We start from the raw sequence: 72,089 nt of genomic DNA on the forward strand, positions 1-72,089 counted from the left end.
CGGCGGTTCTACGGAGATAGTCAAGCACGGCGCGCGCACACTCTACGAAAACGGTAATTTAAACACATTTATCAAGCTAATTCTGCAAATTGGACTAAATAATGACATTACCGAGCCACTGTTCCTTCCCTCCAGTGTTACTGTTTGTCGAGACACTCAATGGCGTTAATAATAACGTCTTCGGTGTTAATAAATTAGTTTAAAGTTGATTCGTCGCTCGGTTGAGTTGTGATTTATCGCGGGGCAGCGGGTTGGTTATTCAATTTGCGTGAACCCAACTCGTCGGACCCGCATATTGAATGCAAGGCACGCATTAAACGGAACCTTACTGAAACAAATTTTTGTAGTGAGAGTACCCAATAAATTAGATTTCTATTTGTAGTTTTGGTAATTGCTTTTTATGAAATGGAAATGCAGATTAAACTCGCACCATACCAAGATGGCGTAGAGGTATTCTATTACAATAGTCTATTGGGTTCATTGCTATCTATGTACTGTCAGGTCAACATCTTCGCGATATCCTCTCGAGATCATCATGGTCAATTTCCAGTGAATTCGCCGTGGTTGCCTGATTTTGTTCTCTGTTCCTTCCTGATGCCAAATTCATCGTTATTGGGTCCTTTCAGTGAAGCAAAATTATTACTATAAAAATGATAGCATATCGGCTTAGTACAGGTACAGTAAGATAATATTGCGTAGTATAAGGTTTTATTTGTAATTTCCTTGTTTTTTTAGCTATGATTTTTTCTCTTGTCGAGTCTTACAACATCTTGCGGACGAAAAGTAGAAGTATTATAGAATCTTATATTCTTACACGAAATATTTAGTGTCTAATTTCGTATAACTTAAAAGATAGCCATGGTGATTTATAGGTTTAGCATACTGCTTTACTTCCCATGATCACGGGTACAATTTTTCACATGCTACAAACATTTGTATTCATAAGTGTGATTGTTTCTGTAGGTCTGGGTGTTTTCTATGAATATTATATATAATTATATAATCATAACGAATGAATCTAAGTATTTATATCAGTTGTCTAGTACCCATAACGAAAACTTTGCTCAACTTAGGACTAGGTGGCGTTGTGTGAATTCTGCAGAAATATTATTATTATTATTATTAAAACATAGCATAATAATAGCTATACCATAGTTTATCACAATACGTGTCACCTGGTCAGATATTTTATATATGTACCTAATTTCACGTTTCACGAAAAATCGACGCATCCATAGAGCGACTTGTCATACAGGGTAGAGTTGATGGTACTAGACCCCGTGGACGATCACCCATGCGATGGACCGACCAAATCAAAGCAGCAATAGGCGGTCCACTCCACGAGTGTACCAGAATAGCAAACAGTAGAGACAAATGGCGAGCTGTCGTGCGGCGGTTGACATCAGCCTCACATCCCACTACGTAATAACCACGACCGTTCTTTCAATAAAATCGTCTTTAGCGTGTTCAAGACATAGTACAGTGTAAACTTTAACAATTCTAATATCAGTAACAATATTTATTTAAACGAAATCTTAAATATCTGTTTGATTTCATCCGTTGACATTTCCCGTACGAAACTGACTCGACGTAAAATAAATTGGTTCGTTTTCTAAAGAAAATTTTCTTGTTTTGAATATAATTCTAGCATTTCTGTATACCTACAGTTCGGGCTTTGTGAAATGAGAGTTTGTTGCAGAATACTGCCAGCCACTACAATGTTGGCATGTTGTAATAGTGCATCAAAACCAGATTTAAAATGTACTAGATGAGTTACAGACTAACTTCAAAAAAGAAGTGTTATGATGTTCATTATGACAGAGATACTCTCTGTACTAAAAGTAACCTGTACCATGATAAAATGGTGATGTAATTGACAGGTAACACCGTAACGAATTCACCAAGAATGGTTTATATTAATATTAATATTATAAATTCCCAATAGCACAAATAAAATTTTTTAGCATCACAATTATGCTTAAAAAAAATAAAATCATCATAAAGAGTGAGGAAGTAAGAAATAAATGAGAATAATTCTAAGAAGACAAAGAATAATGAAATGGATCAATTGAAAAGAAAGCTATGACAGTACAGAGAAAATAAGAATGATAAACTAAAAACAATACAGAGAAGTATATGGTCTGCGATAGAGTCAAATGGAGAACTTATATAATAATATGGAGAATATTAGAAAGAATGAACAAGATCTTGACAAGAGAAAACGCTTAAAGAAAACAAATATCTCAGTAAAACTAACAAACACCAGACAAACGAAACTTAAACACTGGAGCATCCTAAAGAGAAATGTATAGGAAATATATTTAGAATATAGAAAATCCAGACCGACCAAAACTTAAGCGTCAGAGTTTACTAAATAAAATATAAAAAAAAAAAATTACAGGAAATTTAAAATTGGAGTCGCTGCTGTAACAGTAATTGATAAATTAAAATTATCATCGTTTTCATAATTAGTAATGATAGATCGCACTAACCGTATAACCTTCTCCCCAAATGCAAGCAATTAAATGTATGTTACATATTACATTACATACATTTACATAGTACAATTAGTTTGGATCGAGGAGTACGACAGTTTAATTGCGGTCCCAATTCGCGGGATATATTGTTACGAAATAATTTAAATATTCATTACAATCAAACGTTAGGAACGAGAATGTTTTTATCGCATCCAAGATCGACTTTGAAGATTCAGTTCAAGATAAAAATGGCCAAATCTTTGGATATTTTTCAATTTATATTTTTTACGTAATATATATTTATGTTATAGCTAACTCAAGTACAAATTTATTTTATTGTACTTTTAGTTTTTTTACTTTTTTTTATTTATTATTATCAGCCGTACTTAACCACCTTAAGGCATTTTCTCCAAGTCAACTATAGGAGAACCAGAAATTAGCGACATTTAAATATATAGAATAAATAATGATAATAAGAAGTTGGTATAAATATAAAATATAATTAAATTAAAAATAGATATAGATAAGACATACATATATGTAAACACATAATATATAAAAATATCACATATAATAGTTATACATAAATACAAACACAAATCAACAGCGAATAGTCCAGTAAATCAGGAAGATAATTTTGACAATTTGCAATACTTAATATTGTTTTTGTAATTACAAAAATCATTAGAAGGATGTTTACCTACTTACTTTGGATTTAAACGTTTTGGTTGCACTAGATTATCATCACTTAATAACATTCAATGCACGAATAAACCTAGCTACATGTGTTGAAGTTAATAAAATGGAGTTATAAATTGAGTCGCTATATTTTAAAGGACTAATATCGGGTCTAGCTCTCCCGGCTACAAATTTCGTTCGTTCACCTCACTGTTCATTCGTTTGGTCTTTCATTCACTCAATTGACCGCACATTTCTTTCATTGACCATTCGTTTCAGTCTACATTATTGTAGTCCCGAGTTTATTATTTTCTTTATCATTCACAATGATGTCGGTGGCTTAGCAATTTTGCACATGGTTATACATTTCGTTGGTCGCAGATTCGGTTTCAATGCAAGCATATGTATTCAAATTTAGATTAAGACTATATATATATTCTATTTAAAATTGGTCTACCTGTTTTTATATATACTTAGATATATATATTTTATACAAAATATCTTAAAGTATTTTCGTCGGTTATACCTGTTGTATCTGATCTTGGTTTAATGCAAATTTCATATAATCACTTTCATTTTTATGTACATGACGTAATCAATAAATCTATATAATGTAATGTAATAAATCTATATAAAATAATAAATCTATGTAATTGTATCTATATAAATTGTTTATAGTACTATTTAATTTGGGACAAATTCCATCTTGTCGCAAATTATAGTATTATTTGATTTGAGACAAGCGCCATCTGGTCCCAAATTGTAACAATTGTCCAACATTATTTATTTATTTTCATATGCATCCAACATTATTTACATGATACTATTTTATTTTTTTCGATATCAGTTCTTCATACTCAAGATTAAAATTCCTATTTGAATCAAATAGTAATATTTTGCGGTAAGAAATCTTAAATTTATTTACTATGACATTTCCCTTGGAAGTTACTTCCTAAGGAAATATTATGTACATGCCAACTATTCAACATTGAGTCTCAAAGCGAGGCGCATCCTGCGAGACCGCTCTTTGAAGCAAATAGGTTTTCCATGATGTCGTTAGTCGTAATTTCATATCCCATTATATCAAGTAGTCAGACGACTTAATTTCTGCTCGCTGCGTATAAATGTAGTCACAGAACGTTTAATAGTACTTCGAAATGTATCTAAATAAGTACCAGCAGGGTCACAGATATATAAACGACAATAGTTTTCTTTTAATTTTTAATTTGTGTATGGATTGTAATTATTACACTATGTTTTACGAGAAGTTACTTACAATAAATTGGACGCGTTTCTTAGAGATATTTTTTAGAGTCTAAAAGCATTTAGACTCTAAAAATATCTCTAAAAAACGCCCCCTTTATGAAAGCTAGTAGACAAACTCATAAGAATTCTAAAGGCTATTGGTAAAATCTGCACCTACAAAAAGAGATTGTGTATAATAACATGCGACTGCTTTATTACTAGCGACGCGTCCGGGCTACGCACGGACGTATTACAATTTTTTTAATTTCTCGACTCATTCTTTACTATAACACGCATGTATTACACATGTAAACCTTCCCCTTGAATCACTTCATCTATTGATGATTAAAATATATTAAAATCTGTGCGTAATTTAAAAGATATAAGCGAACAGACAGCGGTGACTTTGTATATAGTATCTAAATATATATAACTCAAAGGTGACTGACATAGTGATCTATCAACGCACAGCCCAAACCACTGGACGGATCCGACTGAAATTGGGCATTCAGCTATATGTTATGACGTAGGCATCCGCTAAGAAAGGATTTTGATTAATTCTAAAATAGGGGATGAAAGTTTGTATGAAACTTTGTCAATTTTAAACCGATCGGGCTGAGATTTTGCATGCATAAAGCTAATATGACATAGGCATCCTCATAGAAAGGTATTTGATAAATTTCACCCCTAATTAACGAAGTCGCGGACAAAAGCTAGTGTAAAGATATGATGAGAAAGTAAGTTCGTATGTTACGTTTTCTATATTTGTATATATTTTCTTACTCTGTCTATAATCTTAAAAATACTATACATATATATAGGTATGTTACTGTTTCAGATTCTGAGATTATATTTGGAGCAGTACAGGCATCCTTTAGTTGGTAACATGACTTCCGGTAGCAAGGTGAGCATCTCCACAGCCTGTCTCCACTGCTGGCCGCGTATTTACTAACCAGATTCTTCTATTTTTACCATAAAATAATTAAATAATAATTTTTGTATGATATTAGTACATCCTACTTTATATGATATATGTATAATCCCTATTTCAAGTACAAAGTAAGCTTAATTTAATTCTTTTACGACTATAAATATTTATTATTACGCATAATTTAAATTAACTGAAAATAGGAACATGCATTTTAGTTGTAATGTTTTATATATAAATTTATCAATTTAATATTTACATTTATTTAAATTTACACGCTTAAAATTTAACTGAATATTTGCATATAAAAAAAACCTATGTACTATCCATACCTACTTGAAAGTATTTCGCCTACTTTAAACCGTATACGGTTTCGGCGGAAGTAGAAGTATACAAAGTAGCATAACCTCACGGCATCGGTGGTCGTTTTGTCTATCTGTCCTTCCACCTAACCCCGGATGGGATTCACTCAGTCTGTCTAAAGTAGACGCTGCAATCACGGAAACTTAAATGCTGTACAGCGCTGTTTATTTTTAGTTCTATAGTCGCTTCTTGTCATTAACTTAACTGTTTTATGTTACGGTTTCGGAAGAGCTTCCTCTGGCATACGCTTATATTGTGAAATAATAATATTTATTAATTTTTACAAAGTATTGTTAATTTATAAACTGTAATATCTGTGCTAGGGAAACCCTGTGTTACAAGTTCAAATATAAATTAAAAATATCTTTATTCGTGTAGGTATATTACAGACTTTTATGATACATCAGTATGGAGTGATTCCAAGACGAGAAGAACTGACAAGAAATTCTCGTTGCTAAATTGCTCGTATTCTTTTCAAATAAATAATATAATACAGATTCATTTTTAAATTCAAATTTGTAAGAATAGAATGTCCACCAGCATATGCTACTGGAAAAGCAAATAGTCTAATCAGTGTTCGTAACCCGAACAGACCAGTCCACCCGTTACAAGTAGCACCCATTCATGAGTATGACGGATGAGCCAGCCACCATTGCACTCAACCATGTTAGACCTGATTGATACATTGGCCCGGCCCGCCACGCCGCTACAAGTTTGAACTTTATAGCGAGCATGACTGTTTCAAGTTACTCCACTACGTCATTTTGAGGAAAGGGATTATTAGTAATGTGGAATCATGACCCCATTACTATCTAATGTACCATGTCAGGTTGACCTCCACTTGTTTCCTCCACTAGTGCCCCGCCAGCGTCAACCGTTAGCGCATGCGGGTGCGCCATTCCATTATCAGGAAAAAAAAAAGTCTCCTAATAATATTTTAAGTTTTCTCATATATCTTGTACAGACGACCATCATTTTTATATTAAAAATACTTCTGTAGAGGGGGGAAGGGGATTGTTAGTAATGGGAACTAGTAGCGGTTCCTCCTGGAAACCATTGTTATAAATTCCTAGTGAATTTGTCACGACGGGCTAACTGACCTGACCTCATATTCATCTTATCATCCTCCACTAAAGCCCCGCCAGCGTCAACCCTTAGCGCAGGCGTGTGCACCATTATCATCTATAGAAAAAAAACTACGTCATTTAGATTATTTACATCATAAGCTGCAACAATCGAAGTTTTCACCCATTACAATTGTATTTAATTTACATTATTTAAATTACAACATGTTATTACTAAATTTATAATAAATTTCTCTAATTTTAATACATTGATAATTTACAGATGTTATTTCCTTCCACAATGGTTGGTACAATTATTCAATGTATATTAATTTTATTATTTTATTATATGACATCTGATGAGTGTATTTATGCTTGTGTATGTGGAGTAACTGATAGTATATAACTAAGTTGAATGAACTACCTGCCGAGGTTTTCTCGAGAGACTACAGGTTGAGGTTTTTCAACAAGGGTATATTAAGGTTTCTTAAAGGTCGGCAACGTGCACGTGACACCCCTGGTGTTTCAGGCGTCCATGGGCTACGGTATCTGTTTACCATCAGATGGGCCATATGCTTGTTTGCTACCTACGTAGTAAAAAAAATGGTTAAGTTACAATTTATTGAATAACAAATTACTTGTTAACTAATATAATGTTAGTAAATACATTATAATTATGTTTGAGAGAGTAACGTGACTTAGTGGTACCCTACGTGACTTAGTAATAGTATGTAATATTATGTTATCTGTGGTAATAGTAAACCGCAAGGTTAGTGAGTTCAAATATGGCCAACACTATTATTGTCTGCTGAAGTTGCAGTCTTACTATGAGTATGTATAGATGGATGTTTGTTACTCTTTCACGCAAAAATTTCTAAACGGAGTTGTTACTAAACTTTACAGTAATAAAGCTTATACGTCAGAATAATATATCCCATGGCTATCAGTTTCACGCAGGTGAAACCACGCCCATAGCTAGTGATTTTATAATATAATATATTATATAGTATAATTGTGATAATATAAAAAAAACTTTTCTTGTAATTTTTGATTGATTCTGTGGTAATGAAAACACAGACAACAAATTAAATTAATCCGAAAAATGTCGGATCTGAAACCTGTCAATATCAACGGTTATGTTCACTACGAAGTCGACAATACCTCTGACTACTCCATATTGTATAATAGCCATGATGGTATATTTAATGTTACTATGTCGATTTGTTTTACAGGAACATTCCGGCCGGGATGCGCGCAATGAAGCGTGTCCGAGGAATTGAATTCATTCCAACCACTGAAAAACAGTTCATTTTGCCCTGCTTGCTATCAATCGACAAGGGAAAAAGCAGCTTGAAATAAAATTCAGCATTGTAGATGTTTTTTATATATTTTCAAATATATTACATGTCTGATTCGTTTTTTGGTCACGAATTGTATAAAATAACAAATAAACAACGTGACAATTGTGGGATATCCCTATAGAATTCTTGATATAGATAGGAACAGACCAGTCCCCACAAGCAGCCCCCGTTCACGAGTATGACGTATGAGCCGGCCATCATTGTACTCAACCATATTTGAGGGAGCACATCGACCCGGCCCACCACGCCGCCACAAGTTTGAACTTTATAGCGAGCATGACTTTTCAGGTTACTCCACTACGTCAATTATATTATTTACAGCATAGGCTGTACCGATCACAGTTTTCACTCATTACAATATAAAATTTATGTACATTATTTAATTTACAATATGTCATTACAAAATTTACAATAACTTTCTTTAATGTTATTACATTATCCATGTCAATGGGTTAAAGATTGTATTGTCTGTATCTAGATACTATTTCTTTTTCTGTGTTAATTTTAAAATTGATTTTTCATAAATTATCAATAAAGTTCAGATAATTTAGTACTGTATTATTTTGCAACAATGTAAAATGAAGTTTGCAGTAATGTGTTTGCAGTGAGTAACTTTATCTGCTTTAAAATCAATAATGTAATGGATAGAATTAGCCGTTGTTCTGTTCATTCTGTACCGTTTGTTAATTTTATCTGCTACCCTTTTTTAATGCTATTTCACCCTTAGGCGAAATTCGCTGTTCCTGTTGAAGACAAAACATTTGAGCATTTTTTACTTTAGATATTTTTTTACGATATAAATCATTATGTACGCTAATACATAGTACACAATAATTTATAACCCGTTGTCGTTACCCGATTATTCACGTGAAACTTAATTTTTTTTCATTAAATATAAATTTTATTAAAATTAATCAAAATAAATTTCTAAATTAAAAATTACCTAAGTTACACTATATTAGCTATCTGCGTGTAAAAATCAGGTCAAAATCGGTTCAGCCGTTTCAGAGATTAGGCAGGACAAACAAATAAATAGTAAATTATTTAAAAATACTTTTATGTGAATACCGTGTACAGTTTCAAATGCATTTAGTGAAACGCTTTTAATCTGCACTTCAATTTTATTTATTTGTGTATATATAGATGTGTACATTATATTTATTACTCGTACATAAAAAACTAACTCCCCCGAGCGACTTCGTCTGCATCACACTTATCACTATAAATCGCCCAATTTATATAATAAATTTTATAAATTATAGATATACATTACCTCCTTAAGGGTAAAATTTTTACAAACTTTGAATGTCATATTTATTCACATTTAATCAACAGCCTCAAAAATAAGTTTCAAGCTTTTAGATTCAAAAATGACGATTCTTCCATACAATCTTTCATCCCCACTTTCATACCCTTACAACCCTTTTTTCGCATTCAAAAGTAGCCTATATCCTTTCTCAGGGTCCAGACTATCTGTGTACCAAATTTCATTTAAATCTTAAAGTTATTCTTAAAATTGTTCTATTAGTTTTATATATTGTGAAATTTATAATATTTGATTTGTACTTTTAAATTAATCCTTATTCTGTTTGCCACGTTCTGTTTTATTTTCTTTTGCTAAGTCATTGAAAACCTGTTATTGGCTTTCTCTAGATATGTACTGTTGATTAATGTATTAGATTGTAAGCTGTTGGTTTTCTAATAAATAAATAAAATAAATAAATCGGTTCAGTAGTTTTGACGTGAAAGCGAGACAAACAGACAAAGTTACCTTCGCATTTATAATATTACTAAGGATAAACGATACGCAAAACAGTGAACGCGCCGTAGTAGAAACAATACTTAAACCTCGTGTCTATCGTCGAATGCTTTTAAGAGATGAGGCGATCGTCACGGCACAGTCCGCTGATCAAATCCATAGACATTTTAACGACAGACTGTTAAATCTATTCAATGACACTTAAACCTATGTCGTTTAAATGAAAATACGAGTGCATTGACCACAAATATTTTATAAATTAATACCTATAGAGTAAAATATACAATATACTAGCTGTGCCCACGGTTTCACCAGCGTAAAATTTATAGCCTGTATGTTATTCTGATATATGAGATATGTGGGCGATAAACCAGGGAGTTGTAGGATATATATATTGTATATATTAATATTATAAAGAAACACTACTAACTAGGGCCAGGAAGGGAAACCGAAAAACGCAGAACTTTTTAGACCTCGAAAATTACGACTACATTCGGTAATGATTTAGATATCGATAAGCAATCATTCCCAGAAGCAAATACCAACTAATCAAAAACATAAACACGCAATGCTTGCCAATAATATTATAATACCCTTCCAAAGAAATTAAATTAAAAAAACAATAGACATTTGACGAAAGAAAACATATATAGCGGTCGAACATAGCACCTTCTTTTTTAACGTCGGTAATATAATATAAAAACAATCAATTTCTATTACTGAACATGTATGTATTTCGTAACGATATTAAATAATTCAATACGAAAAAATGTTTGTCCTTTGCCAACAATTGTTTGTATATAAATGAAGATTGAATCAAATATTTACCAGCCAAAATTATAGTGAGGTCAAATCACTTTCTGTTCTGTTGTAAACATATATTCTGTATCACAACGGACTTACATTGCACCCACGTGACTTATAGATTTACTGGGCCGTGTAAATAAGTAGTGTATTGTCTATCCGGGGTATAGCCTACTTACCAGAGTAGGGAGAGAAATATACGAGTATATAAAGATATCTTTACATTATTGCGAAAAAGACTTATTGATTTAGGTTGTCTTTCTACAAAGCAATTTGCATCAGCAACTCTATATTCTCTATTATCTCAACTGTATAGTACTGCTTAGCTTAGGACTAGATGGCGCTGTGTGAATTGTCCAGGAGTATTATTAATAATATAAGTCAAATATGTACAGAATGTTTTTAAATAAACATAAGAGTACAAACTCAGTTCGTGCAATATTACGACTTCCTTGGCTTGACTTTGATTAAATTAAAAACTGTTAGGGCTTCTTTGTCACGACGTAATTATCATGTAAACAACATAATAATAATATTAATAGTCTAGAATAAAATTAGCCATATAAATAGATGTACAGTTACACTTTTATATATACACTTTTTTCAAAAACAAATGACAGGCATTCCACATATCTGTTTTAAGTAGCGATTGTAATCTAGCGAGGTATTTGTTTTTTTTTACCTTATGTTAATTACGACGTATATTATATTATAATTTTTCACATAACACCCCGCACAGGCAGCGCCATTTTTATTGCTCTGTTTTTTTTTTATTATTAATTTTCACGTACATGAAATGGGACGAAGCTGATAATCAGTGTTTTGTTCTCCGAATAATCTCCCACATAACTTTTTTTGTATTGCTGCGTATCACACATAGTGACAACAACTTGTTAATCTTATATCGGACTATGTATTATATATATTTGTATCTTGTGACCATATTTATAGAGATGTATATTTGTATCTTGTGACTACGATTTATCTATCTATCTATCTAATGAAAAAGGTATTTTTTTTATTGTCAGGGCTATCGTGAGGTGCCTGGACCATTGCAGTAGCATTGTGACCTACGTAGATCTATTGTGCTTGCCCTTTAAAGGTGAAAAAAGGACATACATTACTTTTTATCCCGACAATTAACAATTGCACAAATTAGTACAAGTATATGTATCAGAGATTCTGCCAATTGAAACAGTTCAACTGTAGTAAATCACAATAACACTTAACCAGTTCATTATAACAAATCTGTGTTTGAGAACGCCGCGGCGCCGGCTGGCGGTAGGCGGTAGGCCGGCGATCATTTGGCTAAGGCTTGCTAATTTGTTAGGTAATAAGAGTTATAACCAGTGTTAACAAATGAACGTAAAGCATTTCCCTAAATTTTAACTAAAATCCCCATAAAATAAAGCATTTGAATAAAATATTAAGGTATTTAAAGAAAATCTGGATTAGTTAACTTTTCCCTAAAAAATAAAGTTGTTAATGTTTTTCTTTTAACTTATCACTTTAGTCTTCTCATTTTCTTCTTTTTAGAGACGAAAATAATATATATTTCTTGTTTATTTTCAGGAGTTTTGCCTATGGTTTTCCTCCATGAATTTATAGTCTACGTTATTCCGATGTGTAAGCTATATTACTGTAAAGTTTCATGAAATTCTGGTCAGTAGTTTTTTGCGTGAAATAATAACAAAATCCATCTATCCATATATAATGTTGTTTTGTTAATTCACTAGAAACGCCCTGTCTGTAGTGTTTTTGTTTTGTTCCTATTTCCTTCTTCCTCAGCTCACAAATCCACCTAAACATCTGTTCTCCTCAAATATCTCCATTGCCATAAAATTCGCCCAATTTGGAAGAAAACTGCCAATCTGGCATCCCTGGTTATAACTACCAAGTGAAGGGTAAAATGATTGGCTCATTTTCTCTAACTCGCATTGTAAATGACAGACAACTGAATTAAAGTGACAGTTTCATTAGGTACATGATGCTTTTTCTTATTTTTAGCCGACGTCAAAATAAAACGAAATACTTAATTCGGATGTTTACTATATTTATATTTATTGGATACTGATTTTTATTATTCATTTTGGACTAACTAACAATAGCAGGTTTGTGATATATAAATAGATAGAACAATAGTAAGTTTGTGAATATGGATGGATGTTTGTTACTCTTTCGCAAAAACTACTGATCGAATTTTGATGAAACATTACAGTAACACGCTTAAACATCAGAATAACATATAGGCTAGTAATTTATAATGGGCAAACTGCGTTAAAATATACACACACTAAGAAAATGCCACGTTATAATTTGCTTTTGAAATTATGTAATGTAATAAACACTTTATATCTGGCGAGCAGACTACTTAAAACTCCTATATTAAATAAGTAATTAATTGAAGTTAATTTTATTTGAATTCGTTGGCACTCGTAATTAATTTGCGTACAGAAATGAGAGCTCAATGTAAGTTAAATAAATGGAATTCTGCAATATATTTGTTTTTGACTTCTCAACAATTGGCAAATTGGAAATTCGCAAGTTCTAATTCAGTTGAATTGCTAAATTGATTAACTTAAATATGTTAAATTATAATTTTTTCTCATGATAAATATATACGAAATTTTAATACCTATCTATCTGTGACAACATAGTAGTTACGTTTCAGAAAGTACTAATTATAATAACGATTTTTTTTTCATTGGTTTATCACACATGCTGACGCCCCACCTGATGGTAAATGGTAACCGTTGCCTATATACGTGACGCAGTAGGAACCTCTCCTTCTAATTGCTGATGACAATTATGATGACGGCCTTGGTGGCCGAACGGTTGAGCGCACCGCTTTATTTGCGATGATCGCGGGTTCGAATCCTCCCACAGTGCAAACATTTGTATTCATAAGTATGATTATATTATTTTGGGTGAATTTAATGTAAATTATGTATGTATTTACAAAAATAAAATATCTAAATATTTATATCAGTTGTCTAGTACCCCCAACACAATATTTGCTTACCGTGGGACTTGATGGCGCTATGTTAGTTACCAAAGGTTATTTATTATTTGTGATATCAAAACTCCATAAGCTAGTATTATTTTATATATATTGTTTAAATTAATCTATGCAGATCTTAAAGCGATATTTCTCAATAGTTATAATTATTGAATATATTAAAGTTTATAACTAAGAATTAAGCTATTTACTTATTCTTACTATATTAATTATCTATTTTTACATTTCATTATCTCACAATGCGTCTGAGATAGAGTTCAGTATTCCTAATAAACAGGTCTCCAGGTTGCAAATTTTATAATATTATATCATAATAAATATTTTTTTAATCGTGGAGAAATAAATGAATATTTTTATTAACAAAATATATATTAGGTAAATATTTATTAATATACAGGTACAAAATAAAGCTATTCTTCTTACTACCTACCCTTCTTAATATAAATATAAATAATCTTTATTCAAATAAACTTAATATAACCGTTTTTTAATAGTCACATTTTTTTATTCTACCATTCATTCGGAACGCAGACCCATCACAAGAAGAACGACCAAGAAACTTGTGTTACATTTAATACTTAAATAGATTTGAATCCTATTTGAGATGATGGTTCCGGTTATTATTTAGAAGGCTGTTAATATCGTGCCCTTTAGGTTATAACCACAACATCGTTAACGGAACAAGGGATGTGGAATATTACATGTCTATACACAAGATATAGGTATTGGAATTGTTAATTATTAAGCACCTCAATCGCTGACAGGACTCCACCAATCGACACGATATGCCATAAATAAGAACAGGTTTACATACAATACAATCAAAATAGCTATTTTTTATTATTAAACTAACTAATTCACGACTTTTTTTGTAAATCGAATAAAATAAACGATAAATTTTAAACTAAGCTTACCACAAAATATTAGTGTAAATCGCACTCAAATTGACTAAGCAGGCTGAGATTAGCGCGCACAAACGCACATCTAAATAAACAAACAAAATTTCTAACAGTCATTGTTTTGGATTCTATTACATTAATAACGTCCCCTACTAGAGGAAGGGGATTGGTAGTAATCTGGACTAAAAAAACCATTGCTAGCAATATACTATGTCCAGTTGACCTCCACGCGGTTTCCCCTTAGAAACCATCTTGGTAAATTCCTGATGAATTTGCTATGATGGGCTGACTGACCTGACCTCATATTGATCTTATCATCGGCCACTGGTGCCCCGCCAGCGTAAACCGTTAGTGCAGGTGGGTGCACCATTTCATTATCATCTATAAAAAAGTCTCCTAATAATATTTTAAGTTTTCTCATATATCTTGTACAGACGACCATCATTTTTATTATAAACTTCGCAACTGTACACAGACACATTGTCAACTGTAAATTTTGTGATAGACGCAATATTTTATATGTAAATATTACGTTAAGCAATGTATCCAAAGCCGTAAAGCTACATAAAAAAAAGTAGTTGAATCTAACGTAACAGTGGGCATACTTTTCAATTCTGTTTACTTATTATTAGTATATAAAAGACACTTTTTTACTGTACGCGTTTGATTTAGGAGCGAAGCTGTAGAGAAACTTTTTGTTAAAGTTGCACGGGTCAGCTAGTGCAATATATGTGTATACATATATACAATCCCTGGACAATAAGTTCATCGTAACAATAATACTTAGAAACTCGAATTTCACCTTCAGTCAATCGCCCTTTCTTCCACTCATCTGATTCTTAACCCTCTCAAGAATTTATTTACTTTCGAATTGAACTCAGTTCTCAATGTTATAGATATAAAAGTGTTTATATATATATTGCATTTTAAGAATACTACTATTAGTCTAACTTAATTTAATTTACTATACCTCCTACCTTCTCTACAGTTCAGAGAGTTCACCTACCCTGAAATCCTGACAAAAACTGTGTCTAATATCTAGTAAAAACATCTTTCGTAAAATGTCAATAAGAGTACCTACATAGGAAATCCTCAGATCTAGCAGATATAAGTTTTCCAATACAAATTTATACAGATATTCTGGATAGAACTTTAAAACTCTTAATAGAATCTAGGAGTATCGACGGCAGGAAAGTATCAGATGTAGTGGCACACAGAAATATTTCAGTATTTATACTGGAATTCTGGGAGGAACCTTATGATATAAAATACATTTCTCTCCAAGAAGAGGAGCAAAATATGTCTTGTAATGATCGACAATAACTGTCACTTTAAATTAAAAAAAAAGAACTATGTTATTCCAAAACAGCATCGGAAACAAAATTTCTCCCTTGACGAAATAGTAGCCAATAGGTCACTATAACCTTACCCTTCTTCCCCGTAACGGGCTAAAGTGTTTATGTATACGTCCCATATCTCGCAAGGTGGCAAGGCAACATGGTAAAGCTTTTAAACCATCGGTCATGTAGGCCCTTCCGATGAAAAGTGGCCACTTACTTCGTCAAATGCCAATCCGTACCGACCCGCTAGTCGGTGATTTAGACCCTTGCATATTGGCATAGAATAATAATCTTATTAAATAGAAAGGTCAGCTGTTTAATAGATATATTAATTAGATTAATACTGTTACTAGTAAGTAATTATGTATATTTATATTTCGATTTAAAAATATGTTAATTGGATCATTTTTGTAACAATTGTGTCGTCAATGTAACGACTAGGCAACTAACAACTAACGTAGGCGCATGACTTTTCTACTTAAGTAGTAAATTAATTAAATCGAGTAGTATTTTTTTATTTTTATGAGACATTTTATAAACCGTTGCAGAAAAATAAAAAATAGGGTATAAAAAATAAAAGCTTACTTGTGAAAGAGGCATTTGTTCACTATAAGTAAGATCAAGTCTAGCTTGGTCCGAGAACTGCTTGTGATTGATTTTCTATATTTTTTATTCTAAATTTACTGAATACAATACTACAATATGAATGTAAAATCCTTCAATGAAAAGTTAAGAATTACCATCTGTTTAAAATTTTCGAAGATATTATATTGTAGGCAGTCGTATAAAATAAATAACGATTGCCACGTCTGCATAGTCTAATCTATGTGAGAGACATAAGAACATATAATATAATCAGAAATATAAATCAGAATATTTCGGTTGTTACTTACGCCTCAGCTATCAAAGGTGGTGGTTGCCTGCCTACTAAATTATTCGCAAAATTTCAAAGTACTTTAGATGTCGAAAGTTATTTTATTGAAAATAGCGATTCAAGAAACTGGAAACTAACTACATACGAGATTCGCTGAAGTCACATTAAATATATCTAATAATAAGCTTTAACGGTTTAATGTAAGTTATTTGCTGAGATATTAATTGCACATATTTAAAGATTTTTCCTACAAAAAGAAACTGTTTTAAATTGTTATCAAAATTTTTACTATGGTCACGTACATGGAAGTGCTTTACGGTTAAAAAAACAATCTATATAAAAAAGAAAATAGGGGTGTATATTCTTTTTATTTTACATATTCTTATATTTATTGATTTCATATAAAAGAAAATTCTCAATTCATGAACCTCCTTCTTCTTTAAGTACCTATATCATTTTTTTATAATAATACCATGTATTAAAAACGTTTCGAATAATATTATTTAGACGAAAATGAAAACAAATGCGCTAATTTACTGAAAGCAGTTCACAAGAGAGAAAAAATTTCAAAAACAGAAAGAACCTCAAAAATCATAAATTTATTTTTAAATGTTTTATTTTATTCATAATAAAATAAAATTCTAAGACTTAATACTTGAAGAGTCTTATAAGATTGTAGATTAACAAAATGAGTCGTCGACAGCCGCATCAATTACGGAGCTAAAATTAACTTAACATGAGCTTATCATATTATTATCTATTATATATTATATACATTTATAAATCCCATATATAAGCGTATAAAAGCAATACAAGCTCAATCGAACATCGATAAGTAGGTCAAATTAATAAATTGTATGATTTGATTACGGCGTCCGGACAGGTGAAGTAAATAAAGGCTTGTAAAATTACATATGCTGGTTTTTCGTTGAAATCCAACGAAAAATGTTATTTGATTCATATAAAATGAAATACATTTTCTCATTACTGACATGTATCGATGTGGCTTATGGGTTTTTCGATATTGATGATATTACGTCGACAACTATGAGGAGACTCCCTCGGGGTTTTTCCTTGGCCGTGAAGGACATAGCGGAAGGTTTGCCAGCGAAGACTGTCACCATAGTTAGAGGGGAGTCTACCAACATCAGGTAAATATCAACGTAATAAATTTTAATGCGTTTGAAAAAAGATCTTGACCAGTAGGTCAAGGTTTTTTTTCAAACGCAATACATATTTCAACGGTAATATAAATAAAGTTAACTCAATACTATTATTAGTAGGAGACACTGATTAAGTAACCAAAATCCTTATCAGTTATTTAATATCATCAACGTTTATATATTATACTATCTGGCCCCGCAAACATAGTTTACATAAATTAAGATGGCTATTAAAAATAGGGGTTGATGGTAGAAGGGTGAAAATTATGGGTAGTTTGTTTGTTTTAACGTCATATTATGAAAAAAAAATAGCCCAAGAAATAAAAATCGGTCAAGTTTCGGAGGAACATGCTAACTAACATTGTGACACGAGAATTTTATATATATATGATATATGACTAATGAATTAGTGCTAGTTGGTAGTTTCTATTCACACATTCTAACTTAAAAATGTAAAGTTACAACTAAATAAAATAAAAAAGCAACACTGAAGTAACTTACTCGTTCTTGTCGTGATGAGACAGCTTTCCAAATGAGTGGTAGATTAAAAACTATGATTATTCAAAAGTGCTTGAAGTAATTTTTTTTTAATAAAGGATTTACTATTCTACAGTATCCAATATGTAGATTTATAAATAGGTTGGCAGGCTAAATACGCGATTATAATTTTTTTTATAGAAATGTACTTTGTTAAAAGCTGTTTGCGTGGATACCTGAGTCCCACTTACTTTTACTTCCACGTTTGCTTATAATATTAGTTATATCTATACTACATATTGCTGCATTATTTTCTTACAGATCCCAAGATATATTCGAGCTGCTTTGTTTATTAAATGACCATAATATTCAAGTTATCAATTTAAATATTACATCAAAAGAATATAAACACAAGGTACAAATTCGGTTAGATATTTACCATATAATTTAACACGCATGAATATTATATATATAATAATTACAGAACATGTCGTTATATATTGTTCAACAAATATAATAATATAACAAATATGCTAATAACATCCGAGAAAATAACAAGTATTAAAATATCAATTTTCTTGAATGTTTTTCAATACGCCATCTATAATTTTATAAATAAATCGACAGATGTCGTGTTTGGGTTATTTTTGCCGATTAATTAAATTAGTATTTGAATTTCATGTTCTATAACACGCATGTATATTATATATATATATATATATTTCTAGGATGTTATTAGCATATTTGTTGAACAATATTTAACGACATGTTCTGTAAATATTTCATTCTAACACACCATAAATTTTTACGTGAAATCTTAACACAGAAATAAACAGTTTTATCTTTGTCACAATATTACGGTTTTATTAATGTAATGAAAAATATGTTAAGTAAAAAATGTTTAACGAAAAATATATAAAGGCGATAGGGACTACGGTCTATAAAAAGACAGTACTTTTAATTAAAAGAAAGTTACTCACAGTTAGTTTAGAAATATATGAACACTAAGTTATACAACGTGATATATGACTTATGATTTCCCTATCTTTTACAGTACTACGAGTTCCTAAAAAAAGCACTGGATATATCAGAAGAACGTACAAGTTTAATACTGTGTGAACATAATGAATGCGAAAACATACTTATTGAGGTAATTACTATTTTAAAATATAATAACTGTAATCTCACACTCACTACATATATCACGAAAGATCATCTACACCAAAGGTTCCCAAACTTTCTAAGTCGTAGACCCCTTGCCATATTTTTCGGTTTTGGGTAGACCCTCCCAATCTTACCTGGTATAGATTTTTTTGTAAATTTCTAACTGTAGTAAAGTTTAGTGTTAAAACATAAAGTAAAAACAACAAGATGACCCCTTGCAGTTTGTCATAGACCCCTGGGTGTCGATAAAGACCACTTTGGGAATCACTGATCTACACCATAATATTGGTATTTAAAATTATTAGAAACACTTTGCATTGTAAAAAACAATCGATGTCTTTGAGTCAACTAGTCATCCATTGCTAGTGCAACTTAGTTGAAATGTAAAAAAATACCTTTATATAACCTAAAATTATCCGTGTTAAAACTCGTTTAAATATATTAATAATGATCGTTGTCTGTACATAGAAGGCAGGAGATGAACTATTACACTATTACATTTACCTGTTACTGGTGTACGTTCACTCATTACTATTATAGCTTGCGCTATTCCCTCGAGGTACACTTTGGAAAAAGTCTTCTGCGTTTACCTATTTCAACCGCGAATTTATAAACTGTGTTGAAATGAGATAAGGCAGCGAAATCACAGGACAAGAGGAATGACATTAGTCGTCCGAAATTGCAACAACATATTGATGGTACCATGGGAGTCACGTGATATCTTGGTGGCCGTAGTGCTTTTCATGTACGGTAATGTATACCTATATCCGGACCAAAAGTAACCGACACTGAGGGTGAAGCAATTGAAATCGAATCACAATGCGGCGTTCAAAGCGATCGGGACCTGGATCCTCCTTCATGAATGGGGGCAGCATGTTGGTGGGGACCAACATGCGGGCAGCATGAAGCCTTTCATGAAGGAGGACTACTGGCCAAAGGGGTTGGTGTATCAGCGCTACCGTGGCAGATTACCGTCGTCAGTGCCGTGACCATAAAACAATTTGAATTTATATTTATTTCTTAAGTATGTTAGTCTATAAGGTATTTATAATATTGACCACGTAGCCAGAATTAAATAAATAAATAAATTACCATCAGGTGAGTCATCAGCTTGTTTGCTATTTCCATTATATAAAAAAATTGTAACCAGAATACATTTAATGTCCTAATAAAAAGTAGTTATCTTTATAATGCCAAATATATATAGGTAGTGTAGGTATTAAATTTCATGGCGATTGAGCCGTTAACACGCTATAAGAGCTAAGAAAACTTTTGAAAGATATTTGAGATAAACTTGATCTGTATATTTATATAGTCCAACTAGGTAGTCGAAACTAGTTGCTAAGTCTCTTTATACATATTTTACTTTCTGTTTATATTTTAAAACATATTACTTTTCAGTTATTATATTTACACGATCAATAAATATTCCATGCACTGCCAATGATTGACAAAAAAAAATTGTAGGAAATGCCGTTCTTGTTGCTAAGTCTCCCAAACGCACTATACCTTTTGTATTGTGTGCTTTAAAGTTACATAAATAAATAATAATATTTATATAAATACTCATACATTGTAATCATCAGTTAACAGAGAATAATCTGATACACCGCACAATCCTGTACATCTTCTACTGGCCGAGTGGATCCATCAGTGACAGGTTCCTGTACACCATCAGGGAAGCGATGAGGGTTGCTGTCATCACCAACCCCAGAGACGGTGTGTGAGTACTCTAAACTTATGTAATTTTAAAAATGTTTTAACACATAAGTGAAAGGTACTAAATTAATAAATGATTTTCACTTGTACAGAGAAGCTATTTCTTTTTGTTTGTAAGAAACTAGTGATTATTTTAACAAACTCGCCTATAGACCGATGAAGAAGCCCATCAGCTTATTCAGTTCTTAAAATGCTATAAAAGTTTTGTCTAATTTGTGTTTATACAAGTTATCTACAAACTACAATTTTAGGTGAACTGCACATTAGTAATATTGTTTTGCCATGATTTTAGTTGTGGGCCTTTATTCATAGGCGATGTTATTTTTTTATTTTACAAGGCAAATTTAGAAAAGTTATCCTTAGAAAAATATGGTGATCGATTCATAAATAATCAATATTAAAACTAAAGTTACAACTAAAGAAAAAAATCTATACAGGTGTTACCAGTACCAAAAGTAACTTTACTGCCACACTACCGATGCTCGTTGGGAAACTATTAAAACAGCTGTCCAAGCAAACTAGTGAATAAAAAAAGCCAAACGTTTCCTCGGCTATAAGCAACAGAGGCTGATTGGCCCCGCCAGCGCCTACGGCTATTTCTAAAAATTACATTTCTCTCGAACGAAGCTCAATAAAGCTGCACGGAGAATACAAAGGTCCGAACTATCACGTACTTTGTAATTCGATTGGCCCGAACGCCGATTGAGACTTGGCCAAAACATATTTTATGACTGCCAAAGAAAATATACAATTTATTGGCTGCGAAATGATAAGCCTTTTATGTTTCCTGCGTTTGTTACGCAATTTTTTCAACAAATATATTTAATTATTTTCCCATACGACTATAGCTACTGGATCATCCGTCATGACGAACTTCTGGTAATAGTTTGTTTTGATCATTGCATTTGCTGAATTAATTACTGTAATTGTACATCTATGTTTAAAATGGATTTTATACTCGTAGATTATTTTCAAGAAGCCTAAGAGTTGTTATATAACAGAAATTATGTTCTAGTCTTCTCGATTCAATTTAACATTCCCTATGTTTCAGTAGAATATTTACGTTGTACTTTTGGTATCTTAATTTAGTTTTGGTACAATAGTAATACTCTATTTATTTCCTAATTTTGTTAAAGAAATTTCTTTCTTCTTTAAAAAATAGAAGGAGATATAGCTGAAGATGTAAGTATACATTTCAAATGTGTTTCAGTTTTCGAGTGTACTACAACCAAGCCACACCTGACCGTCTTCACCATTTCACCTTGGTAAACTGGTGGTCTGGTAGTTTATATAAATCGCCTGTTTTGCCACCGGCTGATAAAGTGTATCAAAACTTCAAAGGAAGGGTATTCCGCGTTCCCGTACTGCATGTAAGTTTATATTTATTAAAAAATACGTATTATAAAGCAATATCTCTCTGCATCTGTCTGTATATTTGCGATAATCTCAATAACTACTCTAACCTTATCGTGATATATTCTCGAACCTATATGTAATAGGTAGTATAGATATATTCTAAAAGCTTTATTGTATTTCTAAAGAAGATATAGAATTAGCTAGATAAATTCTAACTAAAAGATACCGAGAACTAAGAATTACAGAACCTTTATTGCTGCACGCGAAAATCACTAATTTCCCGATTTACCAATGCCATGTTTTTCAATCCAATTCATATAAAAAATGCGTTTAAACACGAAAACGATAAAAATAAACAATTTATAAAAATATGCTCGTACTTCAGGCACCACCTTGGCACTTTGTTAAATACAACAACGATTCTACAGTCAACGTGACAGGAGGGCGAGATGACAAATTGCTGGCTCTGCTCTCTAAAAAACTAAATTTCAGGTATGTCTTGGTAAGGAAAGTGTAAACTGTTTCTTACCTCATGTCTAATAATGAGGTTGTATTTTACAGACTTGGATAAGTTACAATCTATCTTATACTCCACCTGCTTAAATTAATTTGAGAAATATCATGCCGCATTGCATATAGAATAGACTAGAAGCAATCTTTATGCAAATAAAAGCACTTTTGTGTAGTCATTTTCTATGATTCTACAGCTACATTCAAAATGAAGACTCACCCGAGATAATGGTCTAGAAACTCGGGTGATACTCTTTTCAGACAAAGGTTATACAAATTTTAATGATTGTGATTTATTTTAGAATAAATAATCAAGTAGCACAAAATCCTAACGAATCAAAATCAAATCATTTCATTGCAGAATACAGTCCTTATATGTTTTAAGAATATATGTAATATTATTATGTCCAGTGTCTATAATACAATGAATATATTATATGCGCCGCTATACATACATTACTTGTACCTGTGCTTTACTTGATGCATTAATATGCATTATGAATCTCACTCAAAATGTAAATTTAAAATGATTATTTAAAAGAACAACACGCAAGTTTCGTACTCATTCTTCTTGTGATGAGACAGCTTTCCGAATGATCGGTAGATTAAAAATAAGGATAACTATGACTATTCAAAACTGCTTAAATTAAATTAATTTAAATAAAGGATTTTCTATTCTATTCTATTCTAATAATATCATTGTAATAAGTGATAAACTCTATTAGAGATTTATATTAATGTATTGAACATTGAAATATCTTATTTTCTTTCAGCCTACGGTTGTGATTCATTTGCTAATTTAATGTAACTTTTTTTTTATATTTAACAGATATAAATATTATGATCCGCCAGATAGAAGTCAGGGTTCCAGCATATCTGGCAACGGCACATTCAGAGGAACTCTTGGACTAATTTGGAAACGTGTTAGTTATTTTGAAACATTGTTTTTGTTTTCTTTAATATTCTTATTTTTTATTAATATTAAATAATTATCTATTAAGGTCGTAAGTCTCGGTAGTCTAGTGATTTAGTACACCTCCTTATTTCCGATGGTCGCAGATTCGATTCGAAAGTGGCACACATTTGTATTCATGACTACGATTGCTAGTATCGGTTTGGGTATTCTCTATGTATATTTTACATCATGTGAGAATCGAATACGTCACCATTGGAAGTAAGGCGATGTACTAAACCGCTAGATTACTAAGGAGTCAAAATATGAAATACTTGTGAAAAATAAACCTAAGTCTTTATAGATAGTTTGTTTGCTATTCCCATTGCATTTGGTTAACAAACACTTTATTACTTTTGTTACAGAAAGCAGACTTCTTCGTTGGTGACGTGACCATGACTTGGGAGCGTTTGCAAGCAGTAGAATTCTCATTCTTAACGTTAGCAGATTCTGGTGCTTTCTTAACTCACGCTCCAGCTAAACTAAGTGAAACGCTGGCCATCATAAGACCATTCCAGTGGGAGGTAAAGTTAACGATTACTTTATTAGGATTTATAATTTAAATGATATTAATTTTAAAATATTTATATATGTAATTAGAATGCCAAACAAACTATGGCCCTGATGGTAAATAACAACCGTAGCATATAAGCAGGAGCAGCATTATGGACATCATATGCCCCTCATGTATTGCCATTCCATGGCACTAAGGAGCCATGCCTCCATATCCTGTAATTTTACTGGCATATTTTACCCTTCACCCAAAACACAGCTTACAAAGCAAACTGCCTATGCGGTGATAGAGGTATTCACGCAAATTAATTAGTTTGTGTTGTCTGAAAATCTACGCTTATTCCATGCTAATAATTCATTCATTCATAATTTAAGAGCCACGTTCTTGTCGGTGGAGCTCTCGCCACTTTCCATGATCTTCCTCCTCTTTAAATGTTGATACGACACGACTCAAATTTTGTCTTTACTTTGCTTGAAGTAACTATGCCTTGGTCTTCCGATCTCCCTCTTTCCTTCTATTTTTTCCTCAATAAAAATCTTCATAAATACATCTTGCATTATTAAGTGTCCCAACATTTATAGTAATATTATAAATGCAAAATCGATTTATCTGTCTATTTATTGTTATTTTCCCGACTGAACAGCTGAACGGATCTTAATAAAATTTTATTTAAAGATAAATTATATCATTAGGATGAACATAATAAATCATAATTATAACTCTTGTATAATGTGGCCATTGCACCCTTGTCTATATATATATATATTGTTATACCAACTACAAATTAATGTACAGTTAGCAAGAAAGATTTATTCTATTCTATTCTACCTTACTTACCATCCCAGGTCTGGCCGCTGGTCTGTGCAACAGTTCTGGTGACTGGACCTGCTCTGTGGGTAGTGATCGCAGCGCCATCTTTGTGGCAGAGGCGACACTATAACCAATGGGGACTTCTCAATAACTGTTGCTGGTTCACGACTACTCTATTCTTGAGACAGTGTAAGATATTAAACTTATAGATAATTAAAAATAACTAATGTATTGTATTAATAACTAAACATAGAAAAATCACAACAAACTCATATTTAGGAACCGTTATAGCGGCTTCTATGTTGATTGTCGTGCCTAATCCTTGTTAATGTGTATTTATTTAGAATTTTTTTTTAAATAGCAACTCGTAAATTTCTATTAGTTCATCTTATGATGAGTCTGCTTTCCAAATGAGCGGTAGAATAAAATATGTGACTATTCAGAACTGCTTATATTAAGTTTACTTGAATAAAGATTATTTCTATTACTGTAGATATTCTTTACCATTACTTATTTTTGTAATATCATTTTAAAAATTAATGTTTATATTTACTTAATTTTACAGCATCTAGCAAAGAACCTTCTAAAACCCACAAAGCTAGATTAGTATCAGTTTTGGTATCTCTCGGAGCTACCTACGTTATTGGTGATATGTATTCGGCAAATCTAACAAGTCTCTTAGCACGGCCAGCTCGGGAGCAACCAATTGGAACACTACAGGCTTTAGAAGAGGCAATGAGGAACCGTGACTATGAACTTGTCGTCGAAAGACATAGTTCTTCATTAACCATTTTGGAGGTAAAATGATTTGGAACTCTCTCTTTCTCTTTTTAGGGTCTATTTTCCCAACAAAACTGTATGGATAAGTAAATGGATATTGCAAATTTACAAGCTAATTTTGATTTGTTTTTCCTATTTTTCTAAGCTCGCTAGCTGGTCTTTACAAAATTTCTCCGGCGAAAAGACTGGCAAATCCAAAGGCCACTCCAAACCCGCTGAAGGATTTATAGAGTTGCTGAAAGCCAATTCTTTGTTTTTATGTGTAAATTCTTTTAAATAGGTGTGTTGGCTTATGTCGGCCGAAGTAACGGCCATCTCCTCCCTGAATCTGATTTCAAAAGTGGTTAACTGACTTTGTTAGTAAACTTCTTCAAAGTTCTTCAGCTTGCTTATTATCTTCTTCAGATTTATCATCATTTCTACTATTCAGTTACCCCACAGATTAAACAAAGAATCATCAAAATCACCACAGATTTACCTTCCATCAATTTTAGTTGTTAAGACAAGAGAAAAAATTAAAGATGGAAACTCGAAATTTTTTTATTGTACAGAATGGGACAGGTGTATACGGTCGTCTCGCTAAATTAATGAGGCGACAACGTATCCAGCGTGTCCGTAGTGTAGAAGTGGGTGTGAGGATGGTACTCACACGCAAACATGTAGCCATCTTGGGAGGAAGAGAGACTCTCTATTATGATACTGAAAGATTTGGTACGTACAGTCCATTACATCTATTGCCGTAACATCTTTAAAAAATATACTGTCACAAATGGGGTAAGCAAAAGTATTGTCAACTATGTATATATGGTAAACGCAACACTGGACATGTTACAGCGAAATGTGCGTACATTTCGCTAGTTATATTTGAAACTAAGATCGCATGGGTCCACAACACCTCCATCTATCGGATAATTTTTATGATTTTATATCATTAATGGACCCACAAAGTTCTTTTTATATCTTCGAACTCATGACCTCTTGGATATAAGCCTGTCTGGGCAGTTACTACTAGGCCTCGTAACTCATTAGTTTAGTTGTTACCTCTCTGGTTTTATCTTACAAATAAAAGAGTGTAAATTGAACTGTAGCGAGATATTGTTTATTTATTTATAGGTTCCCACAATTTTCACTTAAGTGAAAAACTGTACACACGGTATTCTGCTATAGCTCTACAAACTGGGTGCCCTTACCTTGAAACCTTCAATAATGTGTAAGTACTATAATATACCAATAATGTGTATGTTTAGATACTTATATTTCACACAATATATGAATGTATGAATACGGATTTTCTAGTCTAGATCATCCACAAAAAATATTATTCATTTAGGTTACAGGCGATAGGCTCTTATGATATGTCGTATCTACTAATCTATACATCTATGCATATAAATAAAATTGGAGTGTCTGTTTGTAATATTGAAATAACCGTTTTTTACTACATGCATATGAATATAATTACGGTACATACACCAAAATAACATTTTTTACAATTTTTGTCCGTCTGTTTGTTTGTTCCGGCTAATCTCTGAAATGGCTGGACCGATTTTGACGGATTTTTTTTTGGTATGTAAGTGATGTAATAAAGAGTAACTTAAGCTACTTTTATTTTAGAAAATTAAAGTTAAATTCCACGCGGACGTAGTCGCGGGAACAGCTAGTTTATAAATAAAAATATATACCTAAAAATACTTTTATTCATGTAGGTTTCTCTTATGATATGTCAAATCTAATCAATATATATATTAACCTCTTATGCTGTAGACATCTATCTATACATCTGAAATAAGCACAGAATAAGAGATATAACATGTTAGTTCTCTGGAACGGCAACGCACGAGTGGTATCGCGGATGTCACATTTAGTTGCTAAACAAAGTTACCGCAGCGTCTGTTAGTTGTTTTCAATTTCAAAAACAATTTCAAAAACTACTGAACAGATTTTCATGCAGTTTTCATCTATCAATAGATTGGTTTCTTTGAAAACGCTAAATACTCTTGAAATTGTATTTTCATCGCTTTCTTATTACTTTTAGGAATAAGAAAACACATAAAAATAATAAAAAAACATAGTGAGAATGATGCTCTATTATAGTTTAAAAAGACCTAATTGGCATAGGTCTGCTATTTAGGTATGACCTTACAATATCCACTCATAGTGTTTGTAAAAGGATAAGATTTTTGTTTTTAATTCTTATTAATAAAAGTTTAATATTAATGGTGTTTCAATTTTTCAGAGTGATGACTCTATTCGAAGCTGGCATCCTTGCTAAAATGACTACCGACGAATACAAAAACCTACCAGAAAGATCAAGAAGATCGGAGCCTGTGACAGAGACTGATAAAGAAAGTAGTGACCTCACGGGAGAATCTATAGCTACATCTCAGGTACAATTATTATTATTATTAATCATCCTATTATTATAAATGGGAGACTGTGTTTTTCTGTAATATTTTCACAACTATACGAAACTTAATGAATTTTTACTAATTTATACCTAATTTTATTGTTTTAATGTTATATGTTATATATTTATATGTTATATATATACCTAACGTCGTCACTAAATGTTACCCGCGACTTCATCTGCTTTTTGTAGATAAAATATAGTTTATTTATCAAGTTCGATTTTATTGATATCCGGTTAGGCGTTTAGTTGTGAAAATGTTACAAACAGACAGACAGTTTCGCATTTATAATATTAGTATGAAGAATAATAACTTGATTGCCTCGACAGTCTAGTGGTTTAACACATCGACTTACTGGTTTTCGACTTTGATCTCAGGTTCGACTCCTGGGACGATACAAAGATTGTTATTCAAGAATATGATTGTTTGTATTGGTTCGAGATTATTATGTCAGTTAGTAAAAAAGAAATATTTAACTATGTGTATCAGTTGTTTAGTACTATTAACACAAACTGTACTTTGTTTATATCAGATGGGTTTGATTTAATTATTACATGTACTATTATTATTAGTTTTATTAGCAAAGAAAAAAATATAAACACACATCTCTGTATGCAGACGCAGGGGGAATCAACTAAAGGTTTGGAGCCCGTGTCTTTGACAATGTTACGAGGAGCCTTCTGCCTTTTGGGTATCGGATATCTTGTGGCAGGTAAGCTGTTGATTATTGTTTAACTAGTTTTCCATTTCGATTAACTAACAAAAAAAATTTTCAGCTCTAGCTTTGGGAATAGAAATACAAATACACAGACGGATCAAGAATCGAGTGACTATATCTGTACGTACAGAGACAAGAAGGGTGCCAAAATGTGTTCTATTAAGGAAGATTATAAAGAGCCTCAAAGATGTCTTGACAAGATTCATCAGAGCAATATTCAATTATATAGACAGGGCTTTAGGCCCAGGAATATAAGCTTAGATTATAAGTTCAGAATATAAATATAATGAAAGCTGTGAAAATGAAGCAAATAATAATAATAAGCTTGGACACTTCATATAGCGCCATCTAGTTCCAGACTAAGCAGAGATTATGTTATTGGTACTAGACAACTTATACTTAAATCCATTGTTCTGTAAATCTATACATATAAATAAAATTAGAGTGTCTGTTTGTAATATTGAAATAACCGTTTTTTACTACATACATACGGTACATACAAAAAAATAACATTCTTTACAATTTTTGTATGTCTGTTTGTTCCGGATAATCTCTTATATGGCTGGACAGATTTTGATGGGACTTTTTTTGACTGGTAGCTGATGTAATAAGGAGTAACTTAAGCTACTTTTATTTTAGAAAGATTCGTTTATTTTATAAAAAATAAATTTAAATTCCACGCTGACGAAGTCGCGAGTACAGCTAGTAGATATATGAATAATATACACAGAAAACGCCCATACAAATACTATTAGCATTCCAATTTTTTAATTTAATATGAGTACTGTCAAATGGCAAAATTAAATATAAGTAGGTAAATAAATAGTATATAACAAAACAATGCAGTCATAGTTATCAGAGCAGACCAGTCCCAGCCCACATTTGAAATTTATTGCAAAAGTTTTATATTTGATTAGACTATATGGTTGATCAATCAGTTATTTTGATAAATAAGTGTATAACACTATAGATTAATGAACAAGAAATTTGCATGTATTCTAATATATATGAATACTAACATATAAATTATATGAACGTACAAATTTAGGGCCGTTTTATTAAATTCTCATTCAGCGGCATACAAACAAACAAAAAGCCGTAATTTACTCAGCCGATTCACTCGGGACCCCAATAAAATGAATGTCCTATGAGAATAGAGTCATTGTAAGACATAACACCGAGGGTTGGTGACACACGGCTCTCTGGAATACAAAATAACATAAAACCGTTTACACAAATGTTGTTCAACTTTTTATACTTCATGTGAATTAAAATTTGCTAATTCATAACACAATAAGAATCACAGTTATCAGATCAGATCAGTACATCGTACAAGTAACATGGATATTACTTGTACAAAAATAGGGGTGACACCTAATCATACTTGATAACCATCAAAAAGATGTTTGATAATTGTGTAAAAGATAACATTCATAAAAGAAAATTAATCTCAAATATGACGGCGGATAGGCTTCAGTAGTAGAAGACACATTGCACCGACTCCAAATACTTTTTTAATCCTGGACAATGCAGACGGTACCATCTAGTTCTAACCTAAGCAGTGCTTGAGTTATGGGTACTAAACAAACGATAAATATATATTTTTTTTAAGTACATATCATATTCATGAATACAAGTGTTTGCATACGAGGAATCGAACCTGCGACTATCAGAAGAGGTTGTCGCAATGAAAATAAAACAATGACGAACTGCAAGTTGCTTGACATCAGTTCAGGACGTGTACCATAAACAACTAGGACCGAGCCGTCCTCATTGAATTAGAAGAGGAGCGAAAGCCCACTAATGAAGTTAATCCGAGCCAAGACAGTAACATCGTCTGTTGCGCGAAACATCCGTGTAACACGCCCCGAATTACACTAATTTGCTTACTTACTTCCATTTACAAATAAAACATTAGGAGATAGATATAAATTAGTTTTGTGACGTTTGACGACATTAGTGACGTACTGTTCAATAACAAATACAAGGCCTGTAGTAAAACTTTAATTATTTACAAAAGGCATGTTTATAGGGACTTCGATGCTTGTAAAGTTTGTTTTATTTAAATGTAACTGGAATGAAAACCATGTTGAAGACTCACCTGACAGAATGCGGCAATCATTACTAAGGAGATTTTGTAAATAATTCAAGTTACACTAAAGATGTTGTATCTGTTATTGAACGGTACATCACTAAAATTAGTTATTCGTCAAAAAACTAATTTATATTTATCTCATAATATTCTATTTTTAGGTTAGCCTTTGTCTTTCTCGAGGACACTGAAGATATGTCTATATATAATACCCTATAATTTCACTGCTAATATACATTAGTTGTATAGGTCCAAGCCTAAGCCCAGATAGAGTGTGAATCTGAACCAGTATCACCAAGAAACAAAGTCTAAATCTAGTAATACATTTTAGAACATTCAGGCTTTGAACACGTAGCTGCGCTGATTGTATGAAATGTTTAAAAATTATTTTCTCTTTTGCACTTTACTATTTTGGGGATGTAGGAGCAATTTCATAAATGACTTTCGAGTTTTACTTTAGTATAAACCGTAACGTATCCCCATGAAAAAATCATTGCAAATTTATTATTACAAGTACCTAATGAATCAGCAGTCAGTCTCTTACGGAGTAGTGAAATACAACCTTATAGATACACAAACTGTATGTATGTGTGTCACAGCTATTTTTCACAGTAACTACAATTGCTATCGACTTGAAATTTGGCACAGTTGAAGAAGTCATTTGCCAGAAACTATTCCCAGAAAGAATTTCAGGAATATTTTTATTAAAATCAACTAGGGGGAAAAACTGAGGAGGTAATTTTTATGCGTCTTATCAAATAATTTCGAATATTTCCTTTCCTTTACAGTGCGAGTATCGTGGCGTAGTGATTTACTACTTCCGACTTAAACTAACTAACTAACTAGTTTCTCATCATCAACTTCTTCCTTATCCCATTCATTTGGGATCAGCGTAGTATATTTTTCTCTTCAACCCTGTCGCAGTCATCTCTCTTTTCACTCCCTTTCTATCGCCTTTCACACAATCCATCCATCTCTTTTTCGGCATTCATCTGCTCTTATAACTACCTAAGGATTCAAGATTGCAATGTTTCTGATTACCCCATCTGGTAAAACTATCGTGAATATTTCAGTTTATTTCCTTTCCTTTAGATCGTCTAAATCGAAAATAACTCAAGCAAATTACTTCAATCTGACTGCTTTTCATGAGAAGATTCAGCAGCGATGAATTTTTCATTTTCTATTTATTATTCTAAATCTGGCTGTCTATATATAAAGCGGAACAGTTTGAAATCGTTTATCTCTAGAAATACTAGTCAGAATTTAAAAAAAAAATTTCGGAGTTAAATTTTTTTTAAAGAAGATGCTGAGTAAAAGAAAAAGTTAGTATAAAAGCTAAACTAAAAAAAATAGAATATGTAGACGCTGTTGTGATGCACTAGGATCGAGAGACGAGAGTGGCCGCTATTTATTTTACAATAAACAGTGTGTGAAATTGCAGGATATATCTGGTATATGTATGTATTTAGAAATATTCAGAATCTATCGAAATATAAACCAAAAAATAATTTCAATCGTTTTTATATATACGGTCTTGGTAGTCTAGTGGTTTAGCACACGTCTAGTTTGCGATGGTCGCTGGTTCAACATTTGTATTCATGAATATGATTGTTTGTATTAGTCTAGGTATTTTCTATATTATTTATTTATCAATTTTGTTGTATGCATATAAGATATTTCCAAAAATATCAAGTTATAATACAGAAAATAAATGCGGTAATGTGAACATTATAATTTAGTTTCATTATAAATATCTGTCAAAATATCTTTTGTCAGTGAACTGGTTGGTACCTGCTAGTTTAATAGGATCCCGACCTAGAGAGAAATCTGGACGCAATTATGTCGACGTCTTCGCATAAATCGTGCTTGTCAGATGGTAGATATCAAGTTAATTTGGAACTACGAATATACATCAAAACATCGGAGAAATCTTGTTTGCGAGCTATAATTTAAAGCCCAACATAGACGTTACGCTCTAACGGCTGTCAGATGTATAACCATGTAAACCTCTCTATATATCTATGTTATTTTTTATTGAGTATTTTGAAAAATTAATCTATAAATGAACCGTATATCTGGAATCTGTTACTGTTTTATATTTTTCTAAACCACACAATGGTTGTTGATTTAGATTTCATATATTGATGATGATGATTAACAAAAAAAATATTCAAAAGTAAATTTATGCCCAAATATTCTGATCATCAGGATATTCGTTTTGATACACGTGAATGCCAAGCTTGCGAGATAGTGCGGGGAGATGTTATTGAAGCAAGTAACTAACCACTAGACTATTCAAATTGTCTATTACATGAACATTAGCGTTGTGAGAGGCAGATTTCGTGGAAAGCCGTCATACCATAATACCATAATTTGATGACCTCTGCCACACCTATTTCTGACTCCAAATCTGCCAAATAATTATCTACTAGCTAGATATTTGCAGTTTTACAATACAATTACTTTTACAAGACAATTTAAAAATTAAACTTATATATTTCGTATCCGTAAACTTTATTTTGTATACGAATAATTAAGAAAATAAATCTAAAAGACCGAAGATCATAAAAAGACCGAATAAGAACATAGTTAACTTCAAGAAGTCTAGTAAGAAATGACCAAAACTGTGAAATCATCAGGTACTTTTCACCAATACCATGTTATGTATTTATGCACTTATATTTTTATTTTAAGAATGGGTCACAATTCTACTCTATTCTAATTTCTCAATAACATAATATATACTACCTTGTATATTAATTGCTCAACTTGCACCAAAAAAAAATACGAACATAGAAAAAATACAATCCGATTGAAAACATGCTCCTCTTGAAGTTGCAAATACCAAACCCTATAAAATCCTATGAAAAAGAGCGCATTAGCTTTGTATATGAAGAGAAATCCCGTGTACCTACTGATATTTGTTAAAATTACGATACGATTATTGTTTTGGGGGAAGCGAGGCGAAATCCGAATATATTAGGGCGAATGCAGCTGCCAACCCGTTGTTAGTTCGTAACTCGCTTGAAACTTTGTGCGGAAATCATAGGATTAAAGCGCTTTGTAATTTTTGCGAAATGAGTATTACTAGCCCGCCCCGGGGTCGCTTAGATGTAATTATTACAAGATTGTTTAAGAAAATTACCTATTTATAACATTATAAACGCGAAAGTTTGTGAATATGGTTGGATGTTTGTTACTCTTTCATGCAAAAACTACTGAACTGATTTTGATGAAACTTTACAGTCATATAACTTATACTATAAATGTCATGCAGGTGAAACCGCGGGAACAGCTAGTTTATAATATTGCAGATGTAGGAGCTCACTTAATTCTCAAAATTTCATAATTACTTGTATCTGTAGAGAATAAATAGCAATTCTTTTCTTGCTTAGATACACAGAAACTTCAAAACAACCATCAAAATAGCGGCTGTTACCAAGCAAAATATGAAATGGGAGAATTACAAATTAATAACAATTTAATTAGAGCTTAAAGGGACGTTTCCACGTATTGTTGTCTTGAACACTCCGTCGACACACAAAAGGATAGTTCACTAATGAATGAAATCTCATTTTCAGTAAATTAATACTTTATTCGACGACGAAACTGAGCTGTGGTACAGTATTAGCGATTTTAACATTGTAAAAAGGGAGGTAAGGTAAAGTGCACTAAAGTCCAAAAATAGTCGTAAAAAATCTTAAATTTGTTATACAACTGTAAAATAAAAAATAATATGACTTCAAAATAAGATTATATGAATAATTTTTTTTTCTTCTTGTTATTAGTCACCCGAAATAGCAACACGCGATATCAAGGGTTTGACACCGTTGATACCATGCGTTGCTATTTCGGGTTTCAATTTACTATGCAACCGTAAAAAATGTTAATATCGAATTAATAGAAATTTAGTTTTAGTTGGTAATCTCCGATTATGGAGATACACAAAATTTACCCTATTATAATATTACTTTAGATAATAAATATTTATTTAAGATACGATCTTTATTTTGACGTACTTAAAATCGCTGTAAGAGAGCCCCATCCCAACATTTATAATTATTGAGTGAAACCATGCTGTTTCCAAACACCGATCTAAGGTGTTTTAAACTGAAACCAAAAGCCCATTGTTCATATTTTTCACAACATTTCAGTGGAATTTACAGCACAGTTAATGGATTCAGCGGATTATAAAGGATTTTGTAAGAATTTTGTTCAGGAAGATTATGCTTAAGCTTTTTAGGGTCTCTTTCAGCTTAATAAAAACCAACTGCAGGTATTTTTATGGCACTGACGGATCGACTGTTACTAATGGTAACCAACGCTGGTAAATGGTAAACAACAGATGTATAGAATAGAAAAGATTATGGATACGACTGGACTTATACAAACTTGAAATAAGCCGGGACACTTGGAGTTAGCATGGGTAAGAAAAATTAATTCATTGAAATATTGTTGTTCGAATCTTAGTAATAGATAACAATTTATTTATGTATATTCTACTATCTAACCCTGCAAACGTTGTTTTGCCATATATATTCAAATTGCTATTAAACAATAGGGCCGATAGATGGGTGTTTATTTTGGGGTCGTATATATTTTTTAATGTCATATTATAAATAAATAAATAAATTGTTAAAAAAAATAAAAATCGCTATTTAAAAGAGGAGTTGGTGATGAAAAGGTGAAAATTTAGAGTTGTATATATTTTTAATGCCACATTATAAATAAATAAAATATGTCCAATAAATGACAAAATGTGTTAAAAGTGAACAGCCCTTATTACTTAGGGGTATGGAAAATAGATAGTAGCCAATTCTCAGACCTACTTAATATATATACAAAAATTTCATAAAAATCAGTCAAGCCGTGTCGGAGGAATATTATATATATAAGATTTAAGCTAGCTGCAACTTTTGTGAAATTTTCATATACAGAATACATTATACATATGAATACATATGAATTTGTATTATTTAATTAATTCCACTACCAGAAATATCATTGATACAGAAGATGCAAGTACAGTGGTTAGATATCCACACTAAATGTTTGTGGTCTCACACATGCGGTCGCGGAATATATACATGTAAATAAAATTAGAGTGTCTGTTTGTAATATTCAAATAACCATTTGTTATGCATATGAATATAAATACGGTACAACACCAAAATATTTTTTTTTACCATTTTTGTCTGTCTGTCTGTCTGTTTATTCCGGCTAATCTCTGAAATGGTTGGACCGATTTTGACGGGACTTTTTTGGCAGGTAGTTGATGTAATAAGGAGTGACTTAGGCTACTTTTATTTTAGGAAAATAAAATAAATTTCCACGCGGACGAAGTCGTGAGTACAGGTAGTTAAACAATATAATTATTAAGTAAGTAATTAGCACATCCGCAAAATAACACTAAATGATAAAATAAACGAGAAAAAAATACAGCATCCTGATAAAAAAAAAATGTATATAATTATTTTTAAGTATAATTAATTGTTTTTGTGAAAATCATGAAGTATCAAATTGAATTCAAGCTCATTTTCATTCGAAGTGGGACCGCGATTTATGAGTCCAACTCTGCAACTGCATCACAAGTAGCAAGTAACTCTAACCCAGCTACTTGTACTCGTAACTCCAAACCGCTATTTAAATTGAATTTAGTACTATATTCACCTTAAGATTCGATTTATCTTTATTAAATTTTGTTTACGTTGAGAGTTTGCTAACAACTTTATCATATTAATACAATGTTCAAATTTATAATTTCTTAATTGAGAAAACATTTATTCCTTGTGCGATTATTTTTATAGTCCCATATGTAGCTTCCTGTTTATTTATATTCAATAACTAGCTGTTCCCGCGTGGAATTGAACTTTATTTTACTAAAATAAAATATTTTTTCTAAAATAAAAGTAGCCTAAGTTACTCCTTATTACATCAGTTACGAACCAAAAATAGATCCGTCAAAATCGGTTCAGCCATTTCAAATATTAACCGGAACAAACAGACCGACAGACAGACAGACAAAAATTATAATAAAATGTTATTTTGGTATATGTACCGTATATATATTCATATGCATGTAGTAAAAAACACTTATTTCAATATTACAAACAGACACTCCAATTGTATTTATATGTATAGATATCCAATGACTTCTTACATACTACTTCCTGAGATATATAATTTATTCGAAATCGGTATATGTACGAGACATAAAAACTCTTTTGTATTTATTTTGAATTTCGACTGCGCTACGCATTCATTTGTTTTATGAATAAAAATATTATAAAAGAGATGTGAAAGGACCATAACGGCGTTTTTATTTATCTCCATAATTTAACTACGATTTTTCGATTATATTTTCTTATATATTTTGTTCTTTGACAATAACTGTAATTTTAGTTGACTGTTATCTAAAAGTAAATTTCCTACTTTAATGTTTGCCGATTGAAGTTCAATATTGAGGGTTTGAATTTTATTTTATTAATTTTGATTTTTTATAATCTATTCGTACCGATATGACATATTTTTTCGAACTTAACATTATACAGTGGTTTGTTATCTGTGATTATACTAACCGATTTCAATCTTCGAGTTATGTACTTTTAAATAAATTAGGAAACTACTATAATTGTCCACCAGAACAGGTTACTATATGAGATAAAGACTAATGATTTATTTTTTTATTATTATATAATAAAAAAAATGTTTCACAATAATGTATTATATAATTTTGAGTGATAAAATAACGTTAATATTATACCGCAGGTGTGTATTGTACATATCTGTTGAATTCTGTCCAACTTTTGACATGTTCCACGAGTTTGTCAATGGTCTTTAACAAATTTGATGCGGGTCCGTTTCTATATTGCAATCACGTTGGGACAGATGGGAGATACACTATTTTATTCTGTGGCTTACAGAGAAAAAAGAAAATATGTATTGCAGAAATAGAAAATTCGGTCAACTCAGTAAAACTTTCAAATATCTCAAGTATGCATCAGGGAAAGTATTATTCTAGCCATAATATATTGTCTTTAGCAATTGTCTCTCTCATAGACAGTCATAGAAGTCATTTTTTGTGACAGTCCGAGACTTCTTTTTCTTTTCTTCTGTGGTGTTACTACTCTTACTATTAGGGGAATTCATTCCAGTCTGTGATAGAACAGTGACTTATATCAGTGCCAAAACATTGACATTCCTCATTTTTCCTTGTATTTTAAAGTTACATTTCTTCTTACCTCGTTACCGCAAGGAGATATCACAACATCGTTCGAAAACTCGAAAACAGTTATAATTCCCAATTAATCACTACAGATAGACGAAGGTGTACTCGAACGTATTAATTATGCTGCCGACTTCGCATAGTAGCTGTCTGGGACCCATTAATTATACGTGACATTAATATCGCACGATTTTACTGAGGTAACTTGATGAATTAAGTAATAATGGAAGCAGCCCTACTTATTTTTGTATAAATCATTATGAATAACTGTTACAGGTAATTAAGTACAATTTGTATTTCATTTACATTTTTTGACATATTGATTTCATTTATTGTTAATTTTAGTTTTAATTATTTAGGCTAATTAGTATTCTTTTATTTGATTTTAATTGTAATTTATATAAAGCAGAATACTGTAAAATGTTTATAATAACGTTTTTAAAGTAACAACAACATTAACAAATTAACAAGAACATGGATAAATAAATAATTAAAAAAGTACAATTGAGTTTTTTAAATGTATGTCTATGAAATAGAATAAGTATCTGCGCTAATGAGGCATCGCTTAAGGGTGAAATGGTGAAATGAAAGATAGATCAGTTAGGCGATCGTAGTTAATTCACAAGGAAATAACCACAAAGGATGAAACCAGGTATGACTCCTATAAATGTTGACCTAATGTAACCTGCGTTACTGGCCATGTATGGTTACGACTAGCCCACAATACTAAAACTCTATTAGTATCTTTTCCCAATTTAATAAATACAATTACTTACGCGTACTATGACGTTTAGGTCGAAGTTCATAATTTCTCAGTTCACTCAGGTGAACCAAAGGTCATTGAAAATGCCCGGACATGTAAAAATATTGTCACTTCAATATTATAATAGAAGTCAATCATTTCGTTTACCAATTCAATAAATACAATTCGTATGTTTTTCGACGTGATTCATAATTTCTCAGATCGCCCAAGTGGACCACGGACTACTAAAAATGTCCAGATATGTAAAAATATTATCAGTCCTATATTACACTAGATACGTATATATACCTATAAATATAATTCAAATATTCAATATAAACATAAGGATTCAAATATACCGTCATCTCTCGGACTAATTTGTGGTGTTATTAATGGTTCCATTTATCGAAGAATCGAGAAAGAACAAACTTGTTTTTCTATGTTAACAAGAGTACAGAATAATAACATACATACAAGGTATTAATAATATACTATACAATAAATTAAATTCTTCACAAAACAACAACTAAAATGCTTTATACCTATAAAAATCATACACGAAAATAAATGTAATACCGTAAAATAAAACTGTACCTAATAGAAATATTGTAAATAGAATAAAGGAACAAATTAAGTTACGAATATGACCTCTGTCATATGATACGCGATTAATTTAATTTGCAATTGTGTGGGCCCGGGCACTAATAAGTATATTCAATTGCCGGCTCAGTTTGTTACTGCCGCCGACAGACAATGTAATTGGAATGCAGCGGAGGGCAAGCTTGGACACTCAACTGTGGAATGTTTAATCTGCTCCTATTTTGTAATCTTCGCTCGAGTAACTTAAAAGCAAGGAAAGTCTAAAACAAAATCTTCAGTGGAAATTCGTTTTTTTGGATATTTATTGAGGCTGGAAATAAATGAAAACGCCCGCTTCGGTATTAAGTAAATGTAGATAGCTGTCTACGTGTAATTAATTTTAAATTGCCTGCCTGTTTTCGTCATTTGTATTGTAGGTTAGTTCAAAAAATGTAATAATTTATGTATAAAATTCTAAAAATTGTCTTCGTCATAATTTACTTTTTCACGTTCTATTTTTAAATTTTAAATTCGTACTTGGTACATAATTCATACCTTTTTTTAATTTAAATATTATTTTTTTAAATAATGATGATAATTTTCAAATTTTGTCTATTAAGTTTAGTAGTACTTGTAGTAGTAGTTTTGATTTAACGTAACACCTCTTTTCCAAGGTTTCAGATTACTTTATACATGATTATAGTATAGTATTGTGTTGTATTTGTATAAATTTGAAGCATAATTATACAATATAGAATTGGTTACTGTTATAAAACTTCAATATTTCGGAAGTTACGAACATTTTCGTAATTACGACCAACTTGGGTCGAAGTTCGATTCGTCTCAAAGATTAATCGTCGAAATCGGCCCCATTGTTCCAGTTGTTGTCGACGCTTTGGGACCCCTTTATGAATTTCACCAAGCATTGTTTTGGTGCGGATTTAAAAAAGTTTTAAAAAAAGTTCTTACACAACCGGCGCGCTACTGTTCCACGTTTGAAACCAAAATACGACTCATTATGCACCCTAGCGCTATATTTATAAGGTTGGTCATGTGGAAGTAAATTATTTTTTTCGCGGCAAAGAAAACCTTGCCACCCATATAACGAGGTCACGATGTTTTTTGCTTTTTTGTCGGTCATTTAAAACTTTCATTAGTGAATTCGAGCGCGCTAAAATATTTTCACTTTATTTTTCTTAAACTTATTTAATTAAATTGCTCTTGTAGCCGGTTGCAGCGGCTGCGTTGCTGTAACCAACAGCATTTACACAGAATTACAGTTAATTAAAATATTTCTTAGTTAAGTTCTTTAAACATGCAGAAAATAGCACTTTTAATAAATTTGCGAACTGTAGTTTTTTCATAGCAGTGACTGTAACTAGAGTACCGCGAAGTTGATGATAGACTTTGAAAGTCAAAGCTGTATATAATTTTATATTTTTTTTATTACTTTCGAATTTATTTTGACTATTTACTATATAACAAAATATATTATAATAAAAGTAGTTATTATTGTTCATTCAGATGAATACAACACAATTTGATGCTTAGCTCATTTTTGGTTAATCTTTTTTTTTATATCGGTAAGTGAATTAGTTTCAATTCTGAACAATTCTAATGAAATATATAAAAATACGGGAAATGCCTTAGATCAAACATTAAATATATTATTTACATATAGAAAATACCTAATTAATTTTTTACTTAATACATACATAATAAAGTAATTAAAAAGTTATTTTCTTTATTACAAAAGAGCAAGTCAGTTATTTTGTTATTTTATTGTAATATATGGATGTCATATGGATTAGTGACTAGAATATCTATATCAAGTTGCTTACACGTGGAATGACTGCAATTTGTCATTAATTGTAGGGATTTATCTTATTAATATTATAAAGGCGAAAGTTTGGGAGTACGGATGGATGTTTGTTAATCTTTCACAAAAAACTACTGAACGGATTTTGATGAAGTTTTACAATATAAAAAAACAAGTTAATATAGCTTATACATCTGAATAATATAAATTTCACACAGTTGAATATATCACTAGTACCGGAACGACTATCAGTCTCATTGATATTTTCGTTTACATTAGCCAAATGAAGTGAACTTGTGCAGAATCACAAATAAATTTCCATAGGTTGGATCCTAAAGGTTTTTGCCAACATATAAGTTACCCAATTTGTTACGTTGAGGACCGGTATCCTTTCAGCCTCAGCCTATACCCTCGTCGGAGCGGATTGAGCCTACGGGAGATGCCTTGGATCAAACTATAAATATGTTCTACCATGGAGCTACGATGTTTATTTTATTATACAGGAACACGTCTATCTGAAAAATAAGAAAAGTGTATTTTATTATTATTTATTTATTGTTTTGTATATATGACGGCCATGTTGTTTTAGCACTTTACCTCCGAAGGCGGAGCGGATTCTAGCGGATTAGCACTCCGCCTTACTTGCGATAGTCGCGGATTCGATTCCTCGCGCTGTACAAACATATATATTCATGACTATGATTGTTTGTATCATTGTGGGTATTTTCTATGTATAATATATACTTACGAAAAAAAAACCATGTTAGTATCAGTTATCCAGTACCCATAACACAAGCTTGTCTTAGTTCTACATAGATGGCGCTGTGTGAATTGCCTGAGATGATTATTATTATTATCATCTTTACTATTATTGTTTACTCTTCTATGTATTGTTTTATATTATGTATATTATTTAAATGTAGAGTGTATTAAATGTAATGGATTAAGAAATCTTATTGGATTATCAATATGCCTTCATTGTGAAATAAATGTATAATCCATCACATTTAAAATTATCATTCTCGTTGCTAAGTAAATTATATATACTGCTAAATATCCACTGCATATCTCTATCAGGAACTACCTCCAATCCAATATTAGTAGCTCGATGACGTACATCAAAGTCGGGTACGCACAGAATCCCAACTTATCCCACTTACAATCCCAGCTATACTTACAAACTATACGCAACATATATATTAATATTTACAACACAATACAGACGTCTTTTCTATACTTTAACACGTTGAAGACCGCATTGAATTTTATATCTCACTTAATTATATTATTATATTTTTAAATAGGTTTTTAGTGTACAATAATTTGAGGTAGACATTATTTAACCCCTAAATATATTTCAATTAAAGTGCCTACGGATGATATTGCTACTTAATAAGTAATAATACTTGAGGCTTCATTATGTACCTTTATACGAATTAATAAATTCAATATTTATTAATTCGTAAAGAGAGAAAGAAAGAAGAATAAAGTAATTCTGGCAGTTGCAAGTCAGTAGTAAATAATCATACTCATAAACACAATTGTTTGCGAGGAATCGAACCCGCGACGTTCGGAACTAAAGCGGTATGCTAAACCACTAGACCACCGAGGCCGTTAACTTAATTAATATACATCACAAGGGGTGGGGATTGTTAGTAATATATGTTTACGAATGTTGTTAATATTGGTGTAAATAGTCCCCACACCAATATTAACAACATTCGTAAACATATATATATACAAATAAATAATATTTAAGTGTCCGATTCTAATTTCAATTTAACAGCTTTAATAACAAGCTATTTATATTACTATTTATTTACAATCATTTATAACAAAACAGTACATAACACCATCTAAAGGGAAATGTCACATTAGATTTTCATTTATGATATTAAAATACATCTTTAGACTGTCTTTAATCTTATTGATTATCACATTACTACCAAAATCATTTAATTTACAATAAACAACAGATATAAATATATTTACATAGTATAAAATAAAGTCGCTTCTGCTATCTGTTCGCTTAGATCTTTTAAATTACGCAACGGATTTTAATGCAGTTTTCAGCAATAGATAGTCTGATTCAAGAGGAAGGTTTATGTGTATTATACTATAGAACAAGTCTAAAACTTCAAAGATTTATAATGCATCCGTGCCAAGCCAACATGGGTCGCTATTTTACAATAAATATATAAAACAAATTATTCGTTAATTTATTGTTCCAAGTGGCTGTGTCAAACATGTATCTTACAATGTTTCTGTTTGAATTAATTAGTGTCAAGCAAACCCTTTGCATATCGTCTCGGATGGACCATCCAAGACAGATGTGGGATAAAATTAATCAAGCAGGAAGGCCGGCATTAGCGGAGTTCGGATAGGTTTGACCTTAAGAGGTTGGAGCCGTGAAGTGAGCGACTGAGAAGAGATTACAGCGGAAACGCGTTCGACAGCTATTAAAAATGCGCTGTAACTGCTTCTATCTTTACATAGTATAAAATGAAGTGGCTTCCGTTTTCTGTTCGCTTAGACCTTTCAAACTACTCAAAGGATTCTAATACTGTTTTTAACAATAGGTACAATGATTTAAAGGAATGTTAATATATATAACATATACACATTATACAGAAAAGCCAAAAAAATCAAGGATTGTAATGTGATGTCGAAACAAACATATTTTTGTGCACTTATATCGCAGACGCTGGCTAAACCTTACGAGAGATATATAATTAATGTACTACGGAATTGTATATCTTAAGTCCGCGATGGTATATATTTATCTCATAAGAATAACCCACAGTAATCATTTTTTATCTTTTATACACTACCCCATATTAGTATCTACATTGGCGAAACCGGGGCGGTTATATATATATATATATTGAACCCTAAATTTTGGCTAAGAATCGCTCATAATGGTTTAAATGAACTTCATTAAGTAGTAAAACAAGGATTTTTTTTTATTAAGCGAGTTTGGGCTATTCCTGGGTGCTTCAGTTCTAGAGCACTGCGATCTCCTCGCTCGATTATACTCGCTCTTTTTTCACTGTCTAGACCTGTCAAGGACTATAATTGATGGAAACTTATACAACTTCGGTTTTTATCTCCTCAGGATAGAGTGTATACTTTACCGTGGAGATATTTTGTTATGCATGGCTACAACCACATAGAATTGTACAGAGGCGTTTTCTCTTCCATTTGGCAAAGAGTTAGTTAGTTCCATTTCCCAAAGAAAAGACACGGTATTACATTATGCATTTTTTAATTCCTGTTTTTGCTTATCATTAATCATACTGTTTTCTATGTTACATTCCAAAGATTAAATGTTGTTTCTGTTAGTTATAGAGAGAAACGAATCTAATCTATTCTTAGCATCCCATGGCTTCATAGATTTTTCGTGCAGGTCCCGGGCCGGGTCCACGATATCGTTGATAGGGGAACTCCGAATAGTTCCCGGGACTTGCGATCCGGGTGTAAGTTTAAGGGTCATCTATGCCGACGTACATCAACACTGACCTTCACCGTTCGTGTTTCTCTAATTTCCCATACAAACTGGTAGGAACCTGCTACTGCAGATTTAATATAAAAACTAAAATACACTAATAATAATTATAATTTAAACATCAAATTTAAATGAGGTTGTCGCTACGCTGATTTAGTGGCCGTACTCCGTAGGGCTGTCTTACAACAGTTAATGTGTCCGGTCCCTCCTTAACACGAGTTGAACATTTAGTTGGACATGTTTATGTTCTGTGTATTGAAGCGCTTCCCTAATTGGGCCGCATCAAATAATATTGCGTTCCTCAAGATCCGTCTAGTTTATCCATTTGACAATGTATGTGTCAGTTTTATTTAGATTTTAGAATCTTCGTCTTGTATACGCAAAAATGAAATCAATATATTACTATCGATATTTAATATTATGAACGCAAAAAACTGCATGTGTGTTTGTCTATTTGTTTGTTATTCTTTCAAGACGAAATCATTGAATAGATTTGAATAACATTTACCATGAAATGTATATTGTATTACGAGGACTGGTAGATTATATTTTATCTGAAAAGTCATCATAAAGTCGCAACAGTTAGTAATATATAAACATAGATAAATAATAGATCAGATAGACAGAGTTAAATCTATCACAACTTTAATTTAGCTAAGACCAAGCGCAAACCCATTATTAATAAAAAAAATATTAATAAAATTAAAGCGAATGTTATCGTAGACTAGCTGTTACCCGTGACTTCGTCCGAATTAAATTAAAATAAATATTCTTTCCAAAATAAAAGTAGTCTAAGCTACTTCTTATAGCTAACTGCGAGAGTCCCGTCAAAATCGGTAGACCCGTTTCAATGATTACAAAGAACAAACAAATATACCGTTACTGAAACAAATAATTCCACGTGACCCTCATTCGCATATTCGTAAAAATAAGCATGTAAACATATTATTCTAGAGACGCCGCCATTTTGAAGAGTTTATTAGGATCTTACATATCCCCATAAACGAAATATAATATCGTGTAATGTCCTTTATATTAACATGGTGACCTACTGCCACGAAAGGCCACGAAATGTACCAATAACAAGCTGAAAACTTGCAATTCATGACACTGAACCACCTTCTCAAGGAAACGTAGTTTAAACATAAAAGATATATTTTAAAATTTCAATGATATCACGTGATCAATCCAGTACGATAAGTGCAATATGTATATACAGTTTTCCACATTATTTCTTAATAAAAATAGTTCAGTTTTACGTGTTGCTTTTGGCTTAGTAAATAACATGTATGATTAATTCTCTAGGTACTGTACTGTATAACATAGCTTATATATCAGAATAACACATAGGCTATAAATTTCATGCGAGCGAATCTGCGGGCACAACTGGTATTATATACAGAGAAAACATCCAGGCCAATATACGGATGAAAAATGGTATGTTAAACTACTGCTATTTATATGTACAAAAGAAAATTAAGAAAAAAAAATACATGGAACAAAATCTGTTTACAATATTATCATAGTAGAAGTACCAAATTTTTATGATATTATTATTTCTGTTTGACCTCGTTTATCAACAACAAGAGCAATAAAAAAAGAAAAATTCCAGAAAACCTCATTGGTGTTTCAAATAAAAAATAAATAAAAACCATGCTTGCTTCCATTTCGTCAAAATCCAATAAAAAAGTTCAGGCATTGCCATTTTATGGCAGCGTGCAACGGACGGTATGAATACCTAATGATCACAGTCAATGCACAAAGAATATCTCTTGTGCAGTCTATTTGCATGCACTTAGTAAGCACTTAAAATATCTTAAGGAACAGTCGAGCAGGCAGCTACTCGGCTAATTTATTGACTCGCTGCATTATAAGTGAGCCACATTGTGAGGTTACTTGTAAAGTATCCGCTGAATACAATATACATATAGGTGTGGTACAATGTAAACGCAATTAGTTGAGATTGGAGAGTAGTGTTTTAAATATACCGTCATTACTGATATCCCCGGATGGAATTATTATCAGGTGCATTGTCAATGGTCTATGTAATTATTGTAAAGGCAACACTTCCATATTTCGCTGGTATAGTTAAATCCAACGTGATAGTCAACAAAAAGATAGACAACGTAGTCTACGGTCGTTTTTACAACTGCAAGATCTGCGTCCCCTTCGCTGCACCAATTACCTCTTCAAACTACTACACACCGCTTTACTTCCGATGGTCGCAGGTTCGATTGCTTGCACAGTGCAAATATTTTGCTGTATATACTTTGTATATTATGTATGTACAAAAACTAACATTTAAGTATTTCTATCAGTTGTTTAGTTCTCATAATCTCTGCTTAGATTGGAATTAGTTGACGGCGCGAAATTATCTGCTGTGGGTTATTATTATTATTATTACTACTACTTCATAACAGCATAATAAAAACAAACAGTGACCAACTTTATATATTGCGTTATCGTTCGAATTAATATTAGTTCCGACAAGTTTCTTTTAGCAATTTTCAAACAAACACCATAGTACGTATAAAAGTAAAAAATAGGTGAAGCCAAAGAAATATTTCGCGCCCTCGCCTCATCTCCCCGAGGTGTCGTTTCTTTGACAAATTTTCGTCGAAAACCCAGGATTATTTCACGGACGGCGCGGCGCAGGCGATCCATCAATCAAATGAATTTGGTATGTCTTCGATAAACGTAGTTTCTTACCTACGTGCCCCATATCCGTATAGACGAGTAGTGGTACTATCTAAATGACAGACTGTCATAATTTTATTGCCTCGCAAAATTGTATAATTTTCATTATTTTGATGAAAGACATGAGAGACTTTCTACAAACTCAGCTCTATTTCGCCTATTTTTCTACTAAAACTTACTATGTTTCTATTTGAATGGTGAAAAAGTGTAGTAGATTTATACAGTACGAAAGCGTAGTTTAGTAACACATAAGACCACTATGGGCGTTGCATGACAACTATCCCTAAAATGCTACTTAACACTTTGTATATTAATAATTTTTATGAAAATAATTTCTTATATATATATAGATTTCAAATAATAAATATGTTATATTTGAAATCTTGTATTTAAAAGTCCAATAAAGAATATATATAATATAATGACTTTTGAATAGTCAAATATAGTAGACAATTTCCGCTTTCCATCGGGTGAAAAGGGTCGTCAGCTTCTTCACCTCTCCAGTTATATAAAAAAGAGAAGAAGGAATGAAGATAATGTATATTTTCCAGTAAAAATACTTATGATTATAGCTTACTAGCTGTGCCCGCGATAGCACCTGCGTGAATATGATAGCCTACTAGACCCGCGGCTTCGCTTGCATGTTTTTTTTTAATAAATGTATCCTATGTTCATTCTAATACCTCAACATCTGTACAAAATTTCATGATGATTGGTATAGTATTTTTTGCGTAACATACATCCCTACTTTCACATTTATAATATTACTAAGGATATGTTATTCTGATGTATGAGCTATATTACTATAAAATTTCATCAAAATCCGTTCAGTAGTGAAAGAGTAACAAACTTCCATCCATACTCACAAATTTTCGCGTAACACGTCATGTCGTGTGATTCAGAAGTATGTTTAATATATAACAAGAAGTTAAAATTCTATTCACTTACTACTGGTTTCCATTATCTCTCATGTCAAGTCAAGCTTCTATGGATTACTGCTACCAGCACTTGACTGTAACTAGCTTGAAATCTTCTTTTGAGATAAGTCCGCCTTAGTTCACAATTGTCTTTATTTATAATTGTATTATTTTAGAATGCAATTAAGAATATTGCTATTTATAAAATTAGATTTTAAAAAAATTTCTTACAAATGGCCATTGATGCCAGAATAAACATATTTATTATTATTTTAAAAATCGATATATACCGTTTATAACAAAATTGCATACAAAATCATGGCCTATGCATTTTTATTATTTTTAATTGCTCATCCTGATTTCGAGTAAATAAAATAGAAACATCAAACTGACATAATCTTATATTATTATATGATTTTTTTAAATTTAAATTCCAATTTTTTCCCTTGTCTTAACTATTTTCATACGTATGTTTTCGAACAAATCTTGTCTTTGGAAGGATAAAAAAAAATTATCCAAGTATGTGGCTATTTTGACGTGATACGCTTAAGTTCGACAATCTTTATTATACAACTGTATATAAATCTAAATATTTCAATATTATTAATGTTTATTTAAAAACCAACGCTATGAATCAAAGAATATGGCTTTCAATACTATCTCAATTCCCCTGATAGCCTGCATAAAGGACGCTAAGATAAAACAAGTTAGAGACCCCATTCCGGATATTGAAAACCTATCCTTGATCTACGACCGAGGAAAACAAAAGTTCAACGGAAATTATCACAGAATCTAACAAGCCAATGATCACGCTCCACTTCGTAAAAAATAATATGTTGTGAAGGAAATCACAATCTAATATGTATATATCTTTAAGAAACGTTACTTTATGAAGTATACAGAAAAATAACCAAGTGCCAATAGACTACTGAACTTATCTTCAAGTTTTCACGTATATTTTAAGTTATCAGACGTTTGTTACTAGTCTATATCCATATTAATATTATAAAAGTATGTTTATCGGTCCATTTTCACATCTAACAGACTGATGATACCGAAAAGATATATTATATCATTTACTATATTTTATTTTGACACAGGTAGTCGAAGTCCCTTGTAACAGTTAGTACATAATAATATGACTACGAATATTAATGAATTTGAAATTTTACACGAAGATAGTTTATAATAAGAGGACGGCAATGGATTATGTATATCCTCTAAATAAAGCAGACGAAGTCGCTGTTAATATAACTGGCAATGTTTAAATGTTTGTCGCCCGACCATGCCATAAAACGCAATGTATCCATTATATAACTAAATTTCTGGTGAAAATTTCACCAAATATTTGAGGCCACTGCTATTCCGTTCTTATGAAATATGCTACTCCAAAATTTCAAGTCAGCCAAGAGCATTCCAAGTCACAAAACATCCCAGAAAACATATGTACACAGGAACAAATGAAAAAGAATTTCAGCGTTGGTCCAAATTCTGGGGGATACATTTAAAATTTCACGAAAACAGGTTGGGGAACGTGGCGCTTAATCAAGAATAACGCAGCAACAAAATTCAATAAAAGCGACTCATAAAACACGTCATGATGAAAAATATTAAATTCCAGAGACAACAGAAAAAATATTTTTATTCGTCTGTGAGCAGGGGCGGGTCTATAAATTATTTAATTTAAAACGCGAAAGTTATGGAATTCCGCGGTAAAGTCGCTTGGGCTGTATGTGTGGGGAACTTAGCCGACGTGAGTTTGTTTGCATATTATATCCAATTCTCTTTTTGAAATTCTGTTTCTATATGATTTTGTTTAATATTGGTTTTCTTTCTTTGGTTGGCTGACATGCGTTTGTTCACTGCTAACATTGAATTGTGAAAATTCAAAAATATTTTCGTTTTGATGTGTATAATATACTAATATACGCTATGGGATTACTTTATTTACTACTAAGAACAAAATGATTTCTTATTTACAAATTCTCGTGAGTGCATTTGTCTAATTAATTACTACATTTTATATTTATCTTGAAGTATCTATAGCTTAATAATAAGTACCTTAATTTAAAATTAATTAATACCAATAGTCAATTTTTCTGATTAATTTCACGACGTTAAAATAGACTATATGAAAAAGATGAACATAGGCAGGTTTATTTCATAAAAAGTTGATGAAGGTGCGAATAGCAACAAGTTATATTTTATTTACATCCCTAATGTAAATGGCATAAAGGCGAATTTTGCTAGTCACTTTTACCAAAGAAACAATTTGTATCTATAGATTCTTACTTTTCTTTAGTTATATTCAGTTACTATATAATTGACAAGAACTTTAGAAAATTGAATTGAAAATAAAAGAAGCCGTGATAGCTACACTAAAAAAAGGAACAAAAACTCATCGAACCTACCTTTATAGGTAAAATATGTTGAACGAAATTTGTAAACGGTACCCGACATAAATGTCTAAATCAATTTAATGCTCAACATAAAATTGATTTAGGTACTTTAAAAAGGTTTGAAATAACTGTTACGGAACGAAAACATTACTCTCTCTTGGGCCCAGCAGAAAAATGACAATCCTTTATTGTCTTTTATCTGATGGCCTTTGTATATCTCTAGATAGACTATTAAAACTTTTCTTCATAAAATAACAATAAAAATACATTATTTTCTGTTACAAAGTAAGCACTCATTATTAATGTATGAATTTCTTTTGTTCGTTATGCGCGTGATACGAGTGAAAAAAAAATTTTTGCGATAAATTTTTGAAATTTTTTTTAAGTCATTTTTAATTTTTTTAGTAATATTATAGTATTATTTCTATACAAAAAATGCTATAAATGAAGTTGGTTTTTTATAGCAGATTCATTAGAAATTTTATCACTGTTGTTTTCTGACAACGGGAAGTTGATGACGACCTTACATGGTTCATTGCTAGCAATAGAATTATTAGTGAAATAGGTAAGTTATATTAAGTAACATTATTGTTGAGAATATTTAGTATAATTTTTTTCTGTAAATTAAATTATGTCGACAAAATCTATTAATATCTTTTAAATAGATTTTACATAGATACGTAATATATATATATAATTACTTTAATATCTACTGGATATTAGCAAACGCTTAAAAAACTACAACAATCGTACCGGAAAGACGGAATAAAAAAGTGTATAAAATCAAATCGTTTGAAAACTTTTTTTACAAACGTAAATGTCACTCTAAATTGCCTAAATAGAGGGCGAATACAGAAACACACAGACTGGGGGCTGGCGTAATAAAATATTGCCTAAACGGATGTTGTCCGCTCCCCCCAGCAATGAACATAAATAATTTAATTTTCCACTGTGCTGGGAACTGCCAAACTGGTCTGCGCTGAATTTTTAAGTGCCAAATAAATACTGATTTAGTTCAATGTTCAGCTTTCTCTTATACGGTGAAATTGAATGGTATAAGAATTTCACTTTATCGTACTTTTTTACGTAGGGTTGCGGAGTATAACTGAACAAGAAGGGCTGAAGATCGTACCCAGCGGTATACCTTGGGACAGGCCTATATTCACTGCAGTGGACTGCAGTGGGCTGAATTAAACACTTATCCTGGAAAACACTTCAATAGTTTCAAGTTATAGAATAGCACTTAATTTCTTTTTTCGATTTAAGAATTACTTAATATAAATACGTACTTATTTATAAATATACGCAAGAAACATTGCATGTGTGCGTTTATGCGTATGATATGATCAGATTAAGGTTGTTAAATTATTAGACTACAAAATATTGTAACTTCACATCCTAGGCTCTGATAGTAGGAGGATGTAGACTACTGTTACCATTCCAGACATGCAACTGACTATACGGTTTTATTTCGAGCTTCAGAGAATAATCTCCGGCATCAATTTGTTTGGTCTCTCTTATGAATTTCTCGGGTTGAAAGACAGAGAGACGATACGTCCTATTCTTCTTACATACGTTCTTTTATCTGTTTCTATCTGGTGACAAACAAGGATCATTTTATTATTCTAATATTATTAGAATTATAATAATATTACAATTAATAATTAGTTATAAAATATTATATTAATAATTAGTTAATTAAAAATTAATTTTACTTGTTTATATTTTTGATGCAGTCTACATTTTTTTATACGACAATGGTTATCGTAGCGTGTGGAAGCCTGAAACACCATGGGTGTCACGTGTACACCGACCAGCATTTGATATAATAAGTTTGTGAAAAATGGACTATACAAACTAACAGTAAAGAAAATCACTTATATATACATACATTCAAAGCCACAGTATACAGTCATAGTATAGGTCGACCTCAGGCTCGCGCAGTCTTTATGATTTTATTTTATAGAAAGTAATTTTGGTTTAGTGTCAGTTGTAATTAACAATTTAATTACAGCTCAGTGTTTCGAGGGATGAAAGGGGGATGGAGACCTCGCTAGGTAATTTGATAAGCAACTTCAATTTACTTTATTCTTTATTATTTTTATTGATTTAATTAATTGTTTCCTACAGCTGCCGTGCTTCGGAATTTGAATATTTATACTTTTTATTAACAGATTTTATAAGGCCTTATAAGGCCAGGATTTATAAGAATTTCACTGTAGAAACCTATAGTGAATAAATTTTATTTTTTCCTATTATTGAAGGTAATTAGATACGTAAGGGGTGTTCCCTCTAGTTATCTGCCTAGCAGCTACATTACGTAACACATTCGAAACAATTGTCGATTGTAACAAATTGAAATCAATTCGAATAGGTTTACAACTACAACATATAGCAACGACTATTATTTCAGATGGGGTAGTCAATTATTAACTTGATGTCGTGGCAACATTTGTAATGCACACATCGTGCTCGGTATATTTGACTATGGTAACACTTGTAATGCCCGCCTACATTATGCTCGGTATACCTATTTAAAACCAACATTGCAACGGGCGAACTTATTATTTATACCACCGTCTATCTTTCATATCGGTGTTTACTTCACCATAGATTCAGTTAAAAATTTAAATTAACACACATTTTTTTAAGCAGCCAGACTCACGTCCTCTTGGATGCGAGTCAGGATATTAATCCACTCGGCCACAACTACAGATTAACATTTAAAAGGATCAATGTAATAAATCACCCCAATGCTATAAAACTAAGTTCGAGGGGTATAAATAAATCGAACAGATCACGCCGGCATAGACAAACAAAATATAATTCAATGTTAAGATATATTAATTTAGTTAGATAAACTCTAAGAAGTCGCAACAAAAAAATTGAAAAAGTTTGCATACGTTATGGCGACACTTTAATATGTGGGGAGCGAAGGTTATTATAGTACATTTCTCTTGTTCTTATTGTATATTTTTTGTCACAAAAGCGACATCTGGCGGACGGTCCTCGCATTTTAAACAATTGACGCTACTGTACGAAGATATAGAGTATTATGATTGTGCACTTCTCTGTAATATTTTTGTGGCAAACAAAACTGAAGAAGCTTACCACGTGCACTTCTCTGTAATATTTGGTGGTGTGGTAAACAAAACTGAAGAAGCCTACCACATTTTTTTATTTTACTTGTAGATAGTAGAGTAGGTAGAGGTAAAGGCTAGGTCTACCTAGCCAAAGCCTAGACAAAATGCTTATAGGTAGACCTCTAGGTCTACCTATAAGCATTTTGTCAGCTATCAGTATTAGTGTATTTCACCTATTTCTGATTCTCGTTTCTTTTTACGAAGTCAGCCGCTGTAAAAAGCTAACATGTCAATCTGGTATATTTATGGGTATAATCATTATAATCATAATTAAAATTATTTATTCAACTTACTAATCTCTCGACGCCATTTATAGAGCGAATCCCCATTACTCCTCTAATCTTTTTATTTTTTTTTAACTTAACGAGCTGAGAACTTTTTGTTGTAGTTCTTTGTAGCAGTTATTTTTTTAGAATTTACACAATTCTATTAATGATTTGTTTTATTTAACTTCAATGCACACAATACAAAATTTAGTAAAGTACATTTGGCGGACTTAACACCATGCGGCATTTTCTACCAGTCAATTATAGATGGTGCAAAGAATAATTGTTTTATTTCTATGTAGTTGTGATTTATGTGATTGGAATGGTAACCGGATGGTAAGTGGCAACAGTTGTGTATATGAAGAGATTCATCTGATACCCGTGGTATCTCTCATACGTTACCATTCTAGAGGATTAGGATGTCATGCCAGAAACATAGTTTACAAAGCAAATTTCTTGGCAGCAGAATTTTATTGATATAAATAATTATTTTAAGTTAAAAAGGTTAATTTATTAATTTTTACCTATAGGAGGTTATCTCGTATTTTATTCAGATAGATATGTAACAATTTGTTCTATTTATTGATTATTGTTGAAGTTTAGACCTTGTGTAACACAAACTTCCTCGTTTATAATATACTGACTGGATGGATAGATGTGTGTACCTCTTTCACGCAAGAACTACTAAATGGATTTTAATGAAACTTAACAATAGCTTACGTTTCAGAATAAAACATAGATCGAAACCGGGGGCACAGTATGTAATACAAAATTACGTTTTAATATATAAATTATAAAACTAAGTAAACTGTGTCGGAATCACTCTGAATAATGATTTTTTAATCTGTATCTCCCTAGAGCCTCGTTCTTGAGCTAATTAGCGCTTGTTTAATTATAGATTTATTTCTGAGATTATTCAATATAAACAACATTTCCAGCAAATTTATTCTCTTTTCTATTCTAGTCTCATCTAGTCTTCAATCTAAGATTTTAAGACTTTGGTTCGTTGAAAGTTAACATCATAAATATTTTAAATTAATCAACATTGTACCAATAGTTCCATACAAACTTCTATAGTAATATTATATATGCAACAGTATATCTGTCTGATAGTTACCATTTCATGACTAAAAGGCTGAACGGATCTTAATGTATTCTGCAGTGAAGATAGATTTTACAATGAGAACTGATGTAAAGTGTCTGTTATATCTAATAAAGCAGACAAAGTAGCAAGTAATCGCCAACTGGTCATTACCACAGACAACATAATATTACATTACTATAATAAATGACATAACATAGTCCAATTGTGAGTACCAGTAATTGGCGCTTCAGTAATAAATGGCGACAACCTCGGTGGTCTAACGGTTTAGCAGACCACTATACGTCTGGTCGTCACGGATTCGATTCCTCACACGGTACAAACATTTGTATTCATAAGATTGTTTGTATCGGTCTGGGTATTTTCTATGTATAATATATATGTAGTAACAATGAAAATGTATGTGTTTACTTATATCAGTTGTCTAGTACCCACAATACAACCTGTGCTTACCTTGGGACTAGATGGCGTTGTGTGAATTGTGCAAAGGTATCATTATCTATAATTGGCGTTATCAACTAACTAATTATAAACTATATTAATTGTATTTATAATAATATAGTAGACACTTGAAATAAATAAAAATAAATTGTGAACATTTTCAAATATGCATATCTTAATATTTGTAATTACCATAATCACTTTCTCATAAATACACCACAATATGGAAAAGACACTGACTTCTGAAACACAGCTATTTTCTATACCTACCTCAGATATTAGGGACTTCATAAATTATTTGTATAAAATATGTGAAATAAAATAAATTATTATTATTAATCACTGTAAATAATTTCTTTTTATTTCACGGACAGCGTTGTCGCATCCAGTAAATGTGCATCTTCAACACTGTTTTTTCTGTGTCCACCCTTATTTTGCATTCGGATGGAAATTGCCACGAAATTGTCGAAATATTAATGGAATTTATCAGACCGGTTGGTGGTTTATAAATTTGGATTTTGTATAAATTACTAGGTTTATCCCGCCATTTTGTCCATGTGAAGTGAGTATAACAAATGACCATAGTGTGTGTACCAAATCTTATTTAGATACATCAAGCCATTTCATTATATAACAAATATCCAACCAATCCACAATTATGTAGGATATGCAAGAGTACAACTGTCTATACATTTATTACCTTTTCACAGCCGTTATAAATCTTTTATCTTAAAATCATACGAATTTGCGGGTAACGGTTTAAATAAACTAAAAAATACTTATTTCTCTCTAATATATAAAATTGTTGTATCAAAGTGTTTGTATCACTGCAAATTGGCAAACATAGTATAGGAAGCCCCGTAGCTAGGTAAAGCGTAGCGTAGCTTTTTTTATAATGGATGGTGCACCCGCCTGAGTTAACAGTAGGTATACGCTGGTGGGGCATCAGTGGAAGATGATAGGATAAGTATTAGTTCAGGTCCGTTAGCCCTTCGTGGAAAATTCACCAGAAATTTAATATAGTTTCCAAGAGGAACCACGTGGAGGAATACATGTTACACATGTCAGGTTGACCTCCACGCGGTAGCTAGCAATGGAGTTATTAATCCACATCACTAACAATACTCTTCACCTTTGTGTAAGTTATTAGAACTATTAATAACTTAAGCCAATAATGTACGGTATACTTCTACACCCCGCATAACACATAACTTTATAATAATGTAAGTACTTGGAGTTGAACTGAATCGCAAAGCAAATAACGGGAAATGTGCACATTCGCACAAAACTTTACAGAACTATCATAATTCTGCCCAACTCCGCAGTCGTAGTTGTCGAATTTGACTATCTTTAATTATATACTTGGTAGCTACTCCCAAAGTATACAAAGTTTTTGACGACCTTCATGATCTAACAGTTTACAACGCTACCTTAATTCTGATGGTTCCTATCGATTCTCGTACAATACAAACATCTGTGTTCATGAACATATGTTTATAATATTTTAAGATTCATTTATAAAAATTATAAATTAATTTTTTCCCATCCCATTTCTCTATAACGTCCTGCATCGCAAATTGAATATTTTACAACTAACAAGATTTCAATGTAAACTCAAATTGACAAATTTCTTACTGGCTTTAAATTACCAAGATACAGAGAAACTATTTGTTGCATAAACGTACTTACTACATATCATTACAGGCTCACACACAAACCAAACACGCACACACACACACACACGCACAACATTACTACACATAATATGTTAGACACTACAGATAACTAGATATTGCCACAATCTTACTGTGTAAATCTAAGTAGATCCGCACAACCGAGGGGTAAGTATTGGTCTACTGAGACACAGGCCTCGTGCCTAATTCAGTTCCCAGGCTCATACAATCACAACATATTGTTTATAAAAATGAATTAATACCTGTACATGATTGTGGCTTAATAAAATTTATTATTATTATTATTATTAATTTTAAAATATATTTAATTCCTAATTTAGATTTGGTTTTAGTAAATTGGCCTGAACTACAACCGAAGCTGTGGCTGAAAAGAAAACTATAGCAACTATAGAAACTGATAACTTAAGGTCTATAGTTCAACAATAATTAATAATTAGAAGAAATTGTTACATACGAGTATCTAAATAAAATACGAAATAACCTCCTATAGGTAAAACTTGATAAATTAACCTTTAAAATAATTACTTATATCAATAAAATTCTATCGCCAAGCAATTTGACATTTGACATCCTAATCCTCTAGAATGGTAACATATAAGAGATACCACGGGTATCAGATGATCACGTGATGTATGTGAATCTCTTCATATATACAACTATTGCCACTTATCATCCGGTTACCATTCCAATCACATTCAAAAATCAAAACTACATAGAAATAAAATATTTATTCTCTGCACAATCTATAATTAACTGGTAGAAAATGCCGCATGGTGTTAAGTCCGCCAAATGTACTTTACTAAATTTTGTGTTGTGTGCATTGCAGTTAAATAAAACAAAACCATTAACAGAAGCTTACACAATTCTAAATATATATATAAATGCTACAAAGAACTATAACAAAACGTTCTTAGCTCGTTAAGTTTAAAAAAAATAAAAAGATTAGAGGAGTAATGGGGATTCGCTCTATAACTTTACCTTAAAATGGCGTCGAGAGATAAACACAGTATTCCTGCTGTAGTTAAAGTAGTTCTATTTAATTTATTCTCGTGCCGAGTTTAGTGACGGACGGTAATCGGGGTGTACTGAATGATATAGTGGAATATGCAAAAAACATTTTTGTGCCAATTTAGTAAAGTAACTAAATTTATACGCAATCATTTAAGTAGGTATTTATAAACCGTCAATAAACCGTAAAGTATAAAGAACATCAATAAATCTTAATAATAATATAAACTCGAATGTCATCAAAACATCCCTACACACATGTAGGGATGTTTATTACTCTTTCACGCAAAAACTACTGAACAGATTTTGATGAAACTTTACAGTAATATGCATCAGAATTACTATAGACTATATTTTATATTGAAATATAACGAGGGTGAAACCGCGAGCAGAGCTAGTAACACATATATATATAAGATTCTTTTTGATCCAATTTTCAATAACTTCATTTAATTAATTAAAAATAAATTTAATTAATAGGAGTAAATTTAGAGATCTAAATGAAATATTTTGAGGAAATTTTGATCTGGGCTTGTTACTTACTACATGATTATATACAAGATAAACTTACATTGCATTACGAGTAGTAAATCATATATGTAATTTTCAATTAAATGTGGTGAACAAAAATCAACTTACAATTTATTTTATTGACTTGTTAACTACAAGTGAATAAAAATTATATTAAATCATTAAGTACTTGTTGATTTAGAAAGAACGATAACTGAGTTTATCTATGTTACTTTTCTCTATGGAAATTACTTGCAGACTTACAGGGTAACTGGCGCGGCAGGTAGCCAAAGACTTAATTATTGACCTTTTAAATACTTAATTCGTTAATAAAATAATATTCAGCACATTATTTTATTAATTGTTTATGGCTGAATTTACTAATAAATTATTTCCTACTCATGCACCAAGCATTGAGTGTTTGTCATCTTTAATAAAACACAAATGAATGTAATAGCTGTACATATGTTTCTCTTTCACTCTCTTTAACGACCACAGACTACGGCTCACATGTTATATGTAACTCCTAACAATTTTCTTAGATATATTTCATATATTTTGATATTTCAACATTACTTAAATAGTAGTAATGCAGACAAAGCCAGGGAGTTACCAATAGCAACATAATATAATGTTGTTATTATATAGGTCAAAAGGTTGCTTTGTTTTGCACCTTAAAAATAACGCGCCATGATAATACCATTACACGAAATAAGGCGGGAAACTCAAAGTTGATTATTAGGATGGAGGAAAATAAGGTTTCTTCATCGTCTACAGTAATCTCTTATAAGCGAGTTTGAAACACTAACTGGATGAGAAATTCTCCCCAATCGAGTCCAGGGAATAATGAGAGGCAAGTTCGTCGGAGCATGGCGCTAAGTCAATTAACAGAGTTAGTACATTTTGTGAAACTTAAACTGTAACTTGGATTTGCAGAAGTAGTGAAATAAGATTTCGTAATTATTATCCGTTTTTCTTGAAACTTATATTGACAAGTAAGTCGTTATTTTACAAGGTAAACTGTACTCAGCACGCTGTACGGCGCGAGTTGGAAAGTAAATATTTTAGTATTGTATTTACAGAGATTTCCCATTTTAATCATAAAAACTGCAAACTTCTAATATACTTTTAGCTATTCAACTTGTTATCTCTGAGCTATTATCTTAATTTAAAATAAAGTCCTAGTACATTATCAAACCAATATTTTAAAAGGAAAGAGTTGATTCTATTAAGAGGAAAGTAAAGTCCGTAACCACTGCACCGATTTGAGAAATTCTTTCACTGTTTGAAAGTTCTACGGTATGTGCATTCAAGCAAGGCTAGAACGGGCCACTAACATTAGTATATCTACATGAGTTTGTACAAATGTGAAAGGAAAACTTTTAAATTAGTGTATTAAAGTCTACAATTTCAAAAATCTTGACTGATATTTTACTATTGACTATATTTTTTTAATACTATTCGCTGAATATATAGTGGATACTAATCATGCATACGGCCCATCTGATGGTATGGATGGTAAATGGTTACCATAGACTATGGACGCCTGAAACATTATGGGTGTCATTTCTGCGTTGCCGACCCTTAAAAACTTATTAAATCTCTACAGAAAACCTGGGCAGGTAGTTAGTACCACAATCTAGGTGTACGCGAAATGAAGCTTCTCTAAAAACCCACTGACTGAGACCCCTTAAATTACAGTAGAGACGTGTGGGGATGAATTCTCTGTCAATGGCGAGCGGTACATTGGTAAAAGTAGCTGTAGCCATATTCTTATGAATTATCAAATGTACCAGCAGTTCGGAATTTGTAAATAGTTTGAGCTGAGAACGATTGACAAGAATAAAACTCTATTTTTTCAAACGATTTTAAATAGTAATTCAGACTTTAGGTAAGTGTAATAATGTACCTATAATTAGTAAAAATCACGGGATCTTACCACGTTTTATATTTTACCCGTGTATGGTGATTGAAACACTACCGAAATATCGGGAACTCAGCAAATAAATATAAAACGTGGTAAGATCCCGTGATTTTTACTAATTATACGTATAAATAATGACCGCGTCCAGTTTAAAACAGTGTAATAATGACTCTACTTGTCACTACATTTAGGTCATTTGTGTCAACCATAACCCAAGCAGACAAAATCTTTAGAAAAATATTTTATAGATCACCAAATATGATTTATAGACTATACTTGAAAACTGTCGATTTCAAACAAATATATTGAAATCACAAGAAATCTAAAGTAATTGATTGATTGGCACTGCGGGCATTGGGAAAGCGACACGGCTTAGAAAATATAAAGGCTAGATTGAAATTAGGTTTGTAAATTGTTCGAAATAGTCTTTGTTCGTCCATCAACGTCAACGGTACATAAACAGGTAGTCAGTTGAAGGAATATCGATAATTGTTGTTATGATTGTATATAATACTAGCTTTATCCCGCTATGCTGCCCGCATGGTACACATCAATGTTACTCTATAACTTTGTTGCTACAATTTGGCAAATTGTATCGCTATCACTAATAATAATAAACAAAAGGAAACCTTTTAACCCATTTTTATGAAAATTAAAAAGGAAATGTTAGATAAAAAAAACATATAGTATTGTTTTGTTATAAAACATACAGTATTTATATACATAAATACATGCAAAAGTTTTAGTTGACAGAAGAAGCTTAATAGCGGACGAATTTAAATTAATAGTAGTAGTGGTCTAATATTTACTACTGTGTGACCACTGGTATACCATTCACAACAAAGAGAAATAGCACCCCCACACACGGACAATTACGGTTATGAATAAAAGCGATGTTCAAAAACTCGACTATTAAATAACAAGTACAATAAATCCACTGACTTTCTCTTCTACTTACTTCAACATTAATTCAGAAATCAAAGATGTGAGGTACGTGGATGATTTCCAAATTGACATAGCTCATACACGAAGAGATTCCCGGATTTTTCAAGGGTTATCACCTCGGTTTTTGGAGAGTGGGGCAAGATGGCGGACTATGAACAGTGAATCGACCAAAAATTGCAAATTACGAGCAGCCTGCGAATAGAACGGACATATCGTGCGTCGGTCGTATCGTGTTTCAGCGTATTGAATAGCCATGGTGCAAGGCAGCTAAACGACTGCTTTTAATAACAAATATTAGTTATATAATAACATTATTATGAACATTGATATTACGGGTACATAATATAATAGATAATAAAAAATGAATCCAGAATATTCGTTGACAAAACAACTGGTATATTAAATATCTCATATCTGAGGAAGTAACGCCTTGTACAAGTATAAAAACAGATTAGATAATATTACTACTCTGTAATAATTTATAAGTTATCTAAGTATAAAGAGCGGAATATTTTTTCCAAATCATTTGTCCTAAATCAAGTTGAGCAACTATTCGCGAACGAGATAGAGGCAAATTCCTGTAAAACAACTCCAGACGGTACCCAGCAGTCCAAGAGATTGGGTACTGTTCCTAAATGTAATCGTTTGCTAAATAATAAATTTTATGAAATTGTGCTTACAATTACACGGAAATCTGAATCTTTTAAATTAATTTGATTGGTAATTTCTAGCAGTAGCAATTACATAATATATGATATAGTATTTAGTAAGGTGTGTATGGATATATCTTATTAATATTATAAATGCAAAAGTTTGTTAGTGTAGATGGATGTTTGTTACCTTTCACGCAAAAAGTACTGAACGGATTTTGATGAAACTTTACAGTAATATTACACTAAGGCTAAAAATATCAAGTGGGCAAAGCCGCGGGCACAACTAGCACTGAATAATAAGAATATTTTTAATAAAACGGTTACGTTTACATCCTTATTATTTCTTATGTTTATAATTGTTATGCTGCTGAATGCTATTTCTTTATAATATCTCAAAAATATGATATCTTTATACTGCAGTATATAACTTTTTTAAAGTTATTCTAATTACAAAAATATTTTTGTAGGTTTGTACTTTTTGTAGGTATATGTCTATAGCCCTGCTTGTCATCATCAATCAATTCATCTAGGACCTAGACAATGATAGATCTAGAATTTAATTCATGTAAAATTTATGAAAAGAAAGACATGTATACAGTGATTTTTATTTATCTGCGACCTAGTCGACGATGAATGTACAATTTAAATGTAAAATTTAATTTATGGAAAGTTTATAAAATGAACCTCTGGCTCCATGCCTAAGATCAGGTGGCGGGGCATCAGTTAAAATACGTGGCAGTTTTAATTACGCCCTATCGGCATTCCACACGGATCCGACAACCGGATTGCTTCCGATGCTGGCATCCGTTCCATTAGCCGGTCCGGGTAACTCGCCGGATTCTTTAGTGAGAGTCGACTAGGTAGTTCCCAACGACGGATTCCTATCTGCCAACTTATTACTTGCTTATGAAAATCGCGCTTTGTTTAGTTGTAAAGTACTTATGATGTTTTATTTTATTATACAACTATAGCTGTGAGCTAAATAAACATATATTATTTATTTCTTTTTTGCGTATTACGATCTGTCGTTTATTGTATACTAGCTACCCGCCCGGCTTCGCGGGTCTATATATATTATACATATAAATCTCCCTCTTTAATCACTCTATCTATCGCTAAAAAGTGCATTAAAATCCGTTGCGTTGTTTAAAAATCTGAGCAATCAGACAGCGAAAGCGACATCATTTTATACTATGTGAAGATATTTTGTCTGCATATGATTGTGACGAATGTGATGATTACGATGATAATGGAATGATGCTTCCGCTTATTTTGCATATGTGAAGTTAGTTAGTCCACTATGGCGAATTTAAGGGAATTTATGGAACGGTTTTCATAGGAATCGCAAATGGGAGTGGTTATGACACATTTGTAAGCAAAGGACCTTGTGTCCTTCTCCCCATTGCGAACAATTTTCTACCCTAACTATTGTATAAAGGTCGTTGAAATGAAAAGGATGAAATATTATAAAAAATACAGATATTATAAATACAGTTACATCGTATTAATAAGAAAACTAGTTATTATATATACTAGTATGGGGATATAGACAATCCTTTTTATAATTTTTTGATCCCTATCCCTATAATCAAAATTTCTTTCTGAATATTTTTATTTACATATTTACAGTCTTATATTTTTATATTGCTTTTATATTTTTATATAAAACTGGTCACATCATGGTTTAATTTAAAATTTTACTCATGATTATCATTACATAGTAAAATAACAATATCGCTGTCTCTGTCTATCCCTATGTATGCTTAAATCTTTAAAACTACGCAATGGATTTTGAATCGTTTTTTTTTAATATACAGAGTGATTCCAGAGGATAGTTCATATATATATATATCACGAAAGACATCACGAATCCGAGGCGAGTAGCTAGTATTAGTATAAATAAAAGTGCGGGAGACCGATAGATCATCCGAGTTTCTTTTTTAGCGAATTCTATACTACTTCTTGCTCTAGAAAAGCTTTAGTTAATGGTTTCCTTTCAGGCGGTCGATTGCACTATCGGCTAATAAAATCAATAGTAATACAATTAGTCATCTACACCAGAGTACATTGTAATAAAAAGTGTCTGTGTGGGTGTATCAGTCTAATCTATTAGTCGCTTAGGTGCTTACTTTAGCTACCTTTTGGTTGCTGGCTACAATTTGACAGTTCAAATGGCATGATATCTTAGTCTTCTGGACTGCCTCCATACCCTGTAAATCATTCTTCAACCGTAACACATGTTACGAAGCAAGATTATTATATTAGTAATTAACTTGAAAATACAGTAGACAATAAGCATAATCATAATAAAAACAATTAATTTAAGATTTTCGTTATATAACTTTCGTATAACATTTTACACGCCTATAAATTATTGTGTATTTAGAGCATAATCCATTACATTTAGTTAAATAAATTGTATGATTATAATAATATATTATAACAATAGTTGGTGATCTTATTAAGTATTTAAAATATCCGATATTTATTGGATCTACGTCCATACTACGACACATATTTTGCCTCTAAACGAAGCATCATCGGGCAATGAATAATTTGGATGTAGTTTAAAACCTGAGGGTAACAATGGTGAAATCGAGTCCTACCGCGACCTTTAAAACGTGGCTCCGGTCCCCGCCAACATGATGTCCATCGTCACGAAGGAAGGCAACTGGCTGAATGGAGTTGTGTATCGCGCTACCGTGGCAGATTGTCATAGTGATTGTGGTGACCGCAAAATGTATATTAATATTTTATTATATTCTATATATATTTGTCATTAATAGAATAGAATAGAAAATCATTTATTCAAATAAACTTACATTGAAGCACTTTTGAATAGTCATTACATTTTTTAATCTACCGCTCGTTCGGAAAGCTGTCTCATCACAAGAAGAACGAGCAAGAAACTTGCGTGTTGCTCTTTTAAATAATTTTATTATTACTTTACATTTTTAAGTTTAAGTGTGTGAATACAAACCACCAATTAGCACTAATTGTAATTAAATTGTAATCTGTATATAATAAGGGCTAATATTGTCATTTAAATAATATTAGTTGCCTGAAATAAAGCTTAATGTTGACTGTTTTGCGACTAGACTACGACTGTCGTAGGTAGATGTGTCACACTTGCTAATTGTAAACAAAATAATATATATTGATTAAATATAGAGTTTATCACAAACAAAAAATCATATTCTTTTTTTATTATTAGTTTAGACAAGTTCTTTTAGAGTGAACTAAATGTAAATGCCACAACCAAAATGCGCCGCCGATCATATAATCAGATCGAACACAGCGACATCTGTGCTACTCGTAAATTTTATATCGTATTCACTGACCGACATTTTAGAACATTACGAAGCTAACTTTTTCTCCACGTTTCCGATGAAATTGCGCGTTTCCGTGTCAATGCAAACCTTTATTGCGGCGACTGCTGCCGCGGACATCAAGTTTTACCTTTATAGGTATATAAAGAACACTGCACCATATCTGCGGATTGAAATTAATTGTATTTCGGTAACAAACCCATTCATTTTGTTCTTAAAAAAATTGCACATTCGAATGTGAAATGCGAAATAGCATTTATTTTTTTTAATATGAAGAAGGAATGGAGAATTACAAATAAATAAATAAAGAATACATGTTGGCACTTAAAATTTTGTTTTATTTCAATTAGTTTATAAACAAAAAAGTTATTTAGTATAGTTATATAAAGTTAGTTATAAAGTTGCGGACTCAGCTAATTCATAATGGAAATGATATTTCTGTCTAGGTTTTGGTTGCATTATTCAAGAGTTCAAACTAAATATCGACACAACTAAACTCGCATTACCTTACTAACTTCTTAACGCAAATAATATATTATATATAATAACTAATATTTTGTTTAAGTTTTTAAAAGACATTATATAGCAAATGGTGACTTAGAAAAAAGAGAGAAAAATGCGGAGACAAATGGCTCTGTATTTGAAGGGAAAATGTATATGTAATACGTATAAAATGCTGACAAAGTACCATATATCAAAGTTATTTATTTACTATTAATCGGAGAAATGAATAACAGTATAAGTAACTATGCGAAGTAGAATTCCATTACTTTTGCCTTCAAAAGATGACCTTAAATGTCTTAAATCTTATTTCTCGAACCACTACATTAATATATCTTTTATTACAGAAAAAATAACTTTAGCGCATATTGATTTCAGCTCTTATTTTTAAAGACTTAAAGGGCACATTCCTTCAGCTAGTCTTTCCAAAAATATGTTTTGATATAGTTATTTTTATGCAAAAGGAAAAACATTTTTCTTACATTTATTATATAAGTTTTCAGTCCCAAAGGTGTGTAACGCGAAACATCAGTTAGGGTCGAATTTCCGAACTTACTCCTCTGAGGGTATTTCATTGAACATCAATCTAATACTATATTTCGATATATAATATAAAATATAAGTGATCATATATCTTTTTAGAGCATTTGGGAATCTCTTTGTAGGAATTGTGAAGGCTTCGCAGGGTGGCATTCGTAAAAAAGATACAACGGAGATGAAATTTATGTGTTTGGATCTGTGATTGTTATGACATAAAGTTAGACACGAATACTCTATTGATTCAGTATTGTTTTTTTCAAATTGAACTTATTTAATTCAGACAAAGAAATATTCTCGTATTTATGCATGTAGGTATCCATTCAGGAAACACTAGGACTAGTAATAGTAGTAACACTATGAGATTCCATCGTCATTATTGGACAAGAAATACTACAGTTTTAATTATTTATTTACCCGTGACTTCATCTGCTTTTATAGAGAAAAAAAGATAGACTATGTCCTTCCGAGATACAATTTATCTTCGTGTTCAGTGATCAGATAGATCCTTTATCGTGAAAAGGTAACTCACAAAGACCGACATACAGACACTATCGAATTTATAATAATAATATTAGGATCGATTTTAGAATAGATTGATAATAATAAAATAAAATAATAAACTTATTTTAAGCACTTTTGAATATTCATAGTTATCCTTCTTTTAATATTGTAAAATCTGAGTTTCATCACAAGAAGAAAGAGCAAGCAACTTGCGTGTTGCTCGTTTAAATTTTAGTTGTTACTTTACATTTTTAAGTTCATTATATATATATATATAATATTTATATATTGAAGAATATTTAAAAGATTTAAATAGAAAATTACAAAGTCGTTATCTAATTTTATTTATTACACACACATCAAGCATGGTATTGCCATTAGGATTAGCATGAAGACCATTCCTATAATCGTCTATATAAAAAATATCACATATTATTTCTAACAAAGTGTATGGAGTTGAATAGATATATAATTCCTGCGTCATACTAAATCCACGAGTCGGATATACGTAGTATTCAATTCGTGAATTTTTTATTATATAACGAAGTTTCGCACGTAACAAAACTACAAGTAAAAGTCGGTCTACAAGTAATTTATACGTATCCCAGGGTAAACCTCTGCGTTCCACCGCTCTCGGCCTCTAACGAATATAAATCGAACAATAGTTGTCAACCGGAGAGTGGCTCTTATCCACCGCCAATAATTTATCAGTATCTCACTTCACTAATTACTTAATTGTGATTTGTTTGGAGAACTCCACTCCAGTTCGTCGACAGATTTACGGATTGCCGCCAAGTTTATCGACTGGTGTGACGATTTTTGTATTTCGCAGTTTGACTATCTCCATTATATAATATAATAGATTTTTTATTATTTTTCACATTTTTGGGAGAAAGGCAAAGAGACATATAAACATACAGCTATGTAATATTATGTTATCTGTGATACAGCTAAATTAAATATTCACAATAAATATTAATACTGTTGTATTTTCTTTGCGCTATCCACATAGATATGATTGATGATCTCATAAAATTAAAAAAAATATTTAGATGTGACTGCTCCTATTCTTCCAAAATATGTTGATTCAACAATATAGAGTTTATATATTGCAATAAATTCAACATTAAACGAATTGAAATTTAACTGCAAACTCAACTAGGTTTATATTTACAATTGTCGACTGTCCATATATAATAATAAAACTACATTTCGATCTTTTAAATAAGAAATGATTGAACCACAATCTCGTAATCAAGGGCTGTTAAATAGTTATGGTTTAAAGGGGTAAATTTACATTTGTTAATGAGTGTTACATTAAAAAAACACTGTTCAAAATTGCTTTTATTAACTTTATTTTGATAAAGATGATTTCTATTTATATTTCATAGAAGAACTGTGGCTTAAGTACCCACCTACGTACCTAATCAATTTAACAGTGTATACTTAACAGTAAATGTAAACCGGTTGCGATTTAATTAAACTATAAACACGTGTGGAATGTTTTCTAAACGTCAATAGTTGCGGAGATTTCGCAGAAGTTTTCTAGTTAATGAAATCTAGTACAAACAGCCATGGGAAGGTAGCAAGGCACGCAAACATCCACTAAATTGATTAGGATTCTACACAATCTATACTCAAGTTGTTTGCTTTAGAACTATGCAATGATCTACATATTCCTACTTACATATTATATAGCAGATAGATCTTACTAATATTATTATAAACGCGAAATTTTGTGAGTACGGATGAATGTTTGATATTCTTTGACGCAAAAACTACTGAACGATTTTTTTAGAAACTTACAGCAATATCATTACATTGTATAAAAGTAAGTCGCTGTCGCTGTCTGTCCGTCCCTATGTATACTTAAATGTTTAAAACTACGCAATGGATTTTTAAGCGGATTTTTTTAATAGATAGAGTGATTCAAGAGGAATGTTTATATATATAATACATGTACACCCAGGCGAAGCCGGGGCGAGTAGCTAGTAGCTTTAATACGGCTATAAATTACATACGGGTGAAACCATGGGCACAGCTAGTATATATATATATGAGAGTATTGTGACCTTAGTGAATTACCAGCCCGAATTTTACGTAAGTGTTAATACATGTTTTTCAATAATTGACAAAGATTTAAAGTTGTAAAGCATTGCCATCACTAAACCATTACCTAATAGCATTCTCATCACGGTCTCCGTTCTTTCACGGCTTAATTTACAACAATTCAAGTAAATCTTCGTTACAAAAGGTACATAGTATTTTTACTAAGGCACGACGAGGGTACGCCGGCCACAAATCGCAGTCCGTTGCCTTTTATCTTTAAATAAAAAGAAAGTTCTCTCCTTTTTGCCGATGTGTGAGCGGGATAACAATTATTTGTTAGTTCAGTTAAAGCACCGCCACGTATTCTTCTTATAAATTATAGTACTGTAATTTACCATTGACCCCTTTAAATTTATTTGGCAACACCGCGTAAAAGGGCGCAAATTTACGGCGGGAAAAATGAGATTTCACTACTTCTTTGAACAATGCTAAGGACGCCATTCTGTGTAAAGGGTTACTGCGAGTTACAGTTATATATGTGCATATAATGATACTTATAGTGGTAGGTAACATAACACCTCTTCGGGACTTGCAAAATGGTTTGGTACTATCTTACGACCAACTCGGCACAGAGCAATTATTACTATGCCTTATAAGAGTTGGCACCGCGCTTCTTATATAGTTAACTAAAATTAAATCTATGTAATAAATTAAAATTATGATTAAAAACAAAAAACACAGTTTTAAGCAACTTTTTTTTTTGTTTTATTGAGGCGAGCTTGCATGTGCAGACGAAACAACTTCAATATCAATCTATACAAAAAATTGCTTGTAAATATGCTGTGGTTAAAAAAAATGCTTCTACAGACACAAATTTAAACAATATATTGTTTCTAGTATTAATCCTGGTAAATAGCAAATGAGCTAATAATTACCTCGACTTTTTTTTAATTCAGATCTTTACGGCTTTGGATATTCTTCTACAAATTTCAGTATGTATATTTTTTTAATTTCATTCATGTTATTCTGAATATTTTTGGTAACTGTTGGTAGCTGGTTGGAACGTTGTTGGTTATATGTATTTTGCAATACTAATAATAATTGCCACGCTCAAATATTCGCACGTGCCTTAATGTATATTAATAATATTAAACGTTTATCGGTACTCACCAAACTACTAAAACATATTACAAGGTAATTTAATGTATGAAATCAATTTTATCAATACATACCCATTGAATAATAACGACATGAACAGTTAGAAGCGGAAGGAGGGATATGAAGCATTTGTGCGATCTAGTGGAACAATTCAGGTTAAATAATAATCAGCTAGTAATTCTCCGTGTAAGTTATGCATGACGTTAGTATTTCGTGTATCGGATATCATGTAGTATGAATGAATGAATGAAACTCTTTATTGTACCTCTCACAGAAAATACAGTTACGTATTATTAATATTATAAACGCGAAAGTTTGTGAGTATGCATGAGTTGTTACCCATTCACGCAAAAACTATTAAACGGATTTTGATGGATTTTACAGCAATATAGCTTATATATCAGAATAACATATAGGCTATAAATTTAATGCGTATAATATATAAGACTTATCTATACACGGAAGCAAACCAGACTTGTTTTAACATAGCAAAAGTATTTATTTTACTGAATCAAGGGAACACATGTTAATACAAATATAACAAGACAAATAAAAAAAGAAACTATAAATTTATAAAGGAAAAAAATAGAATATATAATAATGTAAAAATACAGCCCTAATGCTGTAAGGTGTGACTACGGGGTCAAGGCAAAAGAAAGAAGACTCGAAATCAATTCTCATTTGATAGTTATAAGATTTCTTTTCATGGAGATTTAAAGATGCTTTATTTTTTACTTTAATCAGATAGATATAATAGATAAAATATTTATCTTTTACTTTAGGTGCTTTAAGAATTATTGTACGTTTGATACAAGGCGTCAGCAAAAGCTAAACATCAAGCGAATCGTATGCTTGATAAGTGACGATAATAATTTTCATTGGAGTGTATCTTAAATCTGAAACTGTACCTATCCATCAATTGGGAATATTCTGAATTATTATTAAAGCAACAAATCTATTAGACCCGC

General features: G+C 31.6%; 1 protein-coding gene and 1 long non-coding RNA gene across 3 annotated transcripts; one reads left to right on the forward strand and one right to left on the reverse strand.

Moving 5' to 3' along the window:
• Positions 1 to 17,756: 17,756 nt before the first annotated feature.
• On the forward strand, positions 17,757 to 29,637 carry LOC131854290 (ionotropic receptor 40a). The gene is made up of 15 exons (XM_059205388.1): positions 17,757 to 17,962; positions 18,773 to 18,866; positions 19,506 to 19,601; positions 21,202 to 21,338; positions 22,545 to 22,704; positions 23,076 to 23,182; positions 24,030 to 24,123; positions 24,518 to 24,676; positions 25,512 to 25,665; positions 26,042 to 26,274; positions 26,808 to 26,967; positions 27,370 to 27,466; positions 28,493 to 28,643; positions 29,283 to 29,376; positions 29,441 to 29,637. Exons 1-15 carry the CDS (start codon positions 17,757 to 17,759, stop codon positions 29,635 to 29,637), a joined length of 2,139 nt encoding a protein of 712 aa, XP_059061371.1.
• A 5,698-nt stretch (positions 29,638 to 35,335) lies between these two features.
• On the reverse strand, positions 35,336 to 45,062 carry LOC131854291 (uncharacterized). 2 transcript variants are annotated; one of them, XR_009358043.1, is made up of 3 exons: positions 44,974 to 45,062; positions 42,201 to 42,354; positions 35,336 to 35,584 (listed from the first exon to the last, which is right to left on the reverse strand). It is a non-coding gene; the product is annotated as an uncharacterized LOC131854291 (long non-coding RNA). The 2 variants fall into 2 exon arrangements; XR_009358042.1 differs by lacking the exon at positions 35,336 to 35,584 and adding an exon at positions 39,555 to 39,686.
• Positions 45,063 to 72,089: the final 27,027 nt, after the last annotated feature.

This window comes from Achroia grisella, unplaced genomic scaffold, assembly GCF_030625045.1.
Source record: "Achroia grisella isolate CSIRO2021 unplaced genomic scaffold, CSIRO_AGI_Agris_v1 utg976, whole genome shotgun sequence".
NCBI classification, from domain to species: Eukaryota; Metazoa; Arthropoda; class Insecta; order Lepidoptera; family Pyralidae; genus Achroia; species Achroia grisella.

Coding starts and splice junctions, on each gene's coding strand:
- LOC131854290 (XM_059205388.1), top strand. CDS start 17,757: ATGTTATTTGATTCATATAAAATGAAATACATTTTCTCATTACTGACA. Junction 23,183..24,029: donor TCTAAAAAACTAAATTTCAG/GTATGTCTTGGT, acceptor TATATTTAACAG/ATATAAATATTATGATCCGC. Junction 24,124..24,517: donor TTGGACTAATTTGGAAACGT/GTTAGTTATTTT, acceptor CTTTTGTTACAG/AAAGCAGACTTCTTCGTTGG.